The following is a 72,089-nucleotide window of genomic DNA, read 5'->3' as shown; positions in this document are numbered from 1 at the left end:
GTTGTGGAGAGCCTAGCCAGACATATGACGTGCGTACAAGAACAGGTCGGTGGTGAAATACAGGAGCAAACAGGTAAGTTACCGGGTCAAGGAATGACCTGCAACCAGGTCATGTGTTCCGGGTCTTAACTGATGTTATCGGACCAGGAAGTGACATGCAACCAGGTCATGTGCTCCGAGTCTTACCTGAAGTTATCCGACCAGGAAGTGACATGCGACCAGGTCGTGCACTCCTTGTCTTACCTGATGTTATCGACTAGGAAGTGACATGCGACCAGGTCGTGTACTCCAGGTCTTACCTGATGTTATCGACTAGGAAGTGACATGCGACCAGGTCGTGCACTCCTTGTCTTACCTGATGTTATCGACTAGGAAGTGACATGCGACCAGGTCGTGTACTCCAGGTCTTACCTGAAGTTATCGGACCAGGAAGTGACATGCGACCAGGTCGTGTATTCCAGGTCTTACCTGAAGTTATCGGACCAGGAAGTGACATGCGACCAGGTCGTGCACTCCTGGTCTTACCTGATGTTATCGACCAGGAAGTGACATGCGACCAGGTCGTACACTCCTGGTCTTACCTGAAGTTATCGGACCAGGAAGTGACATGCGACCAGGTCGTACACTCCTGGTCTTACCTGATGTTATCGGACCAGGAAGTGACATGCGACCAGGTCGTGCACTCCTGGTCTTACCTGATGTTATCGGACCAGGAAGTGACATGCGACCAGGTCGTACACTCCTGGTCTTACCTGATGTTATCGACCAGGAAGTGACATGCGACCAGGTCGTACACTCCTGGTCTTACCTGATGTTATCGACCAGGAAGTGACATGCGACCAGGTCGTACACTCCTGGTCTTACCTGATGTTATCGACCAGGAAGTGACATGCGACCAGGTCGTACACTCCTGGTCTTACCTGATGTTATCGGACCAGGAAGTGACATGCGACCAGGTCGTACACTCCTGGTCTTACCTGATGTTATCGACCAGGAAGTGACATGCGACCAGGTCGTACACTCCTGGTCTTACCTGATGTTATCGACCAGGAAGTGACATGCGACCAGGTCGTACACTCCTGGTCTTACCTGATGTTATCGACCAGGAAGTGACATGCGACCAGGTCGTACACTCCTGGTCTTACCTGATGTTATCGACCAGGAAGTGACATGCGACCAGGTCGTACACTCCTGGTCTTACCTGATGTTATCGACCAGGAAGTGACATGCGACCAGGTCGTACACTCCTGGTCTTACCTGATGTTATCGACCAGGAAGTGACATGCGACCAGGTCGTACACTCCTGGTCTTACCTGATGTTATCGACCAGGAAGTGACATGCGACCAGGTCGTACACTCCTGGTCTTACCTGAAGTTATCGGACCAGGAAGTGACATGCGACCAGGTCGTACACTCCTGGTCTTACCTGATGTTATCGGACCAGGAAGTGACATGCGACCAGGTCGTACACTCCTGGTCTTACCTGATGTTATCGACCAGGAAGTGACATGCGACCAGGTCGTACACTCCTGGTCTTACCTGATGTTATCGACCAGGAAGTGACATGCGACCAGGTCGTACACTCCTGGTCTTACCTGATGTTATCGACCAGGAAGTGACATGCGACCAGGTCGTACACTCCTGGTCTTACCTGATGTTATCGACCAGGAAGTGACATGCGACCAGGTCGTACACTCCTGGTCTTACCTGATGTTATCGACCAGGAAGTGACATGCGACCAGGTCGTACACTCCTGGTCTTACCTGATGTTATCGACCAGGAAGTGACATGCGACCAGGTCGTACACTCCTGGTCTTACCTGATGTTATCGACCAGGAAGTGACATGCGACCAGGTCGTACACTCCTGGTCTTACCTGATGTTATCGACCAGGAAGTGACATGCGACCAGGTCGTACACTCCTGGTCTTACCTGATGTTATCGACCAGGAAGTGACATGCGACCAGGTCGTACACTCCTGGTCTTACCTGAAGTTATCGGACCAGGAAGTGACATGCGACCAGGTCGTACACTCCTGGTCTTACCTGATGTTATCGGACCAGGAAGTGACATGCGACCAGGTCGTACACTCCTGGTCTTACCTGATGTTATCGACCAGGAAGTGACATGCGACCAGGTCGTACACTCCTGGTCTTACCTGATGTTATCGACCAGGAAGTGACATGCGACCAGGTCGTACACTCCTGGTCTTACCTGATGTTATCGACCAGGAAGTGACATGCGACCAGGTCGTACACTCCTGGTCTTACCTGATGTTATCGACCAGGAAGTGACATGCGACCAGGTCGTACACTCCTGGTCTTACCTGATGTTATCGACCAGGAAGTGACATGCGACCAGGTCGTACACTCCTGGTCTTACCTGATGTTATCGGACCAGGAAGTGACATGCGACCAGGTCGTACACTCCTGGTCTTACCTGATGTTATCGGACCAGGAAGTGACATGCGACCAGGTCGTACACTCCTGGTCTTACCTGATGTTATCGACCAGGAAGTGACATGCGACCAGGTCGTACACTCCTGGTCTTACCTGATGTTATCGGACCAGGAAGTGACATGCGACCAGGTCGTACACTCCTGGTCTTACCTGAAGTTATCGGACCAGGAAGTGACATGCGACCAGGTCGTACACTCCTGGTCTTACCTGATGTTATCGACCAGGAAGTGACATGCGACCAGGTCGTACACTCCTGGTCTTACCTGATGTTATCGACCAGGAAGTGACATGCGACCAGGTCGTACACTCCTGGTCTTACCTGATGTTATCGGACCAGGAAGTGACATGCGACCAGGTCGTACACTCCTGGTCTTACCTGATGTTATCGACCAGGAAGTGACATGCGACCAGGTCGTACACTCCTGGTCTTACCTGATGTTATCGACCAGGAAGTGACATGCGACCAGGTCGTACACTCCTGGTCTTACCTGATGTTATCGACCAGGAAGTGACATGCGACCAGGTCGTACACTCCTGGTCTTACCTGATGTTATCGGACCAGGAAGTGACATGCGACCAGGTCGTACACTCCTGGTCTTACCTGATGTTATCGGACCAGGAAGTGACATGCGACCAGGTCGTACACTCCTGGTCTTACCTGATGTTATCGGACCAGGAAGTGACATGCGACCAGGTCGTACACTCCTGGTCTTACCTGATGTTATCGGACCAGGAAGTGACATGCGACCAGGTCGTACACTCCTGGTCTTACCTGATGTTATCGGACCAGGAAGTGACATGCGACCAGGTCGTACACTCCTGGTCTTACCTGAAGTTATCGGACCAGGAAGTGACATGCGACCAGGTCGTACACTCCTGGTCTTACCTGATGTTATCGGACCAGGAAGTGACATGCGACCAGGTCGTACACTCCTGGTCTTACCTGAAGTTATCGGACCAGGAAGTGACATGCGACCAGGTCGTACACTCCTGGTCTTACCTGAAGTTATCGGACCAGGAAGTGACATGCGACCAGGTCGTACACTCCTGGTCTTACCTGAAGTTATCGGACCAGGAAGTGACATGCGACCAGGTCGTGCACTCCTGGTCTTACCTGAAGTTATCGGACCAGGAAGTGACATGCGACCAGGTCGTACACTCCTGGTCTTACCTGAGGTTATCGACCAGGAAGTGACATGCGACCAGGTCGTACACTCCTGGTCTTACCTGATGTTATCGACCAGGAAGTGACATGCGACCAGGTCGTACACTCCTGGTCTTACCTGATGTTATCGGACCAGGAAGTGACATGCGACCAGGTCGTACACTCCTGGTCTTACCTGAAGTTATCGGACCAGGAAGTGACATGCGACCAGGTCGTACACTCCTGGTCTTACCTGAAGTTATCGGACCAGGAAGTGACATGCGACCAGGTCGTACACTCCTGGTCTTACCTGATGTTATCGGACCAGGAAGTGACATGCGACCAGGTCGTACACTCCTGGTCTTACCTGATGTTATCGACCAGGAAGTGACATGCGACCAGGTCGTACACTCCTGGTCTTACCTGATGTTATCGACCAGGAAGTGACATGCGACCAGGTCGTACACTCCTGGTCTTACCTGATGTTATCGGACCAGGAAGTGACATGCGACCAGGTCGTACACTCCTGGTCTTACCTGATGTTATCGGACCAGGAAGTGACATGCGACCAGGTCGTACACTCCTGGTCTTACCTGATGTTATCGACCAGGAAGTGACATGCGACCAGGTCGTACACTCCTGGTCTTACCTGATGTTATCGACCAGGAAGTGACATGCGACCAGGTCGTACACTCCTGGTCTTACCTGATGTTATCGGACCAGGAAGTGACATGCGACCAGGTCGTACACTCCTGGTCTTACCTGAAGTTATCGGACCAGGAAGTGACATGCGACCAGGTCGTACACTCCTGGTCTTACCTGAAGTTATCGGACCAGGAAGTGACATGCGACCAGGTCGTACACTCCTGGTCTTACCTGATGTTATCGACCAGGAAGTGACATGCGACCAGGTCGTACACTCCTGGTCTTACCTGATGTTATCGGACCAGGAAGTGACATGCGACCAGGTCGTACACTCCTGGTCTTACCTGATGTTATCGGACCAGGAAGTGACATGCGACCAGGTCGTACACTCCTGGTCTTACCTGATGTTATCGACCAGGAAGTGACATGCGACCAGGTCGTACACTCCTGGTCTTACCTGATGTTATCGACCAGGAAGTGACATGCGACCAGGTCGTACACTCCTGGTCTTACCTGATGTTATCGACCAGGAAGTGACATGCGACCAGGTCGTACACTCCTGGTCTTACCTGATGTTATCGACCAGGAAGTGACATGCGACCAGGTCGTACACTCCTGGTCTTACCTGATGTTATCGACCAGGAAGTGACATGCGACCAGGTCGTACACTCCTGGTCTTACCTGATGTTATCGGACCAGGAAGTGACATGCGACCAGGTCGTACACTCCTGGTCTTACCTGATGTTATCGGACCAGGAAGTGACATGCGACCAGGTCGTACACTCCTGGTCTTACCTGATGTTATCGACCAGGAAGTGACATGCGACCAGGTCGTACACTCCTGGTCTTACCTGATGTTATCGACCAGGAAGTGACATGCGACCAGGTCGTACACTCCTGGTCTTACCTGAAGTTATCGGACCAGGAAGTGACATGCGACCAGGTCGTACACTCCTGGTCTTACCTGATGTTATCGACCAGGAAGTGACATGCGACCAGGTCGTACACTCCTGGTCTTACCTGATGTTATCGACCAGGAAGTGACATGCGACCAGGTCGTACACTCCTGGTCTTACCTGATGTTATCGGACCAGGAAGTGACATGCGACCAGGTCGTACACTCCTGGTCTTACCTGATGTTATCGACCAGGAAGTGACATGCGACCAGGTCGTACACTCCTGGTCTTACCTGATGTTATCGACCAGGAAGTGACATGCGACCAGGTCGTACACTCCTGGTCTTACCTGATGTTATCGACCAGGAAGTGACATGCGACCAGGTCGTACACTCCTGGTCTTACCTGATGTTATCGGACCAGGAAGTGACATGCGACCAGGTCGTACACTCCTGGTCTTACCTGAAGTTATCGGACCAGGAAGTGACATGCGACCAGGTCGTACACTCCTGGTCTTACCTGAAGTTATCGGACCAGGAAGTGACATGCGACCAGGTCGTACACTCCTGGTCTTACCTGATGTTATCGGACCAGGAAGTGACATGCGACCAGGTCGTACACTCCTGGTCTTACCTGATGTTATCGGACCAGGAAGTGACATGCGACCAGGTCGTACACTCCTGGTCTTACCTGATGTTATCGACCAGGAAGTGACATGCGACCAGGTCGTACACTCCTGGTCTTACCTGATGTTATCGACCAGGAAGTGACATGCGACCAGGTCGTACACTCCTGGTCTTACCTGATGTTATCGACCAGGAAGTGACATGCGACCAGGTCGTACACTCCTGGTCTTACCTGATGTTATCGGACCAGGAAGTGACATGCGACCAGGTCGTACACTCCTGGTCTTACCTGATGTTATCGACCAGGAAGTGACATGCGACCAGGTCGTACACTCCTGGTCTTACCTGATGTTATCGACCAGGAAGTGACATGCGACCAGGTCGTACACTCCTGGTCTTACCTGATGTTATCGACCAGGAAGTGACATGCGACCAGGTCGTACACTCCTGGTCTTACCTGAAGTTATCGGACCAGGAAGTGACATGCGACCAGGTCGTACACTCCTGGTCTTACCTGATGTTATCGACCAGGAAGTGACATGCGACCAGGTCGTACACTCCTGGTCTTACCTGATGTTATCGGACCAGGAAGTGACATGCGACCAGGTCGTACACTCCTGGTCTTACCTGATGTTATCGACCAGGAAGTGACATGCGACCAGGTCGTACACTCCTGGTCTTACCTGAAGTTATCGGACCAGGAAGTGACATGCGACCAGGTCGTACACTCCTGGTCTTACCTGATGTTATCGACCAGGAAGTGACATGCGACCAGGTCGTACACTCCTGGTCTTACCTGAAGTTATCGGACCAGGAAGTGACATGCGACCAGGTCGTACACTCCTGGTCTTACCTGATGTTATCGACCAGGAAGTGACATGCGACCAGGTCGTACACTCCTGGTCTTACCTGATGTTATCGACCAGGAAGTGACATGCGACCAGGTCGTACACTCCTGGTCTTACCTGATGTTATCGACCAGGAAGTGACATGCGACCAGGTCGTACACTCCTGGTCTTACCTGATGTTATCGACCAGGAAGTGACATGCGACCAGGTCGTACACTCCTGGTCTTACCTGATGTTATCGACCAGGAAGTGACATGCGACCAGGTCGTACACTCCTGGTCTTACCTGATGTTATCGACCAGGAAGTGACATGCGACCAGGTCGTACACTCCTGGTCTTACCTGATGTTATCGACCAGGAAGTGACATGCGACCAGGTCGTACACTCCTGGTCTTACCTGATGTTATCGACCAGGAAGTGACATGCGACCAGGTCGTACACTCCTGGTCTTACCTGATGTTATCGACCAGGAAGTGACATGCGACCAGGTCGTACACTCCTGGTCTTACCTGATGTTATCGGACCAGGAAGTGACATGCGACCAGGTCGTACACTCCTGGTCTTACCTGATGTTATCGACCAGGAAGTGACATGCGACCAGGTCGTACACTCCTGGTCTTACCTGATGTTATCGACCAGGAAGTGACATGCGACCAGGTCGTACACTCCTGGTCTTACCTGATGTTATCGACCAGGAAGTGACATGCGACCAGGTCGTACACTCCTGGTCTTACCTGAAGTTATCGGACCAGGAAGTGACATGCGACCAGGTCGTACACTCCTGGTCTTACCTGATGTTATCGGACCAGGAAGTGACATGCGACCAGGTCGTACACTCCTGGTCTTACCTGATGTTATCGACCAGGAAGTGACATGCGACCAGGTCGTACACTCCTGGTCTTACCTGATGTTATCGACCAGGAAGTGACATGCGACCAGGTCGTACACTCCTGGTCTTACCTGATGTTATCGACCAGGAAGTGACATGCGACCAGGTCGTACACTCCTGGTCTTACCTGAAGTTATCGGACCAGGAAGTGACATGCGACCAGGTCGTACACTCCTGGTCTTACCTGAAGTTATCGGACCAGGAAGTGACATGCGACCAGGTCGTACACTCCTGGTCTTACCTGATGTTATCGACCAGGAAGTGACATGCGACCAGGTCGTACACTCCTGGTCTTACCTGATGTTATCGGACCAGGAAGTGACATGCGACCAGGTCGTACACTCCTGGTCTTACCTGAAGTTATCGGACCAGGAAGTGACATGCGACCAGGTCGTACACTCCTGGTCTTACCTGATGTTATCGACCAGGAAGTGACATGCGACCAGGTCGTACACTCCTGGTCTTACCTGATGTTATCGACCAGGAAGTGACATGCGACCAGGTCGTACACTCCTGGTCTTACCTGATGTTATCGGACCAGGAAGTGACATGCGACCAGGTCGTACACTCCTGGTCTTACCTGATGTTATCGACCAGGAAGTGACATGCGACCAGGTCGTACACTCCTGGTCTTACCTGATGTTATCGACCAGGAAGTGACATGCGACCAGGTCGTACACTCCTGGTCTTACCTGATGTTATCGGACCAGGAAGTGACATGCGACCAGGTCGTACACTCCTGGTCTTACCTGATGTTATCGACCAGGAAGTGACATGCGACCAGGTCGTACACTCCTGGTCTTACCTGATGTTATCGACCAGGAAGTGACATGCGACCAGGTCGTACACTCCTGGTCTTACCTGAAGTTATCGGACCAGGAAGTGACATGCGACCAGGTCGTACACTCCTGGTCTTACCTGATGTTATCGGACCAGGAAGTGACATGCGACCAGGTCGTACACTCCTGGTCTTACCTGATGTTATCGGACCAGGAAGTGACATGCGACCAGGTCGTACACTCCTGGTCTTACCTGATGTTATCGACCAGGAAGTGACATGCGACCAGGTCGTACACTCCTGGTCTTACCTGATGTTATCGACCAGGAAGTGACATGCGACCAGGTCGTACACTCCTGGTCTTACCTGATGTTATCGGACCAGGAAGTGACATGCGACCAGGTCGTACACTCCTGGTCTTACCTGATGTTATCGACCAGGAAGTGACATGCGACCAGGTCGTACACTCCTGGTCTTACCTGATGTTATCGACCAGGAAGTGACATGCGACCAGGTCGTACACTCCTGGTCTTACCTGATGTTATCGGACCAGGAAGTGACATGCGACCAGGTCGTACACTCCTGGTCTTACCTGATGTTATCGACCAGGAAGTGACATGCGACCAGGTCGTACACTCCTGGTCTTACCTGATGTTATCGACCAGGAAGTGACATGCGACCAGGTCGTACACTCCTGGTCTTACCTGATGTTATCGACCAGGAAGTGACATGCGACCAGGTCGTACACTCCTGGTCTTACCTGATGTTATCGACCAGGAAGTGACATGCGACCAGGTCGTACACTCCTGGTCTTACCTGATGTTATCGACCAGGAAGTGACATGCGACCAGGTCGTACACTCCTGGTCTTACCTGATGTTATCGACCAGGAAGTGACATGCGACCAGGTCGTACACTCCTGGTCTTACCTGATGTTATCGGACCAGGAAGTGACATGCGACCAGGTCGTACACTCCTGGTCTTACCTGAAGTTATCGGACCAGGAAGTGACATGCGACCAGGTCGTACACTCCTGGTCTTACCTGATGTTATCGACCAGGAAGTGACATGCGACCAGGTCGTACACTCCTGGTCTTACCTGATGTTATCGACCAGGAAGTGACATGCGACCAGGTCGTACACTCCTGGTCTTACCTGATGTTATCGACCAGGAAGTGACATGCGACCAGGTCGTACACTCCTGGTCTTACCTGAAGTTATCGGACCAGGAAGTGACATGCGACCAGGTCGTACACTCCTGGTCTTACCTGAAGTTATCGGACCAGGAAGTGACATGCGACCAGGTCGTACACTCCTGGTCTTACCTGATGTTATCGACCAGGAAGTGACATGCGACCAGGTCGTACACTCCTGGTCTTACCTGAAGTTATCGGACCAGGAAGTGACATGCGACCAGGTCGTACACTCCTGGTCTTACCTGATGTTATCGACCAGGAAGTGACATGCGACCAGGTCGTACACTCCTGGTCTTACCTGATGTTATCGGACCAGGAAGTGACATGCGACCAGGTCGTACACTCCTGGTCTTACCTGAAGTTATCGGACCAGGAAGTGACATGCGACCAGGTCGTACACTCCTGGTCTTACCTGATGTTATCGACCAGGAAGTGACATGCGACCAGGTCGTACACTCCTGGTCTTACCTGATGTTATCGACCAGGAAGTGACATGCGACCAGGTCGTACACTCCTGGTCTTACCTGATGTTATCGACCAGGAAGTGACATGCGACCAGGTCGTACACTCCTGGTCTTACCTGATGTTATCGACCAGGAAGTGACATGCGACCAGGTCGTACACTCCTGGTCTTACCTGATGTTATCGACCAGGAAGTGACATGCGACCAGGTCGTACACTCCTGGTCTTACCTGATGTTATCGACCAGGAAGTGACATGCGACCAGGTCGTACACTCCTGGTCTTACCTGATGTTATCGACCAGGAAGTGACATGCGACCAGGTCGTACACTCCTGGTCTTACCTGATGTTATCGGACCAGGAAGTGACATGCGACCAGGTCGTACACTCCTGGTCTTACCTGATGTTATCGACCAGGAAGTGACATGCGACCAGGTCGTACACTCCTGGTCTTACCTGATGTTATCGACCAGGAAGTGACATGCGACCAGGTCGTACACTCCTGGTCTTACCTGATGTTATCGGACCAGGAAGTGACATGCGACCAGGTCGTACACTCCTGGTCTTACCTGATGTTATCGACCAGGAAGTGACATGCGACCAGGTCGTACACTCCTGGTCTTACCTGATGTTATCGACCAGGAAGTGACATGCGACCAGGTCGTACACTCCTGGTCTTACCTGAAGTTATCGGACCAGGAAGTGACATGCGACCAGGTCGTACACTCCTGGTCTTACCTGATGTTATCGACCAGGAAGTGACATGCGACCAGGTCGTACACTCCTGGTCTTACCTGATGTTATCGACCAGGAAGTGACATGCGACCAGGTCGTACACTCCTGGTCTTACCTGATGTTATCGACCAGGAAGTGACATGCGACCAGGTCGTACACTCCTGGTCTTACCTGATGTTATCGACCAGGAAGTGACATGCGACCAGGTCGTACACTCCTGGTCTTACCTGAAGTTATCGGACCAGGAAGTGACATGCGACCAGGTCGTACACTCCTGGTCTTACCTGATGTTATCGACCAGGAAGTGACATGCGACCAGGTCGTACACTCCTGGTCTTACCTGATGTTATCGACCAGGAAGTGACATGCGACCAGGTCGTACACTCCTGGTCTTACCTGATGTTATCGACCAGGAAGTGACATGCGACCAGGTCGTACACTCCTGGTCTTACCTGATGTTATCGACCAGGAAGTGACATGCGACCAGGTCGTACACTCCTGGTCTTACCTGATGTTATCGACCAGGAAGTGACATGCGACCAGGTCGTACACTCCTGGTCTTACCTGATGTTATCGACCAGGAAGTGACATGCGACCAGGTCGTACACTCCTGGTCTTACCTGATGTTATCGACCAGGAAGTGACATGCGACCAGGTCGTACACTCCTGGTCTTACCTGATGTTATCGACCAGGAAGTGACATGCGACCAGGTCGTACACTCCTGGTCTTACCTGATGTTATCGACCAGGAAGTGACATGCGACCAGGTCGTACACTCCTGGTCTTACCTGATGTTATCGACCAGGAAGTGACATGCGACCAGGTCGTACACTCCTGGTCTTACCTGAAGTTATCGGACCAGGAAGTGACATGCGACCAGGTCGTACACTCCTGGTCTTACCTGATGTTATCGACCAGGAAGTGACATGCGACCAGGTCGTACACTCCTGGTCTTACCTGATGTTATCGACCAGGAAGTGACATGCGACCAGGTCGTACACTCCTGGTCTTACCTGATGTTATCGACCAGGAAGTGACATGCGACCAGGTCGTACACTCCTGGTCTTACCTGATGTTATCGACCAGGAAGTGACATGCGACCAGGTCGTACACTCCTGGTCTTACCTGAAGTTATCGGACCAGGAAGTGACATGCGACCAGGTCGTACACTCCTGGTCTTACCTGATGTTATCGACCAGGAAGTGACATGCGACCAGGTCGTACACTCCTGGTCTTACCTGATGTTATCGACCAACCGTGGAAGCAGGGGAGGTACTTTGGTCCCTGGCATTAGTTGGGGCAGAGCTGATCAAAGTCCACTCAGACACATTAAAGCGAGGCTTGGCTGCATCTGGTATTTGTTTGTTCCTCGTTCTCATTGTCTGTAAAGAGCTAAACAGTTTTTTCATTAAAGCTCGTTTTCTGTGACCAAGTGTAAACGTGGGCAAAATCTTTATTTAGCTCTTCGATGCCCATCATGGGGATTACGGTTGATATCCTCTCCTCCCTTGCCAATGTCTCTGGTCATCCTTCCTAGGAGACTTAAGAAATCATAGGCTGTAGTCTTTGATGACGGAAAGCTTGAGACAGTGTAGCATTGGTGTTGGATATCTAAGTTTCCTTCTTTTGGCTTTTTTTTTCCACTTTATTCCGTCGTATGTAGCACCCTGTCTGACCACTCTGTCTTCCTGTTTGGCGATGGACCAGCCTCGCCCTCTTTCTTTGTCAACATACGAGTTCCTCAGGGTCGTAGCTTGGCTCCTCCCCTCATTGTTTCAACGATATCATTTCTTCAGCAGATCACTAAAGGGTCTCCTACGCCCACGACTCCAGCACTGCTTACATCCACATTCATATCTTCTCCATCATCCTCTGCTCGATCTGTGCCTCTTCTCGTCACATCTGCTTCAGTAAACTGATTCTGACAGGGTTCCTTTAGGAGGAGGACAGGCAACGTTGATGAGTGTAACGCCCCTCATATCCCACATCTTCCCATTTCTCGTTCTAAAGCCCCTCGCAGCTTTTCCCGTTCTAATGGCTCAGTAATTCCAGCACTCAGAGCGATAAACATATGTGATATGGCTGTAACAGCTTATCCATCATGGAAACTCCGCAGTACAGAGATACATAAGAATGCCTTTGAGAGACTGGGCGTTCAGTTCAGGTACCCACAATTCTTCTCTTCTGAATAGTTGCTTTGGTGATATACAAGCGATTGAGTCTTCTCTCTATGGATTGATGCTCTCGTATTTGAGAGTCGATTCAAAATCAGTTTAATTTCTCAACTCTCGTAGTCTAACCTTGAAACTTAACTCACTTGCCATACTCCATAGTGTTGTTGGCTCTCCTTCCTTGTTGTTATAAGTATTATTTTGGTTTTTGCTCCAGGGATCTGGCTGCTTGTGTGCCCCGACCATCAGCTTGACCATGTGATACTCATAAAGCTGCTACGTCACGAGCTTACCGCGTGACCGTTGACAAGTCAGGGATGAGCCGTTGTACTGATAGCTGTTCCCTACCACGCTAACCTTCAGACCCCTCTCTACCACCTCACGTCACAGCCCCAACCTGTCACCTTTAAAAAGCGGGTTTTTCCACTTCCTCCAAAAGTCTTGAACTATTTTTCCTCTTTTCGCCCGGCGTGGCCTCGGTGAGTACTTTTCTCCGTGACGGGAGCATTCAGGACTGAAAAGGAAAATGCAGAATCTATGTAGATCACGTGGTATCTTGATTATCTTGAAGGCCTTTCAGGATCCTTTGGTAATGGTGGGGTGACTGTGAGATGCAGGAACCTCCAGCTATAAAGACATCGTCTCCTGAGTAAGGTAGCTCGTTCGTGTTGACTTAGCTGGTAAGGCCAGTGCTTAACACAGTCGTAAGTATATATATATATATATATATATATATATATATATATATATATATATATATATATATATATATATACTTAATGACGTGAGTGACATTGGTGTGTCTGTATTTTGGAGAGCATTAGTCCCTTAAAAGGCTCCCATGAGTACGTGTTATGTGGTCCTGAAATGTGATGCAGACGACTGATGACGGTCGAGTGAACGTGTTCATCATGGTAGGGAGAGACGTGGCCACGTTGGTGGTTCACAGCACATCCGGGCACGCCAGCTTGTCAGGGACTCGTCATTAATACTGTTGACCCTCCCAAACACTACATGATTAACCCCTAGAGCAAGAGGGTATGACCCCTGGGTACCACAACCTGATCTTTGACCTGAACCTTTAAGGGAAAGACGTCATTGATGACTGTCCTCCAGCAAGATGACATTCGTCATAGCTTTGTCTGGTCTTCTCCACGTGAACCCAGTGCCAGGCCTCCAGATATTGAACCGACTGATCTTTGACTACGCTTTCTTGTGTATTTCGTGTTTGAGACATAGAAAAGATAATTGTGGTTAATATAAAGGTTTTTTTTACTTTGTATTTCATGCATGCATAGTGCACCACAACTATTACTGTGGAAGGTTAAGTAATCAGGACCACTAAAGAAGCAACTGGTTATAATGCTAGAACTTTGCCTGGCATTTTAAGAACGCTCCAGCGTTGGAGTACAGAGTTGGAATGTGTTTTCGTTTATTAGACAGAACATAACATTTATCTGTGAAGTTTGCGTGCCAAGTTTGTGTAATGTGCCAAACAAAATACATGCATTTAGGTCAGGCACAGTGAGACTAAACATGCCGTAACTTTAAGTGCATTTATGAATGAACTTTGTGAAGTCTCGTACTTAGACAGATTCCAACGTGATTACTTCGTATGTATCCACTGTTAGTTGAAGTACAGGACTAAGGCACTTCCTTCCTCCTCACCCTGTGAGATGTATAAGGATATTCTTAACTTCTCGAGAAAATGGTGTAAGATCTGGGGCGATTCGGATCAAACATTTTTTTTTTGTATCAGCAGATTTGTACTCTCGTCTGCTGGCTACTGCGAGGGCTGTGGTGCCGCTGACCAGCTGGCCATTGACCCTTGAACTCTGATTTGCACGTAGTAGACGCCCCGACATTGACAAATCCGAGTTATGTTGGGACGGAGAACGGCGGAATGGGATTGTTCAGTGATATAACCTCTCACCTCCGTCATTTTTCCACTTGATTCCTCCCAAGATGCCGGCACAACCTCCCTGCTCAACACTGACATGTTTTCCCGAAATATGTCAACCTAGCTGCCAGGGAATGTTTATTCTGCCAAGGAAATGAATGAATTATTCGCAATTGTGTGTATGGGGTTAGTCGGTGTGGGTCTGTCAACTTCCTCGGCTTGTCTACATACAAGAGAGGGACAGAACTGGCTTGCCATAGTTTGTAACGTGATGTAATATTTATCCAAGAATATGTCATCCTGTAGCCAGCAATATCTAACCTGCCTAGGAAGTGTGGATGAATTATTGGCAACTATGTTTAGAGTTAGTCGTTTTGAGTCAAGGACCTTCCTCGAGCATGTCCACAGAGGTAGACGATAGGATTGTCTATCATCATAGAGATTATTACCGTAAAGGCTTTGAAGACTTTACGTACACCATCTTGTCACCGCCTTCAGTCAAGGAGTAACCCTAGTACTGCGTTAGGGAAACAGTTTTTTATTTTTCCTTTCTTCACAGGGCTATGTGAGGGTGTCTCTTCGGTGGTCGTGTTTGTTACCTGCGGTATATAAGAAAATGGTTGTCTTTCCCCTCGTATCTTCCGTGCGGCAGACTGGTGTGAAAACGTCCCAGACTTTCTAAACAAGATCTAGGTTAAGCCGCTGGAACATAACAGAGACCACTCTCGCTGGTGGCTCCGCGGAGTTGATCATGTATTTTAAGCACCTTAGAAGATTACTGATAACGCAGTCTGGCGTGGTAAGCGGCGCCCTCTTACCCCTACTTCTGCGCATTGGTTATCGGAAGAAAGGAAGGCTAATATAATGGCCAACTGAATTACATGCTAGACCACATCATTTTGTGTAATATTTCAGTTGATATAAAGTATATTAGAAACGCGTGTGTGTGTGTGTATATATATATATATATATATATATATATATATATATATATATATATATATATATATATATATATATATAATATAATGTTAGAGAGCACTAGCATATATGGTAAGTTTTCGCTTGAGCACATACTCGTTCTGTATATAGCATGAAATTGTGTTGTGAAACAGGAGTAAGGCAAGGGAGGACTTCATGAAAGGCGTCGTATATTGGGGGTGCAGACGTGCAATATGAGGGCGACAGGAGGCGGTAAGCTGTATAATGTTGCTCTGTTGTCTCCTCCAGTTACTCCTGCTGCTGCTGCTGCTGGGACCACTACCATGTCTTGCTGCTGCTGCTGGGACCACTACCATGTCTTGCTGCTGCTGCTGAGACCACTACCATGTCTTGCTGCTGTTGGGACCACTACCTTGTCTTGCTGCTGCTGGGACCACTACCTTGTCTTGCTGCTGTTGGGACCACTACCTTGTCTTGCTGCTGTTGGGACCACTACCATGTCTTGCTGCTGTTGGGACCACTACCTTGTCTTGCTGCTGTTGGGACCACTACCATGTCTTGCTGCTGTTGGGACCACTACCATGTCTTGCTGCTGCTGCTGCTGGGACCACTACCATGTCTTGCTGCTGCTGCTGTTGGGACCACTACCATGTCTTGCTACTGCTGCTGTTGGGACCACTACCTTGTCTTGCTACTGCTGCTGTTGGGACCACTACCATGTCTTGCTGCTGTTGGGACCACTACCATGTCTTGCTGCTGTTGGGACCACTGCCTTGTCTTGCTACTGCTGCTGCTGGGACCACTACCATGTCTTGCTGCTGCTGGGACCACTACCATGTCTTGCTCCTGTTGGGACCACTACCTTGTCTTGCTGCTGCTGCTGGGACCACTACCATGTCTTGCTGCTGTTGGGACCACTACCTTTTCTTGCTGCTGCTGTTGGGACCACTATCATGTCTTGCTGCTGCTGGGACCACTACCATGTCTTGCTGCTGTTGGGACCACTACCTTGTCTTGCTGCTGCTGCTGTTGGGACCACTACCATGTCTTGCTGCTGTTGGGACCACTGCCTTGTCTTGCTGCTGTTCTGACCACTACCATGTCTTGCTGCTGTTGGGACCACTACCATGTCTTGCTGCTGTTGGGACCACTACCATGTCTTGCTGCTGTTGGGACCACTGCCTTGTCTTGCTACTGCTGCTGCTGGGACCACTACCTTGTCTTGCTGCTGTTGGGACCACTACCATGTCTTGCTGCTGCTGAGACCACTACCTTGTCTTGCTGCTGTTGGGACCACTACCTTGTCTTGCTGCTGTTGGGACCACTGCCTTGTCTTGCTGCTGTTGGGACCACTGCCTTGTCTTGCTGCTGTTGGGACCACTACCATGTCTTGCTGCTGCTGGGACCACTACCATGTCTTGCTGCTGCTGGGGCCACTACCATGTCTTGCTGCTGTTGGGACCACTACCATGTCTTGCTGCTGTTGGGACCACTACCATGTCTTGCTGCTGTTGGGACCACTACCATGTCTTGCTGCTGTTGGGACCACTGCCTTGTCTTGCTGTTGTTGGGACCACTACCATGTCTTGCTGCTGTTGGGACCACTACCATGTCTTGCTGCTGTTGGGACCACTGCCTTGTCTTGCTGCTGTTGGGACCACTGCCTTGTCTTGCTGTTGTTGGGACCACTACCATGTCTTGCTGCTGCTGCTGTTGGGACCACTACCTTGTCTTGCTGCTGCTGCTGTTGGGACCACTACCATGTCTTGCTGCTGTTGGGACCACTACCATGTCTTGCTGCTGTTGGGACCACTACCATGTCTTGCTGCTGCTGCTGTTGGGACCACTACCATGTCTTGCTGCTGTTGGGACCACTACCATGTCTTGCTGCTGCTGGGACCACTACCATGTCTTGCTGCTGCTGCTGCTGCTGGGACCACTACCATATCTTGCTGCTGCTGCTGTTGGGACCACTACCATGTCTTGCTGCTGTTGGGACCACTACCATGTCTTGCTACTGCTGCTGTTGGGACCACTACCATGTCTTGCTGCTGTTGGGACCACTACCATGTCTTGCTGCTGCTGGGACCACTACCATGTCTTGCTGCTGCTGCTGTTGGGACCACTACCATGTCTTGCTGCTGTTGGGACCACTACCTTGTCTTGCTGCTGTTGGGACCACTACCATGTCTTGCTGCTGTTGGGACCACTACCTTGTCTTGCTGCTGTTGGGACCACTACCATGTCTTGCTGCTGTTGGGACCACTGCCTTGTCTTGCTGCTGTTGGGATCACTGCCTTGTCTTGCTGCTGTTGGGACCACTACCATGTCTTGCTGCTGCTGGGACCACTACCATGTCTTGCTGCTGCTGGGACCACTACCATGTCTTGCTGCTGTTGGGACCACTACCATGTCTTGCTGCTGTTGGGACCACTACCATGTCTTGCTGCTGTTGGGACCACTACCATGTCTTGCTGCTGTTGGGACCACTACCATGTCTTGCTGCTGTTGGGACCACTACCATGTCTTGCTGCTGTTGGGACCACTGCCTTGTCTTGCTGCTGTTGGGACCACTGCCTTGTCTTGCTGTTGTTGGGACCACTACCATGTCTTGCTGCTGCTGCTGTTGGGACCACTACCTTGTCTTGCTGCTGCTGCTGTTGGGACCACTACCATGTCTTGCTGCTGTTGGGACCACTACCATGTCTTGCTGCTGTTGGGACCACTACCATGTCTTGCTGCTGTTGGGACCACTACCATGTCTTGCTGCTGCTGCTGCTGCTGGGACCACTACCATGTCTTGCTGCTGCTGCTGTTGGGACCACTACCATGTCTTGCTGCTGTTGGGACCACTACCATGTCTTGCTACTGCTGCTGTTGGGACCACTACCATGTCTTGCTGCTGCTGCTGTTGGGACCACTACCATGTCTTGCTGCTGTTGGGACCACTACCATGTCTTGCTGCTGCTGCTGTTGGGACCACTACCATGTCTTGCTGCTGTTGGGACCACTACCATGTCTTGCTGCTGCTGGGACCACTACCATGTCTTGCTGCTGCTGCTGGGACCACTACCATGTCTTGCTGCTGCTGCTGTTGGGACCACTACCATGTCTTGCTGCTGTTGGGACCACTACCATGTCTTGCTACTGCTGCTGGGACAACTACCTTGTCTTGCTGCTGCTGCTGGGACCACTACCATGTCTTGCTGCTGCTGCTGCTGCTGGGACCACTACCTTGTCTTGCTGCTGCTGCTGCTGGGACCACTACCATGTCTTGCTGCTGCTGGGACCACTACCATGTCTTGCTGCTGCTGGGACCACTACCATGTCTTGCTGCTGCTGGGACCACTACCATGTCTTGCTGCTGCTGGGACCACTACCATGTCTTGCTGCTGCTGGGACCATTATAATGTCTTGCCCCTACTGTATGGACCTCCACCATGTTCTGTTCCTGCTGCTTGACCACTACCATGTCGTCGTGGTCGTGCTTTAGGGACCATTATCGTGTGTTGTTATTGCTGTAGCGACCATTACCATGACTTGCTGGTGCTGCTGCTGTAGGCGCCACTACCATGTCGCGTTGCCGCTGGTGAGACCATTATCATATCTTGCTCCCGCGTCAGGGACCACTACCGTGTCTCTGTTGCTGCTCTTGTTTTTAGGGACCACAGCCTTGTCTTGCTCCAGGGACCACTACCATGTCCTCCCGCTGTTGTGGACACTACCATGTCTTCGGTGCGGGAACACTACCATAATGTTGGTGCTTCTGTAGTTACCACCATGTCTTGCTGCTGCTGTAGCAAACACTCTGTTAAGCTTTTCAACGCTCTGCTTGCAAATATTAGAAATGTTATGGACCTGCGAGTTGAGATACTCGAGAACTTGGTGGATCAATGTCTACAAAGTGTTTCTGATCAGCCGGACCCTCGTGGGTGGGTACATACGTGGGTCTGCTGGCTGCTGCCTTAAATAGCTTGGCTGATCATAGAAGCAACAGCGTAGCTTGGTCCCTGAAGCAAGCTATGTTGGAGACGAGCCCCCCAGAAATGGGAGGTCCCTGTCCGGTTCCGCTCTTTTCCTCCATCCACCATAGATCTACTGCAGTCCTTCCTTGTCTTTCCTCCTACCGTTCTTCTCGAAGAGTAGCCACATTCCCTCATCCATTCATCATTATCATCACTATTCATCTGTCATTATCGTCCACAGTCACCATCCGTCGCTCACACAAAATGTTTCATCACCTTTGGCTACTGGAAAATCCTTGTTATTATCATTAAAGTTCCACGTGAGAGTGAGATCCCTCTTATGTTAGTACAGGCCATAACAACCACGAGTGCCTAAGGAAATACATGTAGTAATGATAAACCGTAAATACGACTATGGAAATGAGGTAATACGTTGTGGATTTGGCCATCCCGGCGCTGTGTTGAGGGTTTGAAAACTAACCGGTCCTCTATATTGGGAAAGGGTGATTGCCAAGCCACGTCCCTGATGCATGTATCTAATTCCTTTTATATATTGAAAGAATAAGTGTGATAACTGTCGTATGTGTAGTGTTCATTCTGGCTCACTTTTCTGCCGTGGGTGTAGGTAATTTGTACGTGAATGTTGGAGTACGTGTGGCCACGGTGCCTACACCGTGCAAGGTAATTAATTATATTACCCCACTACAGGTTCCCTCCGCCGGGCCTGCATTGCTGCTGGAGACGATTATATTTCGTTACCTTGTACAATCTATTCACTGGATGTGATTATGTATTCTTTACCTTGTATTTACTGTAATATTTTCTTTTTTTTTATTTCAGGTAAGTTACAAGGAGTGTCGCGGCTCCTCCACACACGGGCCTGATGAATTAGGTAAGACGAACCCATGTTTGTTGGCATCCGTCGTTACGAGGGAGGGTAGAAGTCAGTATCTATTTATCGTTTATTATTTGAAACGTTAGTAACAGTGAAAGTACTACCGTGGCAGTGACAAGGGAAAGTCACTCAGTGTTGTGATTATCCACAACTCTGTACTCTTCTACTTGAGTTGTAACTCTACCCCGTAGAGAATCAGACACAACAGTGTTTATCTGGGAGTCATCAGGTGTTTTGATTTCTACGCTGTAGCATTGGATATATATATATATATATATATATATATATATATATATATATATATATATATATATATATATATATATATATATATATATATATAGCGAGATATACATAAGTATACTTATGTAAGTAGGAGAGATGGCCAGAGAGCGTTATTGGATTACGTGTTAATTGACAGGCGTGCGAAAGAGAGACTTTTGGATGTTAATGTGCTGAGAGGTGCAACTGGAGGGATGTCTGATCATTATCTTGTGGAGGCTAAGGTGAAGATTAGTATGGGTTTTCAGAAAAGAGGAGTGAATGTTGGGGTGAAGAAGGTGGTGAGAGTAAGTGAGCTTGGGAAGGAGACCTGTGTGGGGAAGTACCAGGAGAGACTGTGTACAGAATGGAAAAAGGTGAGAACAATGGAAGTAAGGGGAGTCGGGGAGGAATGGGATGTATTTAGGGAATCAGTGATGGATTGCGCAAAAGATGCTTGTGGCATGAGAAGAGTGGGAGGTGGGCTGTTTAGAAAGGGTAGTGAGTGGTGGGATGAAGAAGTAAGAGTATTAGTGAAAGAGAAGAGAGAGGCATTTGGACGATTTTTGCAGGGAAAAAATGCAATTGAGTGGGAGAAGTATAAAAGAAAGAGACAGGAGGTCAAGAGAAAGGTGCAAGAGGTGAAAAAAAGGGCAAATGAGAGTTGGGGTGAGAGACTATCAGTAAATTTTAGGGAGAATAAAAAGATGTTCTGGAAGGAGGTAAATAGGGTGCGTAAGACAAGGGAGCAAATGGGAACTTCAGTGAAGGGCGTAAATGGGGAGGTGATAACAAGTAGCGGTGATGTGAGAAGGAGATGGAATGAGTATTTTGAAGGTTTGTTGAATGTGTCTGATGACAGAGTGGCAGATATAGGGTGTTTTGGTCGAGGTGGTGTGCAAAGTGAGAGGGTTAGGGAAAATGATTTGATAAACAGAGAAGAGGTAGTAAAAGCTTTGCGGAAGATGAAAGCCGGCAAGGCAGCAGGTTTGGATGGTATTGCAGTGGAATTTATTAAGAAAGGGGGTGACTGTATTGTTGACTGGTTGGTAAGGTTATTTAATGTATGTATGACTCATGGTGAGGTGCCTGAGGATTGGCGGAATGCGTGCATAGTGCCATTGTACAAAGGCAAAGGGGATAAGAGTGAGTGCTCAAATTACAGAGGTATAAGTTTGTTGAGTATTCCTGGTAAATTATATGGGAGGGTATTGATTGAGAGGGTGAAGGCATGTACAGAGCATCAGATTGGGGAAGAGCAGTGCGGTTTCAGAAGTGGTAGAGGATGTGTGGATCAGGTGTTTGCTTTGAAGAATGTATGTGAGAAATACTTAGAAAAGCAAATGGATTTGTATGTAGCATTTATGGATCTGGAGAAGGCATATGATAGAGTTGATAGAGATGCTCTGTGGAAGGTATTAAGAATATATGGTGTGGGAGGCAAGTTGTTAGAAGCAGTGAAAAGTTTTTATTGAGGATGTAAGGCATGTGTACGTGTAGGAAGAGAGGAAAGTGATTGGTTCTCAGTGAATGTAGGTTTGCGGCAGGGGTGTGTGATGTCTCCATGGTTGTTTAATTTGTTTATGGATGGGGTTGTAAAGGAGGTAAATGCAAGAGTCCTGGAAAGAGGGGCAAGTATGAAGTCTGTTGGGGATGAGAGAGCTTGGGAAGTGAGTCAATTGTTGTTCGCTGATGATACAGCGCTGGTGGCTGATTCATGTGAGAAACTGCAGAAGCTGGTGACTGAGTTTGGTAAAGTGTGTGGAAGAATTAAGTGTGAAGTAAAATGTGTGAATAGACACAAGGTTATTAGTCGTAGGACCTGTGAGGTTCAAGTCTCTGAATTTGGAGTTATGATGTTGGAATAACTGAAGTAAATTTTAACATTATATGTGGTAAAAACATAAGAAGGAAGTAGTTGTTCTAAGAATATCTTGGACGATGGCATCTGTACAGGGATGACCATGTAACGGAATGTGGATCATAAGGCGATGAGGGTCGCATTTTGCGACCTTGAATAATGTGTGGAATCGAGACTATCCATCGAAATCAAAAATGGTATGTTATGGAATAGACGTTCCCAACAAATGTTTTATGCCTGGGCGGGGCTAATGTGATATAGATGTAGGCAGGAGATGGTCCCTATGTGTCGGAAAGAATGTTTGAGGACAAGTAGTGTGAGTGTTGATCGAGTAAGTAACGTAAGGTAAGAGAATGGTGGAGATAAAACAGGCGTGTCGAGAGGAGAGTGGAACTATCTGTGAAATGGTTTGGGCAACTGGATGAGATGATCATGAAATTGAGATGAAGACAAGAGGATAATGTGTCGAGGTAGGTGAACAGGAGAAGTTGTAGACGGATAGGTAGTGGAGAATGGGAGTGAAAAGATTGCTAACGTGTCAGGTATTAAATGCAAGGGTTGAAGGCGGGCAGAAATGAGTGAATTGAGATCATGTGGTTACTACAGGGGTTGATCGTGTAGTGGATTGAAGCTACTGATTTAATTCGTTTTTTGTAGGTAAACCAGGAAGCGCTCGTAACGGTGATATTATGGTAGCGGCACGTTGTTGTACCGTGTTACATGAGGAGGGTGGAGGGTGGGTTGGGTTATTTTTACGTCTGATTTCTGCGTACCAGTGCCAAGGGAAAGTCACGAAGATATACAAAAAAAAAATTAAATAAATTGATTATAACTATCCTTTCATTTTTTTTCTTATATAATATATGAGTATAGGACATTCACATGTTTACCAAATGGCGTTCCTAGACTTGTCTCTTTCGATGTATATCAATTGACTGTTATATTATTTATTTGTCCTTTCCTGTTATGATTATTATTACATGAAATGACTTGGGAACTTTTCATTTTCATTTTCCCGTGGACTCATAGGAAATATATATATATATATATATATATATATATATGTATATATATATATATATATATATATATATATATATATATATATATATATATATATATATATATATATATATATATTATACATTGTATTTAGTGATGATACAGCAGGCATCTAGTGGTTAAAGTAAGTGATTATAACTAAAGCCCCACATTGCAAGGGTCCTTTTCCGCCTTGGTGGGAGTGTTTAAGATATAGTCTGTGTTAGTAACGCACAGGTTTGTGCCTCATGATGATATTATGGAGTCCTGGTGTTTGGCCCATCACTTGTGCTGTGTCCAGTCCCCAGAGCGTGGCAGAGGCAGCGCGGAGATTATTGGCCTTGTTGACACGATCTCCTGTCCCAGGCTGGCTTCGCCCCGTCACTAGCCTTCCTCGCTACCACTGTGTCCCTCACCCGGACATTGTACTGTCCTCTCGTTGTGATTTACTTAGTGATGGTAGAGCGTGTGCTTATAACACCGTCCTATCGAAGGATGTATCTGGATTGTGATTTCCTCTCGTTGGACAGAGTTCCTTTGTCGCAACGAGTGAGGATGGAACGTGTCTTCTTGCCGTCCATCCTTCTGATCGGATGTGCCTCACTGTGCACGTCCCACGCGAGGCTGGGTGTCAGGGACTTCCACATTTACTGGACGTGCTTCGTGGTGTCATCAGTGGGGGCAGAGGTGGGTAGCTTCTAGGGCACTATGCTGACCCCATTCCTCTCCCCCTCCTCCCATTTACGGTCTTGAATGTCGCGTCCTGAAGTCGCATGCCAGACTTTACAGTTCCAAGTTCCTGGAATACAGTCTGGCCCCCGCCACCCGTTATGGACGTCTGCTCCGTACCGGAGTAGTGTACCCGAGCTCAGCCTTATGGTCGCACGGAGGAGGATTGTGGTATGATGGTACAGTGTGTGAGGATAGAATGATTTAAGTTATGATAGCGAGGAAGACGCTGTCCATATAGTAGCGGTGCGTGATTAGTGACCGTAATAACCTTACCCTGTATCATTAGGATCGGTAGTGATTGTATAGAGTTACGGTATATATCATGACTATCAGATCAGTGGTATAAAAAAGAAACGAGCAGCTTCGTCTCGTCTTGTCTCTGTGGTCCGTTGCTTCATCACTCCAAGACCCGTGTAATCCGCGTTGACCTGCGCCCAGGAGAGGCAGCCAGAACACACAGGCTCATCCTATCCTGAGGCCTCATGATATTGTAGTGAAGGTGTGTGTGTGTGTGTGTGTGTGTGTGTGTGTGTACACGCCTAGTTCTGGTTCATCAGTAACAATAAAGAATTGTGTCACTTAGTAACCTGGAATCTCATATTTATTCGTCTTCCATTAATCGAGAATGAGAGGAGAATCAAATACATTTATTCACATATTAAAAGCTGTTATTTTACGTCGGCTTCATGTGGTGCATCATTTGCATTTACTCGCGAGAAATGAAGCAGAGACGTGGTACAGTTCGTGGGTGGATTACCGGTAAGGCAAAGTGGAATTACGAGCACAAATATAGGGCCATGGAGGACATCGGCCTGAGGCAGAGATGACTGATAAAGCAGAGCTTACAGTGAGGTGCTTCATAGATCACATCAGCAAGATTTGTCACGCACTAGTAACGTTACCTTGTACACACACATACTAGACTTACAGAAGGGTTGTCTCAATAAGATACAGTAGACGTCTTGACTTTTCAGCCGATGAGCTAGGCCTCCTAAGGAACATTTCCAAAATCTAATGAGGATATGTTTTTACTGTGTTATATATATATATATATATATATATATATATATATATATATATATATATATATATATACACTTGTATAATTGCTTGCCGTTTTCGCGTTGAGGTAGCGTCAGGAACAATTCAAGAAATGGCCTGCTCCCGTCCACCACCAGACCTTAACATGGTTTTACACGGCCGCTTCATATGCCAGGGTTCAGTCCACTGACAGCACGTTGTTTCCCGTATACCACATCGCTTCAACTTAATCTGTCCCCTCCACACACACACACACACACACACACACACACACACACACACACACACACACACACACACACACACACTCACTCAGTCTCTCACTCACTTCGTCCTTCCAGCTTCAGGTTGCTCTCTCCCTTTTTCTCCCTTTCTCTTATGACACATATATACTCTTTCTCAACCTCTCCTCACTCATTCTCTCAATATGTTCAAACAATTTCAGCACATCCTCTCCAGCTCTCTGAACAGTGCTTTTCTTGCTTTCATACATATTCGCACTCAAAGTTCTCCTTCCGTACACTCTCCCAAACTCATAAAGCAACTTCTGCCCTTTCCCCCACTTTAATCTGCCCCACTGTCATGTCATTAGCAAACAGTAACTGACTCCTACCCCAAGCCCATACTCCTTATCGCAGTAGACCTATACCCTCGCATTCACTTCCCCCACCACCCTATCATCAGCAGATTAAACAGCCTGATGCATCACACAACCCTGCTGAGGACCCACCTTCGCGTGGTACCAGTCACCCTCCTCTTGATCTATTCAGACTCACGCCTTACTTCTTTACTAAAACCTGTTCACAGATGATAGGTTTCATCCTACACCATATATATATATATATATATATATATATATATATATATATATATATATATATATATATATATATATATATATATATATATATATATATTCGTAACACCTTCCTCGGGGCATCTCTATGAACCCTGTCATATGCTTTCTCCAGATCCATAAATGCCAAACAGGAATCATTCCGTTTCTCTTTAAGTATTTCTCGCACACATTCTTGAAAGCAAACGCTTGATACACACATCGTCTGCTGTTCCTGAAACCACACTGTTCATTCTCAGTCTCTTGCCTTTTGTACAGTGACAGTATATAGGGATTCCACCTAATCCTGCTCGCCGTTTCTCATCTTTGCTGCGAGGTAGCGTCAGGAAGAGAGGTCAGAACCAAAAAGAGAATTCCTCGTTTGCTTCCTTCTTTTGTTCCTTTCTTTGGATAGTAATGATACAGAAGGATGGATTTTCTGCAGGAATCTCATAATCTTCATACCATACACGTATCTGATCATTACTGGTTCAGGGTCTTGAAGGTGTGTCACAAACCTCATATGGGCAGGTGGAGACGGAGGTTCAGCCTCAGGCATCCATGCACTGCGGATACCAAACTCTTCTCACATGGGTTATGATATTTTTTTTATGCGATACGTTTCTACAGATAATTTCAGACACTTCTTTCATAAGAATCAAATTTACAATTAGGCACCACCTCTGCCTCCCTCGACCCTACTTCCTGTACGAAATTAACTCATCGGCTTATAATTGTTATTATTATCATTATTATTATTATTGTTATTATTATTATTATTATTATTATTATTATTATTATTATTATTATTAATGATAATGATGATAATAATAATGATAGTAATAATAATAATAATAATAATAATAATAATAATGATAATAATAATAATAATAATAATAATATAATATTATTATTATTATTATTATTATTATTATTATTATTATTATTACTATTGATAATTTTGTGTGTATATTCCTCTGGATAGAAGTTTGTGTGCGTGTGCATGTGTACATGTATTTTCGTCCTGCTCACATCTGTGCTTACTTAATTACTTGGTTAAGTCTCTGATTACGTTTATGTTTATACATGTGGCACATGCTTTCATATGTTTGGGAGTGCGTGTGTGCTTGTGTGTATTTGTGTGCGTTTATCTGCGAACACGCTTTTGCTGCGCAAATGGAACGTTGAAGATTTTCGACCATCCGGTTATTTCATGATAGTACATGTGTGAAATGGGTATTAGAAGGAACTTAAAAGGAAACAGCTTAACGAAAACGACAGAAGGTTGGCAGCCTTTGTAACTTGTTAACTCTCGATTCCGTAAACACATTAGATTTTACCCCTAGTTTTTCAGGTCACCAATACGGCTTTCCTGGTGGGATCTAACTGGTTGGATCTCCTATGTGACTCATCTCTGGTCCTCCTTTCTCAAGGATTTTGTTGAGTCTTAATCGTGGCTGATGACTTTTCCATGGTATTTGACCTGGTGTGTCATAAGTGCCTGCTATCTGCTCCCCCGTCCTTTGTTTTCTGATGCATAGCTTCTTATCTGGTCGTTCCATGGCGGCGGTCGTTGTGAGAGCGACTTCTCCCTGTTATCTCGTCAGTAGTGGTAAGCCGTTGAGTTCTCTTCATCAAATGCCCTCATTCAACCTCTATCCCTTGATCACTCTGACGGTGCTGATTCCACTCGGCGTACTCCAACTTGCTTTCCATCCTTTCTTAACTTCAGTACAGAGGTCAGGACTGATACATGTTCTTTAGGCAGAACTTATCTGTTGTCTTATTATTCTGGACTTTTGCAGCATCTCAGAATAGGGAAGTAGTAATATGGTTGAAGTCAGCAGTGCGAGAACGTAATTGCCACCTATATCTTTCTAAATCTTCACCATCACAGCCCACATAGCCTGCACAGCCTGGCTGGTCTGTTACACATTATAGTTGGTTGTCCAACGCACTCTCGAATTTCTCTTTCGTGCATCCTAGGCCGTTTTTTTTATGGTAGATGGCGAGGTTTTGAAGTCTTGGGCTCCTGATGTTTAGGGTGTTCTCTTTTTGTGCATATCTCACCGTTGGGTCTCGGAGGTGGTATTTTAGTCTTCCATGCTTATCGTGAAAGAAGGATGTTATTTCCGAATGGGAACCACACTTTCTAGGATTTGCCAGGTACAGATAATGATACACCTCTCCCTTCTGTGCTCAGGGACCATCGCCTCATTTCTTTTAAGAAATCCCAGTAATTTTGTTCGTTTACCACATTGATAAGGACTGTGAAAGATCTGTGGACTCTTTCTAAACCCTCAGTTTCGTCCACCTTGTAGGGTGATTTCAGAAAGCAGCTACATTAGATTCGTGAAAGAATTAGTGACCAGAATACTATCATCATTGGTTTTTCTTTCCTTGTCTTGAAGGTCCGCAGAATCCAGTCTGTTGTCTTTCTGCAGGAAGCAACCGTTGTTTCGTTGTCTTCGTTGAAGGTTAGGTCGTCAGACGTTATTACTCCGAGGTCTTTCACATTATTCATCAGGTTTGTGATTGCGTTTCTGTTTGTCCTGTATTCTGTGTTTCTTTTCATTTCTTCATTTTCCCCAGACCGGTGAAATTATCTCCACTGTAAAGCTTGTTGTTCTCGGTTGCCCAGATAAACACTTCGTTTATGTCTCTCTGTAGCCTTTCGCCATCATCTGTAGATGTGATTTTCATACCTGTTCTTGTATCATCTGCAAAGGATGATATGGATCTGTGGCTCGTATTTGCGTCAATGTCAGATACAAGAATGAGGAACAGGTGAGGTACAAGTACAGTTCCCTTGGGAACTGAGCTTTTTTACTCCGGAGGCACTGAATATGGCATGGATTACAGCTACGTTTTGTGATCTGTTAATAAAAAAAGTTATGTATCCATCTCCCAATCTTCCGGTTATAACCATCTTTTGCATTTTTTGTGCTGTGATACCATGGTCACATTTTCAAATGCTTTTTGCAACGTTTGTGTAAATTACGCAAGTTTTCTTTGTTTTCAGAGCTTCAGCAAACCTATCATAATGGTCTCTGAGAACTCTTTAGAAGATGTTAGCGACGTGCGTTTTTAATGCTATCGGTCGACAGTTTTTGGGATTGCTTCGCTTCCACCTTTTTAAAGTGGGGCGATGTGGGTCATTTTCAGACTCACGGGAATGATGCCAGAGGATGCTTAATGCACGTGCTAGATATTTAAATTTCTTTATGAAGACAGATCCAAAAGTCCGGGCCTGGGGCTAAGCTCATGGGCATACTGTCACTGGCCCCTTCGAATTCGTGTATTAAGAAGGTGATGTTTAGGAAGAAGTCTATATTTTCAGTGTTGTTTTAGGTTCGTTGAATACCGATTCAAAGGTAGCTTTTTTGGGATCTCTCTCATCTCTTGGCAGTCGTCTATAAAGTTACCTTCTTATGTTTTGAGTGGGCCAATGGAGTTGTGGTTCTGGATTTACCTTCTGCATATGAGTAAAAGTATTTTGGGTTATCACTGTTTTATTTATGGCTTTTTCTTTTGTTTCCTGTGTTTCGTATGACATTTCGAGTTTGTAGTGTCTGTCCGGTAATTCACTTGATAGGTTTTATGTCCGTTGCTGGTTAAACAGTGGCATCTTTTCGCCTTCTGTACAGTGCTCGTCTTCCTCCTTCTAGCTAAACCTTTTGTGCTTTCTTTCCTCTGGTATATGACTGTTGCATGTCTGGAGTACCAAAGTGGTCATGTCATTTGCAAATTCCTCCTCTATTTTGGCACTCAGCAGAGTTTCCCATGGCGACGCAGACATTTCATTGATCACATCCTCCCAGTTTATCTGTTATAATAGCCGAAATTATTGAAAACACTCCCACTGTTTCGTGTGTTCTAATTAGACGGTTTACCACCCAAGCTTGTTTTGTCAGATTGTGATCAAAGTTTAGGAGTGTTTGAGATGATAATATCACATATTAGGTTCACATTATTTGTGAAGATTAAGTCCAGAATGTTGTTTCCTCTGATTGGTTAGTTTATGCTTCGGCTTAAGGAGACCTTTGCACATAGTCTGCAGTAGAATGTTGCCAGCAGCTTTACTTTACTCGGTGTTTCCCCAACGTTTTTCTAACAAGTAACTGTACCATTTCATACAACTGAAGCTTGAAAGATGCAGCATCACACTTTTTCTAGTTCGTTTCTTGCACTTTGCTCCTCTTGGTGGCAGCACCTCGAGGCGTTCGGAAAATTTCCCCAGGTCAGCTGACCCTGGCACTCCGCTGAATAAAAAACTTTGTTCTCCTTTATTTCTTCACAACCACTTGATGCTTCAGAGATTGAACACGTTATATGTCACAGTGTAAACCAGGTCAACCCGGTTGTGGCGGAAACCAGTCATGGGCTTCGAATGTCGCGAGTATTTAACGTTTCTTTGCGCAGAACACATCAACCTGACCCTCCCGCTCAGATGTTATCATACTGTTATCATAGTTTGTGTGTGGAGACCAGCCACACGAGGGTTGACCGTTATATTTCCTTCCTCCTGAAATCTTCTCACTCTTAAAAATTTGGTGTAACTCAAGTAGCTTTATTCTTCCCCATTCTTCATCTCGTATTTTCGTTTGTCTTTTCATTTAAGATGGGCCGGATTAGGGCATGTTGATGCATGTGTTATATCTGCTGCTAGAGAGGAAGTTGGACGAATGACGACCCATTTTTGCATTATTTACCTCTTAAATCCCTTGATCAGGACACTACGATCCTTGAGCGAGACCTTACCACTCCAAGACCAAGCCACTGTATCCATGGGCCATACCTTCATGCTTAAGAGGGCGTCGTTTGAGGCTGGCGCTACAGTGTGAAGCCTCTATAACAGCAGTATGCAAAGCTGAAAATATTGCGAAACAATGAAAATAGTCGAGTTGTAGAGCAAGCTATGTTCCGTGGTTTTACGTTGGGGAGGAGTGTGACATCCTGTCATTGATAGTTTGCCACGGATCTTTTGAAGCTATTATCCCCTCTGTACCGGGTATATAGCTGGGTATTTACCCCCGTCGCATATAAGGTGTTGATGACTAATTGGGCGGTTGGAAGAAAGAGGTCTTTGTTAGCACGGTAATGAAGGCTCGCGACACACTGGACAACTTGACTCCAAAATCTTCATTAGGAGAGATGACTTGCGCTCGGGGCAGGGATGTGAGTGTATGTGTGACGCTGCCAAGTACGGGACCGAGGCATGTTGCCGTGTGTTTGACGTGCTTAACGACGGTTCTCATAGTGTGTGTGTGTGTGTGTGTGTGTGTGTGTGTGTGTGTGTGTGTATGGGGCGTGCTCAAGATGCCTAGCACGGTGCGTGTGACGCGCTCATCACGGCTCACTGTATGTGTGATATGCTCATCAAGGCTCTCATGGTGTATGTGACATACTGACCACTCGGGCAAAATGAGGAGGGCTAGGGCCGGCCTGTGGCACCTCAAGAGGCTGAGCTGTGTGAGGGGAGGGAGGGAGGGAGGCAGGCAGGCAGGCAGGCAGGGCGCTCGTCCTAGACACTCGCCAGACGGGAGGAGCTCGGGATGTCGGCCAGGTGCCCACTTCCGCGTCTCTTGTCTCATGCGCCACCAGGTCACCCGATGCCCTCACACCCATCTTCTGTTCGATGACGATCTCTGCGCTCCTCTGCCGCCACCACTCATCTAGTGGCTCCTGTACCGCCACCAGGTGACCTGTGGGCTCCTGTGTCGCTACCAGATGACCTGTTGGCTCCTGTGCAGCCACCAATTGGTCTGTTAGCTCCTGTGCCACCACCAGTTGACCTATGGGCTCCTGTGTCGCTACCAGGTGACCTGCGGGCTCCAGTGTCGCTACTAGATCTGTTGGCTCCTTTGCCACTATCAGATGATATATTGGCTCTTGTGCTGTCACTAGGTGAGTGGATGGTTCCCATACTGGTATCTGATGAGCCCACTGGTTCTTGTGTTCCCATCAGGTAATGTTCTGGCTCTTTTTTTTGCCCGACCTGCTGACTCCTGTGTTGACTCCTTTGTTGCCAGTAAGTGAACTGGCTCTTATTACCACCTGGTGCCAGATGACCTGCATACACCTGTGTTGCCACCAAGTGACCTGATGACTCCCGTACCGCAATGTGTCGACCCAACATGCAGTGTACATGTTCTGAAGACTGGTGTCCAGGGTCCATCCATGTAAATTTACTTACATAGCTTCCCATTTGTATGTGTGTGGGTTCAGACCAAACCTGTGTTGTGTGTGTTTCTATATATTCAATACATAGATCTCTTACTTCACCACCGTGACTTGACTTACATATACTCTTCTCTCTTTATACATATATGTGGGTATATGTGCTTGTACATTAAGTACATGGGCCCCTCAGCCCACCTCTGTCGCTTGTCTGGTATTCGCATATACTGCTATACACTCTCGCTGGTCGACTACCTGCTTTGTCTTGTTAATGACATATCTTGTAGCCTGGCAAACTGAACCTCTAAATGTTCGGCAACAAGTGCCGTCACTATACGACCCGTCAGGAAGGGTCTCCAACGCCCAGCACAACACACTTCGTGTGATGGATAATGGGAAGAGCTTGTAGATCACGTCCCTTGGCTAGAAACAGTCCAGATGTTGGTGTTACATGTTTTATTCATCATTGTACCAGTCAGGCGGGACACAGTGGACCCAGCTGAAGCTCACGGTTTGTTCAGATCACCTCGAAGCCCCGTCAGGTGAGATGAAGATAAAATGAAGAGTACGTTTTAGTACGTGGACGATGAAGGTGTACGCGTCTGTCTGCCGTAGATGTCAGCAGATAATTGCCCAACTGTATCGTCTGAGTCTCCGTCTTTTTTTTTGTGTGTGTATGTATTCGTGGTCTCCAGTAATATATTACTGGTAAAGAATTGAGATTCATTGAGGTAGAGGAACCATTGTAAGCACGGGGTAGATGGATGAGTACCCCGTTTGTGTATGCATAGGTGTCCCACACACACACACACACACACACACACACACACACACACACACACACACACACACACACACCCACACACACACACACACACACACACACACACACACACACACACACACACACACACCCACACACATTCTCTCTCTCTTAGTGCTGATGCCGGAGTTTGAAGTGAAGGGTCACTGGGAGGGAGTCATTTGTTCATCTGGATTACTTGCTCTTACGGGAGGCGAGTGTGCTCCAGTCACGTGTTCAGTGCTGTACATACTGGAGTAGTGGAGGCGAGAGGTTGGAGGGCGAGCCGTAGCGAGGAGGCAGCGGCACCGCTCGCGGGCAGACGTGGCTGCCGGTGGTATGATTCCTCCTGCTCCTCCTCCTCCTCGCTGCTGCACGTTAGCGTTCCGTGTTTTTTTGTTGTTGTGGTGGTAAATCTTACGATGACGGCCGGTGATATGTTCAGGCTGGGGGCTCATTACCAGCACTCGCCTCTGTGTCGCCACCGCCATCACCTACCATTGCAACACTCAAACATTGCCCTCGTAAATATCCTCCCGTCATCCCCCCAACCAACCAATGAGGATCGTCTTGATGTTGACCTTCCCTCTCGTCTCCTGGACATAACCGAGGTTGAACTACCTGGTTTGCACGGTGTTCCCAGGTCTCCCTTGGCGGGCGTGAGACAACCCCAGGACGTGGCCGTTGCTTGCGTCCCGCTGTTAAGGCCAACTGTTGCCCCGAGCCTCATTATCCTGACACAGGCCTCTCACCCTCCTGGCTTGTTGCTGGTGCATGACATTATCTGACATTCCACGCCTTCCTGGTTCGTTGCTCGTGCATGACATTCCCTCCGATCCTCCAGCCATTAAGCTGTTAGCTTTTGGCTTCAGTTTATCATGCATCATATTTTCGCCTCGCCTCACCTGCTCTGCACCTTTGCATGCCAGTATGGGGGAAAATTACTGTGATAAAACTTGTGGTTACCTTTTCCGAAGACCATTTGGTCTTCACCTCACTTCCATGTAAGCCCTGAGTGTTATCTTGGTCCGGGTTTTCTATCTCAGGTCCTTCCTTGGACCATATTCTCAGATTTTTTTTCATCGCTCTTTTTTTACTCCTCACTCACTCCCTTCATGTTGACCCTCGCTTCTTTTTCTGGCAGTGAACTTCATGTCTTTGTGCCGACGGTCGACCTTCCGTTCCTTTCCTCTGCCCTCAAGCACTTGTTCCGCACCTCCTCGCTGACCCTTACGTCTTTACCATGACCCCTCGGTTCCATGTCTTGACCTACAGTGAAAACCTTTGTATGTACTTACTCCTTTCTGTTGCTTCTCACTCCCCTCCCCTGTATGACCCAGCGGTTGTCTTAGCGAGGAATCATCCTTCTTGTGTGGAGATCCAGTTCCTTGTTTTGCTCCCGACTCCTTTGATTTACCCTTCGCTTTCCTGTGTCTCTCTATCTCCTGGTCCGTCATTCTTTTATGTTACTGTTCGCTCTTGTCTCTTGTTCCACCACTTTGGCCTTTCCTCCACGTTTGCCTGTAGTTCCTTTGATCTGTTATCTCCTCTCTTGCTCCTCTGTCATGATCATCCCCAGCTTTTTCACACTCAATGTTGTCTTGTTCATCGTTCCCTTGTCTTGTCCTACGCCCTTGTCTTTCCTCAAGTATACCTCACGGTAGCAACGGATGTCTTCTGCCTACACAGCATGGTCCTCGACCAAGCTGCCAGCCAGGGCTGCTGAAGGCTTACTCAGCCACCACATCCTAGCTGGGTCTGATATACTCAGTCATACGTATATGCAGACGCTTATTTGAATTCCTCTTCTGAAGAGACCGGAATGTTTCTGATGACTGCAGGTATTGTATTAGTTTTTTGACCTTGGACCGTTCAGGCTCTTTTCTCTTACTTTGATTATCAATCTTTCGATTTACAGAGTCTTCCATGCCTGTAGTGTCTGCAGGAAACAGTTCTCTAGAGCAGATAAGGATCCGTACCTTTGAGGAAAATCCAAGCGTATATTAGAGCATCTCTCTTCCGTCTGTGGTCTCCTAAGGTCAGCGAAGAGTACTGAAATCCACGGATGTGGAGGTGAAATGGCATCTCTCAGGTGGTTAAGATTTGGTCACTTGAGCGTCAGTCGTAGGAAAAGATTTTGATTTTTACTTACTTGGAACCATCTTGTCTTACATTATATCCCATCAGCATTGTCCAACTCAGCCCTGGTCCTGCCCTCATTCCCTTCCCTCCTCAGCCTGCTGCCCTGGTCTTGCCCTCATTCCCTTCCCTCCTCAGCCAGCTGCCCTGGTCTATCCCACACCGCCATACCTCGTAGATCCAGTGAGGTCAGATGTGATCTTTGCTATACGTCAGAAGATATGACGAAACATTTCCCCTGTGGTGTTGCCTTGTGAGTACTTCAGTCGTCATGTAAGTAGTCACATAATCCGCTCATTGTGGCCCAGTTCGTCTGCACAGTGTATTCTCGACGTCGCCGCTCATGTGATGGTGTCCGAGTGGCACCGTTGGTTCTTTGCGTCTGGCGGGAAGGTGATGAAATCCTCTGCCACCTTCCCTGGTCCGCCACTCAACCTCTCAATGCTACTATTGTACCTCTTGTCCTCGCTGTTACCTTAACACCTACCCTTCTTATGACCTCTTACCTTCGCCCTCCCCACAACGCTCCCCTCTTCCCGCACCTCCTCACCTTGTTCTCGTACTTGGAATCCAGGAATGGTGTGCCTTTACACAGGATTTCTTGCCGCATTTGCCCCAGAATAACTACCAATGGCTAATTAAAACTTTGGCCGGCTAACATTGTTTATCCTGCTGGCAACTTCTGTACCTTCCACCCTCCTTGTGGCGCTTGGCCAGTATTTTGGTAAGACAAATTTCTTTTCTTTTGTAGAAAGATATAAATGATTTCCCTCACCTTGCTTGTTCTGCCTGGATGACGAGGACGATATTATTGTGCACTGCAGAGGCTTAGGGTTGCCATGGAAGACCTCGGGGTGTGGAGGTGTGTGTGTGTGTGTGTACTCGAAGTACTTCGTACACTGATCTCGCAGCTCGTCCCGGCATCCAGGTCGTCAGGGGTCTTCACTCACTTGCGCTACCGCTCACAGCGTGAACATGGGGGTCCACAATGAACTTGCCTGGGGGGATACCGTCACAAATCAAGTCACTGATGGTACTGTTGTGGTAAGCCTCGTGTGACCCATCGCTCTCAGTGGTTACTCCTCTGCCTCCTGGGTTTGACTGCCGCCAAATTTTGTCTCGTTTACAAATGACCTTTTTTTCTCTTGTTTGGTCAAATTTGGAATTGAATTTATAGTGTGTAGCCGGAAACATCATTTTGGGAAGTGTGGCGGCGAACTATTATATGAAGAGTCCGAACCCAGATCTGCACAGGCCACTTCACTCTACTGTGGCACATAGCCTATGTAAAATGTGTAGCTCCATGTCTGAATACTAAATGACATGGTATGAAGAAATTACGTCGTTGTTTCCTGCATTCTTGGCAAGATTGAATTGCCGGGAGTCTGCTTGGACCATATGGTGAACAGAGGAAACGCAGGTTCAGTAGTACATGTACACCACCACCACCACCACCACCATAGGTTTTGGTATGTGGCAGAGGTTCTGGTGGGAATCAGCCAGACAAGGGTGTGTACAGGGAACAGGACACTGTGAAGCTGCTTATCGCAGGTGAATTTTGTCTGATCACGTGGACGAGCCACTATAACGACGTGGCTCGCAAATGCGAGTGTGATGTGACCATCTGACCTGACCCTTTAGGGCAGGTCGAGGGCCTGGTTGTATCGTCGTGCTCAGAGGTCGTACTGTCGTGCTGAATGGTCATACCGTCGTGCTCCTGTGGTTGAATAATGTCATGATTGGCATATTGTCTCAGGTTTTGCAGTGGGAATGCATTGCACTGTGTAGCAAGTGGAGGCGATTTTGACGGTGCCGTGGGACGTGAAGGTAGCAGCATCAGGCGCTGTCTCTGCTGCCACATCTTGTACGTCTCGTGTATCTCATTATAAAGAGACTCGACCCTCCACCAGGAGACTCGACCCTCCTCCAAGAGACTAGACCCTCCTCTGAGAGACTCGACCCTCCTCCAAGAGACTAAACCCTCCTCTAAAAGACTAAACCCTACTCTAAGAGACTCGACCCTCCTCTAAGATACTCGATCCTCCTCCAAGAGACTAAATCCTCTTCTAAGAGAGTCGACCCTCCTCTAAGAGCCTCGACCCTCCCTCCTCTTGTATGAAACTTTAGTTTGAAATTCCTAATATCTCCCGTATCGAACAGGTGAGTTGTTGTTCTCTCTCCCCAGTTAGATCTATGTTATTATTCAAGTAGAAGACTCTATTAATGACCGTGTGGAGGGTTACATTAATCTGGAGGCTCGTGGTGTGATGAGACTTTTGTGTGGTGTATTTGGTACTAGGTTCGAGGAGGAGGACGAGGGAGGGACGGAGGAGGGAAAACCCTGAGAGCAGACACAGGTCCTTGGCTGCACACGTCTTTCTCAATAATGTCTCGGTATTTCCTCTGTGATGGTGTATTGTGATCTTCGTCTACCCGATAGTTTTTGGTCCGTTGCTCGAGCTCTCTGCCTACACGCTCAACCACGCTGTACTAAGGTCTTAGTCCTCGAAACCCTCGACAAAGAATGTATAAACGACGTAAGAAAAAAAAAATAAGAGAAAAAGAGGAGCCTTCCATTGCTTATAAAATCCCGATCGATGGAGTTGCGACAGGCCCGGGAGCGTGCCATGAACCCGTGTCCTCCCGCGTCAGCTAGGTGCTCCGCTGCCATGTATTCACTAACTTTTCAACAAACCGCTTTTTTATTAGGGTTATTTTTTTATATGTAAAAAGTGTGTTATCACCGCTGTTGAGCCACAGTCTGGTAACAGGGGGTGGGAGGCACACTGTTCTAATGCTAGCACCTCAGTACGGTACTACGTCGAGGGGATGTCACACTTCTGGAATTGGGTCGAGTGTGTGGGATGTTCATCCTGGGAAGGCTGAGGAGAGCACAGAGGGGTAGTAGGCTTGTGTCAGCCCTCACTGGCTCGGCTGCAATAAGGAAAATTCCCAGCAGTAACCCCTGCTCCACACCTGTCGACATATTCACACGCACTCATAAACCTGTGTATATATATATATATATATATATATATATATATATATATATATATATATATATATATATTATATATATATATATATATATATATATATATATATATATATATATATATACACACACATACATTTGCCATTTCCCGCTTTAGCGAGGTAGCGTTAAGACCAAAAGGACAGAGCATTATAAGGACTACCCTCACTTGGCCCCTTTCTCTGTTCCTTCTTTTGGAAATTTAAAATGGGGAGGGGAAGATTTCCATCTGCCCGCTCCCTCCCCTTTTAGTTGCATTCTGCGATACGCAGGGAATACGTGGGAAGTATTCTTTCTCCCCTATCCCCAGGGATTATATATATATATATATATATATATATATATATATATATATATATATATATATATATATATATATATATATATATACTTAGTCGCTGTCTCCCTCGTTAGCGAGGTAGCGCAAGGAAATAGACGAAAGAATGGCCCAACCCACCCACATACGCAAACATATACATATATACACATGTACATATTCATACTTGCTGCCTTCATCCATTTTCGTCGCCACCCCGCCACGCATAAAATGCTCCCTCCCCGCGAGGCACCGCTGGGAAACGACAACAAAGGCCACATTCGTTCACACTGTCTCTAGCTGTCTATGAGTCCAATAGGAAATGAAACACGATAAGTTCCCAAGTGCATTTTCGTGTAATAATTACAGCTTTTGGTTAGATTTAAGCATCATAATTACAGTATAAGCACAGGACAGGAATCAAATGCCTTGTTTAATCATGTTGAAAATTATGATCACTGTATTAACTGGAGTAATGCCATCTCACTTATTAACTCCTCTGCCACGAGAAATATCATTGAATCTTCTTTTATTAAATACACAAGGAATTGTAACATTGATATTAGTGAAGGTCTGTACAAATTGCATAGCTTTATTGTTGATAAACTTTGTAAACAGTCCTTACTTCTTGTCCACATACTACGTTTATGATACGCTTGATGCCAGACTTGAACGCACCCGACCGCCATTCGGGTAGTCACATGTTTACCAAAGGGCGTCCTAGCTACGTCTCTTCGTTGTATATCAAGTGACATATTTTTGTCTTGTGTCTCCCCTGATGATGTGATTATTACACGAAAGTGCACTTGGGAACTTATCGTGTTTCATTTTCCCAGTGGACTCATAGGAATATATAGATATATATATATATATATATATATATATATATATATATATATATATATATATATATATATTTGGTGAATGTTTGGAGGAGAGTATTCCACACGGGTCCAGTAGGTTTTAGCCACGTCGCCTCTGACGTTACAGAATTTTTTCATTTTTCGTTGGGTTGGTTGGCTGATTTGGCTGGGCAAACAGCTTTTATAGACGATTTTGTTTTTCTTTCTTCATTTCTGACGGTTATGAAGATATATAATAAACCGTCAGGTTGATATTGTATTTAGAATTATATTTTATTTCTCAAAGTCTTTGTAGTCATTATATATATATATATATATATATATATATATATATATATATATATATATATATATATATATTATATATAATGACGGCTAAAACCACAGTGGAGAATGGTTTGTGAAAAGCCGAAACTGCATTGGATTAGAAGACAAATCATGTCATCATGAAGTGTTGTTTCAACGGTCATGTTTGCGTAACGACAGTATATTTTACTTCATCATATATATATATATATATGAATATATATATATATATATATATATATATATATATATATATATAGAGAGAGAGAGAGAGAGAGAGAGAGAGAGAGAGAGAGAGAGAGAGAGAGAGAGAGAGAGAGAGAATACTTCCCACGTATTCCCTGAGTGTCGTAGAAGAGGACTAAAAGGGGAGGGAGCGGAGGGCTGGAAATCCTCCCTTCCTGTTTTACTTTTCCAGAAGAAAGAACAGAGAAGGGGGCTAAGTGAGGATTATACCCTCTGAGGCTCAGTTATCTGTTCTTGACGCTACCTCGCTAACGCGGGAAATCGCGAATATGTATGAATAAAGAAAGTATACATTAACTGAATACTGTAGGATCTCCAGGAACACTGGCATACGTAAGCTGGTATACATAAGAACAAGATGAATGTTACACAAGAACCCTGATGTGCGAAAGTTCACTGCTAAACACACACACCCACCCACACACACACACACACACACACACACACACACACACACACACACACACACACACATTCCTATTTCAATTGAAAGAAGAAAGGAAGAATAAGAAAAAAGACAAATCATTTGACACCATAATGTGGTTGAAATTGTCATCAGTAGTAGAGAATTTGGATGAGATGCCACAGCCTATGAATGAATGAGTCGTGAAACTGTGGCCTCCAGTCAAAGACCATGGAAAGGGTCGTCAGAGGAAGGAGATGATTGAGGAACTAGGAAATGTTATCAATGATCGTGGGAGGCGACCCGAGAGGGAATACATGATTCCAGAAGGAAAATTGTCGGAGGAAGGAAGTTTAACGCCTTGTTGAGGAGGTCGGGAGTGTGTCCCTAAGACACGCCAGCGAAAGAAGAACAACACTTTGAAATGTGAGACACGAAACTGGAACAAGTTCTTGGGGGCTGAACGACAGAATCGGAGGCTCTTCATTGATGTTGATGAACAGGAATCTGTGAATACTGAAACTGGAACGTAATAGACTATTAACCAAAGCGTCAAAGAATGTATTTTACGCTCTTGGAGACGAAGAGAATCAGAGAAATACTTCGTGTGTTCCATGAAAGGTTGAGAAAAGTGCCAAGTGTTCAGGGGTAAGTGCATGACGACGGAAAAGAAGATTTAGAAGAGAAACTCGAGATTTGGAGAGTGATGAAGCAGGACGTAGCTAACAAGTGGGTAGCGCCATTACCCATGTCATATCGTACATTGTTATGGTCTACGAGAAGGTTCCACACCACATGTAAACTGACCACTTTTATGGAAGCGACTTATCCCCATAACCCAAGACCATATGGCTTTGTATCGAGATGATCTTCTCTCGCTCAGATATTTGATCATGATAAGATTATAGAGGCACTGGAGAACAAACGATGATTGTGGACGTGATATACACAGACTTCGCTAAAGCTTTCTATAAATGGAAGTTGTGAATAACCGGCAAAATTAGAGGATGGCAATACAACTATTGAACCAACAAAATGCGAAGCGTTGCTGTACATCAGGCCGTTTCCTGTGTCTCACGGGAAAAACAAAACAAAAAAAAAACTCAGTTCTACAAGGACCGTACACGCAACCCTTCTGCTCCTCCTTTCTTTTATTTGACACGGACGTAAACACGAGTCAGTTCACATCATCCTCTTCAGGGAACGTTATAATAAGTTTAAACGCATCGTCAGTTAGAGACACTGAGACACTACAGACTGCCGTTAACTAAGTCTTCCACAAGGCAATCGAGAGCAACTTTCTTTCTTGGGATAAGTTCCAACTCCAGCGGGTTAGGGACAGTGAAGATACTAAACACATTACTGAACACTGACGGACACAGACGCTGTCATTTCACGATTGAAATATGCGAAAGACCTCGAAGTAAGAATGTCTGACGACCCTACTTGCTTCAGCGAACACACAGAAGCAGTGGTTGCGACTTCCACAAAGATGGTAGACTTGATATTTCGGATCATTACAAGAAGAAGTCAGTGATGACGTTCTTTGAGGTGATAAACATTCTTGAAAAGAATGCTGCTGTGTACTAACGTTATCTTTCAAGTTGGGCGAAACTGAACGATTAGAAAGGGCAAAGATCTTCCATAGCCCGTATTGACACAGTAAAGGAGCTGAACTATTTAAAATGCCCGAAATCACTAAGGCTGTGCTCTCTAGAGTGCAAACGGAAAAGATGTGTCATTATTTACGCTTGGAAAATCCTGGAAGGTATGGTTCCCACCCTGCACTGAAAATTAGTCCCCTACTGGCACGACATGCATGGACCACAGGAAAGTACTATCCCAAAAATCAAAAGGTAAGTATAAAATGAGAAAACTCTTTGAACATCTTTGGCCCAAAACTATTTCAGCATATTTCTTGAAGCCATCAGAAGCACTATGGGAGGCAAAGGGGAGAAGTTTAAGAAGCCGTGGGATTATTGTTTGCGATGTGTGCCAGGTCGACTAGGCTGTTGGTGGTTACTGCTTTGAAAGACCATCGACCCAACTCAGCAACTTGAATTGAGCTCGACCCTAAGGGGGTAACAAACCTCCAAACAAAAAACATAGGTGGAACTGCAAGGTAGGGAGGGAGACGTGTCATTCGTGACTCTTGGACAGGAAAGGATGGAGAGGGAAGAGATGCAGACTTAGAGGTTTCATACCTCCCGAGCACCATTTTTTAGACAACCAAGATGATTGGGAAATATAGTGAAGACGTAATAGGTCGACCAGTGACGCTTTATCATCACTACGGAGTTTTGTTGGCAGGAGGGTCTTCAGCTGGCTGAGACACTTGAGAGTCGGGAGGAATTCAGAGGGTTATTCATTGGAGGTTGGGAAAAATGTAGTCAGAAGGCGAAGTTAACGGGAGACTTCGAGGGCAGAACAGGCCCGTCACTACCTTAGAGAGGTTGAGAACGTTAAGTGATTCGAATGTAAGAATAAAGATCAATATGAATGCGGGTGGACTGATAGTAAAGGGAAAGGAGCTAGAATTCATAGACCGAAATGGGGATAACAGAGACAAAACCTGATGATGATAGAGTACAAGAGACACAACTTACTAATGTGATAAGATCCAACACTAATCTCTCCACATTGACAACAAGTAGTAAGAGGGGAGATTCGTTCTCTTGATGAGTGTTAGGATAAAGTTTCTGGGCATTACTGTTGGATGGTTCGTTGATGCAGGGAGGAATTTCATTGTGGTGTTGATAATTATACAATCCTTCAAATAATTTGAGAGAACCAGATCCAGTGTACAAGTGTAACATTGAAGGAGCTATCGTGATAGTCTGTAATAGCAGTGAGACATGCGCTCTTCACTGTCGATATTGTCCTGATACTGGGGGAGGGGGGGGGGGGTCAAGTATAAAGGGATGGACTGGAAGAAGTCGGAACCTCATGGAGATAGAGAGTCATGGAAACACAAGTTTCCTGTATTATTCGTGTCGCTAAGCACAGTGGAATCAGAGGGGCTGCTACGTCCTAGCTCTTATCTTTGCATGTAGTAGCATCGGAAACTGAGACTGTGAGATGTGATACACCTGTTGGAAAAGTGATCATTCATTGCTTGGGTGTCATTAAGCGGTAAATGAGGAAATGAGAAGATCATACGTGCGAGCCAGGCTGGGAGAGGAGGTACAATCATGGAAACTACACAGAAGTCTAGAGTTTCTTTGGGAATTGAATTTGGGTAACGAAGTTCATGTGTGCTGTACCTATAACGTGGATCATTATGATGAAAGGCTTTGTGAAATTTCCAGTGAACGAATAGGAACATTGTTGCCTTTAGGAAGTACAGAGGTAAGGGAGAGAGAGAGAGAGAGAGAGAGAGAGAGAGAGAGAGAGAGAGAGAGAGAGAGAGAGAGGTGATTAAGTGAAAAATTTCAAATACCACAAGAGCTGAAGGATGTACTGTGGAGAGGAAACAGGCGGCGCCACAACCAGCCAGCATTTCAGGGATATAGGAACACGGAAACTTTGAAGATTATATTTTGAACACGACAGAAGGTGATCCGAAACTTTTCCATAAGTTCATCAGGAGTCGGTGGTTTGTTAAAGGTCAGGTAATCAGGCTAAGGGGGGCCAGAGCTGTGGAGGAGGAGGCAGGGATATGCGAGAAACTGAATGACAAGTTTCAAAATTACTTTCACAGTGGAAGACGCCGTAGCCCAAACGCCATTGGAAGGGAGTGAAGAGGGGGTCTTGGAAAGCCTAGAAATTTCTATGTCAGTTGAAAAATTGATGAAGATACCTGTAGGAAGCGAGTGGGAAGGGGGACGGGTTGTTCCTCACCGATGTAACTCTGGTAACCTCTGCAGTCGTTCCATATGACAGTGACCCCCAACACTTTTTTTTTTTATGTTGAAGGTTCCAGTCATGGACAGAAAGTCCACATCAAGGCCGGGCCTTAGTTGAAATATAGAGAGAATTGTGAAATGGAGAAAGAAAGACAAGGGAAAGTATTTACGAATTTTGGAGGAAGTGAAATACCTATCCTCTGAAATGTGCCAGTTCATGGTTATTGGGAAAGGCATGAGAGTTAGAGAATTCCAAAGCTTCGACGTGTAGGGAAAGAAACAGATATCAAAACGGCCCACCCTTGCTTACTCGCACTATTACTGCAGGAACATACTTCCTGTTTGTCGTTTGTGAGAGCTAATCTATTTATTGTTGCACTGAAATTTTACATTTCAGCGAAGTATAATAATCGAGGCAAGAGGAGAGAGCACCGTGCGAGGGAAGCTGGAAGACAGACTTGCGAGGATTCCCCCCCCCCCCCCCCCCCCCCAAGACCTGTATGCTTCAGTACACTTAAGAATTAATGTTGACACTTGGTGACGCTAAATATTTGATCGTGTGCGTAATGAAGACATCGTTTTCAGCTGCGTAGACTGCTCTCCCCTTCTCCTGTTGTGTCGATGGTGCAAACATGATGAAGAATATTGCGCCTCCGTGTGTGTGTGTGTGTGTGTGTGTGTGTGTGTGTGTGTGTGTGTGTGTGTAGATGGGGGTGACATTAGCGGGACTGGTGACGGCACGAGGTGGAGCAGAGTCACCTCCCTGGGCCAGTAATCAAGTGATCGAGATAGGGCTGCGTGGCCGCCACTGACTTATGGGCCACACGGTAAAATGTGATGCTTTATAAATGAGGCGCGTTGTTGGCGATGTAAAAAGTGCGGATTAATGAGGGTCTTTAGTCCCCGTCAGCTGGAGGTCCCGGGGAAGTGATGGTAGACAGCGCCTACACCAGTACACGATCGCCTGATTGGTGATGCTAGAGGGGTGACTACCTCACCAGCTGGCTTCTCTCTCTCTCTCTCTCTCTCTCTCTCTCTCTCTCTCTCTCTCTCTCTCTCTCTCTCTCTCTCTCTCTCTCTCTCTCTCTCTCTCTCTCTCTGCGCACACACACGGTAAACATCACCAGCACATGAGGATGTGTTGGGTAGGTCAATCACCTCGAAAGCAAAAACGTAAATTTTTTGGGTCGTCTTATTTTTCACCTGCCTCGTCCCTCACACATTGACACGGAGGCGAGACACCGGAGATTTGGTCGCCACATCTTGCCGACAAGTCGCTTGCATTGCGTAGATGGTGAAGCCAAGTATAAAGTGGCCATGATATTTTATATTATCCCATAGTTTATGCCGGCCGCGTCTTTGGCTTATTTAATTTCCCCCCGACGCTTAGTATGCAAATGTCGCGTATTATGTACAAAATTACTGCAAATAACAGTGTTCACGGGCCACCTGCAATCTTGTGGTCTATGGCGCCCAAAAGTTTCGAGTGCAGCGTTTTGTCCAGGCTCCCGAGGCCAGTTGACCACGAGGCGAGGCATGTGTACAACACCCTGGCCGCTGTAACTGTTGGGTTTTAATATCTGTGTTTTGTGTAGGGTTGTTGGACGACCGTGGCGGGTGATGTCGTGTGGTTCTTGTGCGGTGTGGTGGCGGTCGTCTACCGCCCGTGGCACAACTTCCCCCACACATCCTGGTGGTCTGGCTGTGTAGGGGTGACCTGGAAGGGGAGTTCCTCGACCCAAGGACAACCCCTCCACACACACACACACACACACACACACACACACATGAATATAGACCATATGAACACGCACTGTTCATAGAACACATAATGCCCTTCAGCAGCAAGGATTCGAACCAGGACCTTTTTTGCGTGCTAGTTAGGAACGCTAACCGCTCGCCAATAATCACCCCTAATGGGGAAATGACTGGTAATCGAATAGTCATTTCCCTATTAGGGACGATCATAGCGGAGCGGTTAGCGTTCCCAACTACCACGCAATAGGTCCAAATTCGAATCCTTACCTTTGGAGAGCGTTATGTGATATATATATATATATATATATATATATATATATATATATATATATATATATATATATATATATATATATATATATATATATAAATAAATGGAATTCCAAAAACAGTCTCCAGTGTCGTATAATCAGCCTTCTAGAAAGCTTTCGATAAAGTACCGCATAAAAGACTTTTCCGTAAGTCCTGGGCGTAGTAACTCGAAGGTGCACGTGGACAGCGGACTGGCTCGCGGATAGAAAAACAAGTGGTATCAAGTGGTCCAGGGGTGAAGAGCGGGTTACCGCAAGATTCAGCGCTAGAGCTCACTCTTTTCGTTATATATTTGGGTGTTCTCTAGACGGGGTGTTCGCCAGTGGAGTTTCAGCATCGAGGATGAGGCGACTTTGGGTAAGAATATTATGCTGGTCAAAGGAAGACGGCCTAAAGGTTCAAAAAGGCTTAGACATTGACGGAGTGGTTAGAGACATGACGTAGTAGGTTGATACTATGCTGTGTAATCCTGTGAGAAAAATATGGATCACGGTTATGATTGGCTTGTTAAGTAATTATCAGAGGTAAAAGAAGGAAGACTCAGTGCCTCAAAATATGCCCAGAAAAGCGCTAACAGAACGGTTAAGTTTCATCACTAGAAATGTGAAACTGAAGGATACAATATACACATTCTACCATTCCCTGCTCAGGACTTATTTGAGTACGCTCCGTAATTCTGGTCGACAGAGTTACATAAAAAAAAAAAACTGAAACGAATACAGAGAAGAGCCGCAAAACTAATTCCGTTCAGAAAAAGAAATTATTTTAAAAGTGTGCAGAGTCATGGAAGATCAATTAAAGTCTTCAGACTACTTAATGGTTTCGACAACATAACAGATTCTTCTCATTAGATAGTGAGTCAGCGAGTAGAAATAATGTTATGAAATTAAATGGAAGGAAATATGATACAAACTTGGGAAAAAGCTTTTCCAGCTATAGAATTGTAGACCACTGGAATGTATAAACACCAGAATTCAATGAGGAGACTATCAAATACCTATGAATCGAGGCTAGACAATTATTCTAGTGATAGAGTATCATTGTGTATACCTTTTTAAAACGGAAAAATAGATGGGTCAATTTCTCTAGAGCACTTTTTTTTTCGTTTCGTTTTCGCCATTTCCCTGGATCGTACTGCCTAGCTGAAGCGGTTGCTAAGGACAGTTTGCTCCTCCACACTGTCCAGTAGAATTCCCAAGGTAGTCACATATAGTTCATGGTGCTTCTTCTCAGCTGTAGTCGTACCAGTTGTTGTGTTAGAGGGGATGATGAATGGAGAGGAGCCATCTGCATTACCATCCAGTCTCTTTCATTTGAGATTAAAAACACAGGATATTTTTACCCTCCTCTAGCAGATCACCTCACCATGGACCATTTGGTCTTCTGTTAACAATATATATAGCACACACGTCCACATAAATGCGCCCGTACACTCAGAGGCATTCTCGACCTTTGCCGGTGATGGCACAGAAACCAGACTGTTCGTTGACAAGAACCCGTGGCAGCATTAGACCTGGCGGTTCTTTAAACACCCGGGTCTTCTGTTATCAGTTTTTCCATGTACTCCCATGTGTGTCATCTGAGTCCATCACATCATCCCCTTGTACGTGTTATCACACTTTCCACCGTCAGTGTTCTTCCTGCATCATCCCCCTGCACCCACCACCTCTCGGTGTTGTGTTACCCCCGACAGCCTCTTCCTGTTCCCCGAGCATCATTCACTCGGGTCCCGCATGGAGTGATTTCTTCCCGCAGGCTTCCCCTCATTCTGTGATGCAGTATTACTCTTCTAACTGCTTTCCTTTCATTCCCGCATGGAATGCTGTTCCTCCCACAGACTCTCCCTCATCCTCGTAGAGAGTGTTACCCCAGTAACGCCTGCCCCTCATTTCTTCATGGAATACTCTTGAGTTGCCTTCTTGTTTTCTTTCTCATCGAGTTTTGATCCTCTAAGAGTCTCAGTCGTGAGATGGCGTTCCTCCAGCAGCCTCATATTCTCTCACTGTCCCTCTGGAGTCGTGATATCATTTGTAAATTTCGCGACGATCCTCAAGAAGAATTGTTGTTCCTTCAACCTTCAGATGTCGCTCCTGGAGAGCTGATCCTCCAGTACCACTTCCTTTCATCCCTACACGGAGTGTCCCTCCTGTAGTATATCCCTCACGAATAATCATGTGAGTGTTATTATGTGTTCCACCTCCTCGTGCTCCCTCTGCCTGGTCCCCCCTTGAAGGATTGCTCTTTCCACAGGCCCGTAGAGAGGACCGGCCACCACCACCTGGTGTCTTGCAGGTGTCCGTTTGATAATGTTGTGGAGTAACGAGTTTTAGAATGTACTGTACTCGTACCCATGGTAAGGGGCTCTTCGATGCTAGGTGCTTACGTTGGTGCTCTGTCCATTCCACGACACGTACCTCATACCTCTCAAAAAGAAGATCTTGAAACACATCTCATTGGTTGTTGATCTATGGAAAACCACGGTTGGGAAGGCCATTGTTGGGAAATCTCCAGGGAAGTCAGGACTCGTGTCGCCACAACCAGTTAAGATGGTAAGGTCACTTGGATATACAACAGGCGATCCAGCTTAGGAATTTAAACCCCTTGAGCAAGATGGTGCGATCTTTGATCAAGACGGTGCGATCCATGAGCATGACGGACGGTACGATCCTTGAGCGCGACGGTACGATCCTTGAGCACGACGGTACGATCCCTGGGAAACACGGCATGAATCTTGAGCACGACGGTACGATCCTTGGGAAAGACGGTAAGATCCTTAAAGAAGATGGTACGATCCTTGAGCATATTGTTACGATCCCTGAGCAAGACGGTACGACCCCTTGAACACGACGTTGCGAATCGCTGGTTGTGATAGCTTGGGCAGTATGACCTAATCCTTTAGTGTTTCCTTACATCTTGAAGTTTAAAAGAAGTGTTAAACAGGATTTTTTTTTTTTGGCGTGTTTTTCCTTGACGTATCATGACCTGTAGTTGTTCTATTTGTCTTTTTTTTAGAACTGTTTGATCTTGTCGTCAAACTGGCTTAAAAACTATAAGGTTGTGATCACGTCTCCTCATACTTCTCCATGGTGTAATTCACCTCTCTTGATTCTGGTAACATCTTTGTTGCTCTGCTCTGGACTAACCCTATTAGTTCTTCATGTTTCTTTAAACGCAGTAAGTAAAGTAGAGAAGCTTTTTCTAGTTTTGGCATTATGTAGGAAGTGTTGAGTATATATATATATATATATATATATATATATATATATATATATATATATATATACTCAACACTTCCTACATAATGCCAATACTATATATATATATATATATATATATATATATATATATATATATATATATATATATATATATATATATATATATATATATTGTTTTCTCTATCCTTGTACTTAAATGCTATTTTAAGTTGCCAGCAAGAAACATATCTCCCTTACAGTTCCAAGGTGAGGCTCTGGGGACAGGTTAGATGCAATGTGTGTGTGTGTGTGTGTGTGTGTGTCTCAGAGCTCGCACGTAGGCGTATTATGTCTTGTCTTTATCTTCGTTTCTCCAGGTATTTTTTAATGTACGTATTTGAAGTCATTTGCATCTGTATCATGTCCTTTTTTCGGTCCGTTTAGATGGTTGCTCTGTGGTGAGCGGTGGAAGGTGACGTGCTGGAGTACATGATGATGATGTGCTGGAGTACATGATGGTGACGTGCTGGAGTACATGATGGTGACGTGCTGGAGTACATGATGGTGACGTGCTGGATTACATGATGGTGACGTGCTGGAGTACATGATGGTGACGTGCTGGATTACATGATGGTGACGTGCTGGATTACATGATGGTGACGTGCTGGAGTACATGATGGTGACGTGCTGGAGTACATGATGGTGACGTGCTGGAGTACATGATGGTGACGTGCTGGAGTACATGATGGTGACGTGCTGGAATACATGGTGGTGACGTGCTGGATTACATGATGGTGACGTGCTGGAGTACATGATGGTGACGTGCTGGAGTACATGATGGTGACGTGCTGGAGTACATGATGGTGACGTGCTGGAGTACATGATGGTGACGTGCTGGAGTACATGATGGTGACGTGCCGGAGTACATGATGGTGACGTGCTGGAGTACATGATGGTGACGTGCTGGAGTACATGATGGTGACGTGCTGGAGTACATGATGGTGATGTGCTGGAGTACATGATGGTGACGTGCTGGAGTACATGATGGTGACGTGCTGGAGTACATGATGGTGACGTGCTGGAGTACATGATGGTGACGTGCTGGAGTACATGATGGTGACGTGCTGTAGTACATGATGATGATGTGCTGGAGTACATGATGGTGACGTGCTGGAGTACATGATGGTGACGTGCTGGAGTACATGATGGTGACGTGCTGGAGTACGTGATGGTGACGTGCTGGAGTACATGATGGTGACGTGCTGGAGTACATGATGGTGACGTGCTGGAGTACATGATGGTGACGTGCTGGAGTACATGATGGTGACGTGCTGGAGTACATGATGGTGACGTGCTGGAGTACATGATGGTGACGTGCTGGAGCACATGATGGTGACGTGCTGGAGTACATGATGGTGACGTGCTGGAGTACATGATGGTGACGTGCCGGAGTACATGATGGTGACGTGCTGGAGTACATGATGGTGACGTGCTGGAGTACATGATGGTGACGTGCTGGAGTACATGATGGTGACGTGCTGGAGTACATGATGGTGACGTGCTGGAGTACATGATGGTGACGTGCTGGAGTACATGATGGTGATGTGCTGGAGTACATGATGGTGACGTGCTGGAGTACGTGATGGTGACGTGCTGGAGTACATGATGGTCGTCGTCATGTAGAGGGTGGTGATGAGGACGGCCGCTGTCGGGCGGGAGGGGAGGACCTGTCCTGCTCACTTGTGGCCTCGGTGACTGCCACTCACCTTGAGGGATTCACTACGGTGCAGCAGCCAGGCAACACAACCCGTCTTTTTACCTACTTCTTCTGTATTATTATTATTATTATTATTTTTATTATTATTATTATTATTATTATTTATTATTATTAAACTCTCATGATAGTAAGCCAGTTATCTCGTGCCTTCGCAAATCTCAGGTTACCTTCGAAAACCGTATGACCAACACGAACATTCAGATTGTGTTTTTCCTGGGATTCTGATCCTTATGTAATTAAGGATTTGATCCGTCGAGTTGGTTGTGGTGCAGGTGTATCTTCCCTTAATCGACAAGGTCAGCCCCAGGCACAGGGGTGATGGTTTGACCTGTGTTCTGGCCAGAGGGCCTGACCCATCATACCCAAGGGGGTTACCGTCGTACTTATGAGGTTGAGTGAATGATGGTGCCTTCATGTTCCCGTCAGGTTCCTCATGCTGTGGGTATCATTGCGATAACATTTAGAGACCGAACAGTTGCATGGACCTGACTCAGGGCTGTGCCGTCACCTGTGCTGGTACACAGCTGCTTTGACTCACGAGCCTGTATTGTCACCCCGTGCTGTGACACACCTGCTTATCTTAGGAAGCTCTACTGTCACCCTTGCTGTTACATCCCTAGGAAGTTGTAGCGTCACACACCCTTCGCTGTTACACCCCACCTGACTCGGTGGTAAGCTGTGCCGTCACCCCTACTGCTTCATGGTCCAGGACTACAGATGACATCAGCTGCTGGGTCTCCCGCCATAGTGGGCGGGCAGTAACACAGTCCGAGGTGACGATGGTTTAGTATTGAGGAATTATTGCAGCTTAGCAGGTGGTTCCACTCCCCATGACCTCTCCCCTGGTGGCTCTATTCTCCCCATGATCTGTCCCCTGGTAGCCCTACTCTCCCCATGAGCTGTCCCCTGGTGGCTCTATTTTCCCCATGAGCTGTCCCCTGGTGGCTCTATTCTCCCCATGAACTGTCCCCTGGTGGCCCTACTCTCCCCATGAGCTGTCCCCTGGTGGCTCCATTCTCCCCATGAGCTGTCCCCTGGTGGCTCTATTCTCCCCATGAACTGTCCCCTGGTGGCCCTACTCTCCCCATGACCTCTCCCCTGGTGGCTCTATTCTCCCCATGAGCTGTCCCCTGGTGGCCCAATTCTCCCCATGAGCTGTCCCCTGGTGGCCCTGCTTTCCCCATGAGCTGTCCCCTAGTGACTCTACTCTCCCCATGAGCTGTCCCCTGGTTGCCTTACTCTCCCCATGAGCTGTCCCCTGGTGACTCTTCTCTCCCCATGAGCTGTCCCCTGGTGGCCCTACTCTCCCCATGAGCTGTCCCCTGGTGGCCCTGCTCTCCCAATGAGCTGTGCCCTGGCCCTCGTTGTGCCTCTGCTTACCTCTCTCACAGTCTCTCTTCCTCCGCCTCGGTTTTCCCAACCCCCTGGCTGGATCTACCCTCTGCACTCACCTCACTACCTCCTTGCCATGGCTTCTTACGTACCCAAGTTTGCCGTCCTCACTCCTTATTTTTTGGTCTCTCCCTCACTCATTTCTCTGCTCCTTCACCTCATACTTCTTCCTATCCTGTGTTGGCATCCCTCCCTCTAGGCTATACTTCTCCCCCTTCAGGCATGGCACCCCAGCCTGTATTCATCTCTCCCCTGCGCTTGACCTCCCCTGCCGCCCACCTTGGTCCTTCCCTCCCCTGCCCTGACCCCCCCCCCCCCCACACACACACACACACTCCGCCCCCAGCCTTTAGTGTGACCCTCCACCCACCTTAGCCTTTCCCACCGTCGACCTTGGCGCCTCCCTCCCTCCCTCGCCCTCCTCGTGACGTAATGTCTCCTGCCCTTTAGCCTTGACCCTCCTCCCCTCAGCCTTGACCTCTCTGTTCCCCTGCTATGATTTTTCTCCTACCGCCGTTCCATGGGATACGTCCTGACCCAGTTACACCTTCACCTCCCCCCTCCCCTCCATCAGTCGAGCTGTCGGCATATATGATGTTTCTCTTTATATTTTATTTATTCATTTTGCTTTGTCGCTGTCTCCCGCGTTAGCGAGGTAGCGCAAGGAAACAGACGAAGGAATGGCCCAACCCACCCACATACACATGTATATACATACACGTCCACACACGCAAATATACATACCTATACATCTCAACGTATATATATATATATATATATATATATATATATATATATATATATATATATATATATATATATATATATACACACACACACACAGACATATACTTATATACACATCTACATAATTCATACTGTCTGCCTTTATTCATTCCCCTCGCCACCTCGCCACACATGAAATAACAACCCCCTCCCCCCTAATGTGTGCGAGGTAGCGCTAGAAAAGACAATAAAGGCCCTATTTGTTCACACTCAGTCTCTAACTGTCATGTAATAATGCACCGAAACCACAGCTCCCTTTCCACATCCAGGCCCCACAGAACTTTCCATGGTTAACCCTAGACGCTTCACATGCCCTGGTTCAATCCATTGACAGCACGTCGACCCCGGTATACCACATCGTTCCAATTCACTCTATTCCTTGCACGCCTTTCACCCTCCTGCATGTTCAGGCACCGATCACTCAAAATCTTTTTCACTCCATCTTTCCCCCTCCAATTTGGTCTCCCACTTCTCCTCGTTCCCTCCACCTCTGACACATATATCCTCTTGGTCAATCTTTCCTCACTCATTCTCTCCATGTGACCAAACCATTTCAAAACACCTTCTTCTGCTCTCTCAACCACACTCTTTTTATTACCACACAACTCTCTAACCCTTACATTACTTACTTGATCAAACCACCTCACACCACATATTGTCCTCAAACATCTCATTTCCAGCACATCCACCCTCCTGCGCACAACTCTATCCATAGCCCACGCCTCGCAGCCATACAACATTGTTGGAACCACTATTCCTTCAAACATACTCATTTTTGCTTTCCGAGATAATGTTCTCGACTTCCACACATTCTTCAAGGCTCCCAGAATTTTCGCCCCCTCCCCCACCCTATGATTCACTTCCGCTTCCTTGGTTCCATCCGCTGCTAAATCCACTTCCAGATATGTAAAACACTTCACTTCCTCCAGTTTTTCTCCATTCAAACTTGCCTCCCAATTGACTTGACCCTCAACCCTATTGTACCTAATAACCTTGCTCTTATTCACATTTACTCTCAGCTTTCTTCTTTCACACACTTTACCAAACTCAGTCACCAGCTTCTGCACTTTCTCACATGAATCAGCCACCAGCGCTGTATCATCAGCGAACAACAACTGACTCACTTCCCAAGCTCTCTCATCCACAACAGACTGCATACTTGCCCCTCTTTCCAAAACTTTTGCATTCACCTCCCTAACAATCCCATCCATAAACAGATTAAACAGCCATGGAGACATCACACACCTCTGCCGCAAACCTACATTCACTAAGAACCAATCACTTTCCTCTCTTCCTACACGTACACATGTCTTACATCCTCGATGAAAACTTTTCACTGCTTCTAACAACTTGCCTCCCACACCATATATTCTTAATACCTTCCACAGAGCATCTCTATCAACTCTATCATATGCCTTCTACAGATCCATAAATGCTACATACAAATCTATTTGCTTTTCTAAGTTTTTCTCACATACATTCTTCAAAGCAAACACCTGATCCACACATCCTCTACCACTTCTGAAACCACACTGCTCTTCCCCAATCTGATGCTCTGTACAAGCCTTCACCCTCTCAATCAATACCCTCCCATATAATTTACCAGGAATACTCAACAAACTTATACCTCTATAATTTGAGCACTCGCCTTTGTCCCCTTTGCCTTTGTACAGTGGCACTATGCACGCATTCCGCCAATCCTCAGGCACCTCACCATGAATCATACATACATTAAATAACCTTACCAACCAGTCAACAATACAGTCACCCCCTTTTTTAATAAATTCCACTGCAATACCATCCAAACCTGCTGCCTTGCCGGCTTTCATCTTCCGCAACGCTTTTACTACCTCTTCTCTGTTTACCAAATCATTTTCCCTAACCCTTTCACTTTGCACACCACCTCGACCAAAACACCCTATATCTGTCACTCTATCATCAAGCACATTCAACAAACCTTCAAAATACTCACTCCATCTCCTTCTCACTTCACCACTACTTGTTCTCACCTCCCATTAGCCCCCTTCACTGAAGTTCCTGTTTGTTCCCTTGTCTTACGCACTTTATTTACCTCCTTCCAAACATCTTTTTATTCTCCCTAAAATTTAATGATACTCTCTCACCCCAACTCTCATTTGCCCTCTTTTTCACCTCTTGCACCTTTCTCTTGACTTCCTGCCTCTTTCTTTTATACATCTCCCACTCATTTGCATTATTTCCCTGCAAAAATCGTCCAAATGCCTCTCTCTCTTCTCTTTCACTAACAATCTTACTTCCTCATCTCACCACTCACTACCTTTTCTAATCTGCCCCCCTCCCACGCTTCTCATGCCACAAGCATCTTTTGCGCAATCCATCACTGATTCCTTAAATACATCCCATTCCTCCCCCACTCCCCCTACCTCCTTTGTTCTCACCTTTTTCCATTCTGTACTCAGTCTCTCCTGGTACTTCCTCACACAAGTCTCCTTCCCAGGCTCACTTACTCTCACCACTCTCTTCACCCCAACATTCTCTCCTCTTTTCTGAAAACCTCTACAAATCTTCACCTTCGCCTCCACAAGTTAATGATCAGGCACCCCTCCAGTTGCACCTCTCAGCACATTAACATCCAAAAGTCTCTCTTTCGCGCGCCTATCAATTTACACGTAATCCGATAACGCTCTCTGGCCATCTCTCCTACTTACTTACGTATACTTATGTATATCTCTCTTTTTAAACCAGGTATTCCCAATCACCAGTCCTTTTTCAGCACATAAATCTACAAGCTCTTCACCGTTTCCATTTACAACACTGAACACCCCATGTATACCAATTATTCCCTCAACTGCCACATTACTCACCTTTGCATTCAAATCACCCATCACTATAACCCGGTCTCGTGCATCAAAACCACTAACACACTCATTCAGCTGCTCCCAAAACACTTGCCTCTCATGATCTTTCTTCTCATGCCCAGGTGCATATGCACCAATAATCACCCATGTCTCTCCATCAACTTTCAGTTTTACCCATATCAAACTAGAGTTTACTTTCTTACACTCTATCACATACTCCCACAACTCCTGTTTTAGGAGTAGTGCTACTCCTTCCCTTGCTCTTGTCCTCTCACTAACCTCTGACTTCTTAACCAAGACATTCCCAAACCACTCTTCCCCTTTACCCTTGAGCACCCTTTCTCTTTATATAGATTGATATATGTTTATATGGATTTCTGTATATCCTTATACGATGTATGTGTAACACCCACACGCTTTTCGTAAACACCTGTTTGTCAGTCTCACTGGCAACGTTTCGTCAAGATCTCCCTGGCAACGTTTCGTCACAGGCTCCCTGACAACGGCTCGTTACAGTTTCCCTGACAACGTCTCGTCACAGTCTCCCTGACAGCAGCTCGTCACAGTCTCCCTGACAATGGCTCGTCACAGTCTCCTTGACAACGGCTCGTCACAGTATACCTGACAGCGACTCGTCACAGTTTTCCTGACAGCGGTTCGTCACAGTCTCCCTGACAACGGCTCGTCACGGTCTCCCTGACAACGGCTCGTCACAGTCTCCCTGACAGCGGCTCGTCACAGTCTCCCTGGCAACGGCTCGTCACAGTCTCCCTGACAACGGCTCGTCACGGTCTCCCTGACAGCGGCTCGTCACAGTCTCCCTGACAACGGCTCATCACAATTCTCCCTGACAACGGCTCGTCTCGGTCTCCCTGACAACGGCTCGTCACAGTCTCCCTGATAACGGCTCGTCACAGTCTCCCTGACAACGGTTCGTCACGGTCTCCCTGACAGCGGCTCGTCACAGTCTCCCTGACAACGGTTCATCGTCACAGTCTCCCTGACAACGGTTCATCGTCACAGTCTCCCTGACAACGGTTCTTCGTCACAGTCTCCCAGACAACAGTTCATCGTCACAGTCTTCCTGACAACGGTTCATCGTCACAGTCTCCCTGACAACGGTGCTTCGTCACAGTCTCCCAGACAACAGTTCATCGTCACAGTCTCCCAGACAACAATTCATCGTCACAGTCTCCCACACAACGGTTCATCGTCACAGTCTCCCTGACAACGGTTCATCGTCACAGTCTCCCAGACAACGGCTCGTCACAGTTTCCCTGACAACGGTTCATCGTCACAGTCTCCTTGACAACGGTTCAACGTCACAGTCTCCCTGACAACGGTTCATCGTCACAGTCTCCCTGACAACGGTTCATCGTCACCGTCTCCTTAGCAACGAACGTATCATCACATTCTCCCTGGCATCATTTCATCGTCATCGTCTCCGTAGCAACAATCCTTCAAGGAATCCTTGGCATCGGTTCATCAGAAAACAATTTGGCAACGGTTGGTCTGGGTCTCCCTGGCAGCGGTTCGTCTGGGTCTCGCTGGCAGCGGTTCGTCAGAGTCTCCCTGGCAACGGTTCGTGTAGGTCTCCAAGGCAGCGGTTCGTCTGGGTCTCCCTGGCAACGGTTGGTCTGGGTCTCCAAGGCAGCGGTTCATCTGGGTCTCCAAGGCAGCGGTTCGTCAGAGTCTCCCTAGCAACTGTTCGTCTGGGTCTCCCTGGCAACTGTTCGTATGAGTCTCCCTGGCAACGGTTCGTCTGGGTCTCCCTGGCAACGTTTCATCCAGGTCTCCCTGGCAGCGGTTCATCTGGGTCTCCCTGGCAACGGTTCATCTGGGTCTCCCTGGTAACGGTTCGTCTGAGTCTCCAAGGCTGCGGTTCGTTTGGGTCCCCTTGGCAACGGTTCATGTGGGTCTCCCTGGCAACGGTTCGTGTGGGTCTCCCTGGCAACGGTTCGTGTGGGTCTCCCTGGCAACGGTTCGTCACACTCTCATTGGCAACGTTTCCTCACAATGTCCTTGACAAAGTTTCATTGTCACAATCTCCCTGGCAACATTATCTAAATTTCTCCTTAGCAGCCTTTTTGAAGGTCTCCATGGTAACGGTTCCTCACGGCCTGCCTAGCAACGGTCAATTGCGGCCTGCCTAGCGACGGTTCGTCACGGCCTGCCTAGCAACGGTTCGTCACAGCCTGCCTAGCGATGGTTCGTCACAGCCTGCCTAACGACGGTTCGTCACAGCCTGCCTAACGACGTTTCGTCACGGCCTGCCTAGCGACAGTTCGTCACGGCCTGCCTAGCAACGGTTCGTCCTCCGTCACACAAGCAGCTGTTCGACCCTTGCCTGTGACAGCGGTTGGTCACCACATCCCCGTGTTACAGGTGTTCGTGACCCGTGTGTTGCAGAGGCACCTCATCATAGCCTTCCCTGTCGTGTGGGTTCCTCTCCCTCATTCGACCACTTCAAGAACCTTGGGGTCGATCCCCCACGGTCAAGTAAGGTCGGTCTCCCAAGTCCCCTTCCGTTCCATGATGCCATTTTGCTCGTACTGTGTTCAACGCGTTTTTGTGTTATAGACTTTTTTTTGGGCCATCATGTAACATGGTCATGTGGGTTAGATCTGTCTTGCATGGCGAGTTACCCTGCCGGGGTATGGTGACGTGGCTAGCTCCCCACACTGCCCCCTTCCATACGGGTCTTGTATGCTTAACGTGACTCACTCGAGTGAGTCACGAGCCACGCGAGTGAGTCACCTTGCGTGAGTCACACGAAAGAGTCACCAGAATGCGTGACTCTTGTATTCGTTCCCTTCGTTATCCCGTTAACGTTATACGTGTGTGCACGTGTTGCGTGACCTCTCCTGCCACACCAGCTCTCCCGTCTCTCTCGATCTCATCTCCCTCTCCCTACCATCTCTCTCTCTCTCTCTCTCTCTCTCTCTCTCTCTCTCTCTCTCTCTCTCTCTCTCTCTCTCTCTCTCCTCCCCTCACCACCACTCTCCACCTTCCCATGTCACCTCCGCTGCACCATCTTGCAGCTCTCTCCTTGTGTGTCTCCGCTCGCTCCGCTCCTCTCCTCCTCCCTCACCTCCTCCCGGTTCCTGCCTCTTCCAGCTCCCCGGGTCCCGTGCGCCCGCCCGCCTCCCCTCTGGCCGCGTCTCCCCTCTCAGCGCGTCTCATTAGCCGTGTGAGGCGACTGGCGAGGTTTATGTGTCTATTACTCTCGTGCTAATTACCCGACCGCCCTGCTAATGGCTTCAACTAACAACTCTGGATTAGGGAGTCTCCGCCAGCCACCAATGGATGAACTCCACCTCCCACACCGCCGCCTAGCGGGCGGCCAGCCAGCCACCCAGCCTGCCTACCTCCCCTTCCGCAGGTACGACCTCGACCTGCCTTGCTGCCTCCACGGGCTCTTTCGCTGCTCTGCTTCATCTGCTCAACGTTTACTGTTCCCGCTGCTGCTGCCCCTGCTGCCGCTTACTGCTGCTGCTCCTGCTGCCGCTTACTGCTGCTGCCCCTGCTGACGCTTATTGCTGCTGCCCCTGCTGACGCTTACTGCTGCTGCCCCTGCTGACGCTTACTGATGCTGCCCCTGCTGACGCTTATTGCTGCTGCTCCTGCTTATGCTTACTGCTGCTGCCCCTGCTGACGCCTGTAACTGCTGTTCAGCTACCATTGCTGACGCATATAACTGCTGCCCTACTGCTCCTGCTGTTGCTCCTGCTGTTGTTGTGTCTCTGCTGCTGCTTTGTTACCCCTTTTGACGCCTGCTGCTACTGCTATTGAGGTGTCCCTGCTGATGTCTGCTGATGCCACTGTGGTGCCCCTGCTGACACCTGCTTCTGCCACTGTGCTGCCCCTGCAGACTTCTGCTGTGATTTCCCCACTGACTCCTGCTGCTGTTGTGCCTCTGTTGACCCGTGCTGCTGCTGTGTTGTCCCTACTGACGCTTGCTGCTACTCTGATGCCCCTGCTGACGCCTGCTGTACTGCCCCTGCTGACTCTCTCTTCTCTGACCGCTGCTGCTGGTATGGGCTGATGCTGCTGCTGCTGTTTCTGCGTAACACTTTATTTTGCTGTTACTTTTTGCTGCAGCCGTTGGCATTCCTGTTGTTGATAATGCTAGTGTGATTTTGCTGCAGCTGATGACAGCTGCTGCTACTGTTGCTGCAGCACATGATACTGCTGGTGCTACTGTTCCTGCAGCTGATGACAATACTGGTGCTACTGCTCCTGCAGCTGATGACAATACTGGTGCTACTGTTGCTGCAGCTGATGACAATACTGGTGTTACTGTTGCTGCAGCTGATAACAATACTGGTGCTACTGTTGCTGCAGCTGATGACAATACTGGTGCTACTGTTGCTGCAGCTGATGACAATACTGGTGCTACTGTTGCTGCAGCTGATGACAATACTGGTGCTACTGTTGCTGCAGCTGATGACAATACTGGTGCTACTGTTGCTGCAGCTGATGACAATACTGGTGCTACTGTTGCTGCAGCTGATGACAATACTGGTGCTACTGTTGCTGCAGCTGATGACAATACTGGTGCTACTGTTGCTGCAGCTGATAACAATACTGGTGCTACTGTTGCTGCAGCTGATGACAATACTGGTGCTACTGTTGCTGCAGCTGATGACAATACTGGTGTTACTGTTCCTGCAGCTGATAACAATACTGGTGCTACTGTTGCTGCAGCTGATAACAATACTGGTGCTACTGTTGCTGCAGCTGATGACAATACTGGTGCTACTGTTCCTGCAGCTGATAACAATACTGGTGCTACTATTGCTGCAGCTGATAACAATACTGGTGCTACTGTTGCTGCAGCTGATAACAATACTGGTGCTACTGTCTCTGCAGCTGATGGAACTGTTGGTGTTACTGATAGTGCTGGTGATTATGATACTGTCAGGGATGTTGTTGCTGCCTCCGTTGCTGGAGGAGGTGAAGGAGAATGAAACATGTAGTGTTCAGGTGTGTGTGGTGCGAGATGGTAGAGGGGCAGGGTAGGGATGAAGTGTGAGCCGTGGGGGGTGACTCTCGTTGGTCCATAGCCTAACAATGAAGAAAACCTACAGTATGGTTCATAACCTCACTGTGAGGAAGTTGATACTAGTGTGTGAGGAAGGGCTGCAGTAATGTTCATAACCTTGCTATGAGGAAGTTGACACTTCGTGTTGTGAGAAAGGCTTGCATTATGGTTCATAACCTCACTGTGAGGAAGTTAACAGATGAGTTGTGAGGAAGGCCCGCAGTATAGTTCATATCCTCATTGTGAGGAAGTTAACACACGTGTTGTGAGGAAGGCCAGCAGTATGGTACATAACCTATTTGTGAGGAAGTTCTGCAGTATGGTTCATAACCTCACTGTCAGGAAGTTAACACATGTTGTGAGGAAGGTCTGCATTATGGTTCATAACCTCACTGTGTGGAAGTCCAACACTCGTGGTGTGAGAAAGGCCTGCAGTATGGTTCATAACCTCACTGTGAGGAAGTCCAACACTCGTGGTGTGAGAAAGGCCTGCAATATGGTTCATAACCTCACTGTGAGGAAGTCCAACACTCGTGGTGTGAGAAAGGCCTGCAATATGGTTCATAACCTCACTGTGTGGAAGTCCAACACTCGTGGTGTGAGAAAGGCCTGCAGTATGGGAGGTGGGAACCCCCCGTTGGGAGACGCTGAGTGAGGCGGTGTCAGGCAGATGCCTGGCCATTGTTACCCTGATGTGAGACCCATGTAGGCGTCCTGGTGGCATGGCTGTCTCTCTCTCTCTGATCAGGTAGGAGGTGATCACGGACGCCATACATACAGTTAGCCAGATAGTGTTAAAGATAATAATACCATGGCAAAAGTAAGTGGAAGTTCGATTTACTCTACCTTACGTGAGACGAGAGAGGTTAGGCTGGCATGTTAAAGGTTGGTTCCAGGTATACCGGTGGGCCTTGCATGTTAACTACGTCTACTTTCACAGCGAACCAAACGTAAGTGTTACGGGCCAGCGCTGCTGGACTTAATCCAGGTTAGGTCCGGAAATTTCTCAAATGTTGTGACTTTTGAGTCAGTCTGCAGTGGATGAGTTAAAGATGTTGGTGCTGTGAGGACTACATGGTCAGCCGGTTGTGGTGGTGGTGGTGGTGGTGAGCCGAAAGGGAGGAGGCCTGGCCCTAGAGCCAACCCACTCCTCACCAGGGGCCCTGCACGGAGCACCGTCTGCTAGTTGGTGACGCAAGGAACATGGAGTCAAGTCAACTGTGATGGATATCCCCACCGGAGTCCTCCTGGTGTAAACAATGTGACCTTACCAGTGTGGCACGTTGCAGACCCGGGTCAGCTGGCCCGTCACCCGGTGCAGTCAAGGTCTCTTGATGTCTTGTGAATACCGGTACATTTTATTGATATTGTGGCCAAGTATTGAAGTCGGAGGTCACACTGTGGACCCAACACGCTAGATAGGATTTTCTTTCAAATAGATATGCATCATATATATATATATATATATATATATATATATATATATATATATATATATATATTATCCCTGGGGATAGGGGAGAAAGAATACTTCCCACGTATTCCCTGCGTGTCGTAGAAGGCGACTAAAAGGGGAGGGAGCGGGGGGCTGGAAATCCTCCCCTCTCACTTTTTTTTTTTTTTTTTTTTTTTTTTTAATTTTCCAAAAGAGGGAACAGAGAAGGGGCCCAGGTGAGGATATTCCCTCAAGGGCCCAGTCCTCTGTTCTCAACGCTACCTCGCTAATGCGGGAAATGGCGAATAGTATGAAAAAAAAAAAAAAAAAAAAAATATATATATATATATATATATATATATATATATATATATATATATATATATATATATATATACGTGTACGTGTAGGAAGAGAGGAAAGTGATTGGTTCTCAGTGAATGTAGGATTGCGGCAGGGGTGTGTGATGTCTCCATGGTTGTTTAATTTGTTTATGGATGGGGTTGTTAGGGAGGTAAATGCAAGAGTCTTGGAAAGAGGGGCAAGTATGAAGTCTGTTGGGGATGAGAGAGCTTGGGAGGTGAGTCAGTTGTTGTTCGCTGATGATACAGCGCTGGTGGCGGATTCATGTGAGAAACTGCAGAAGCTGGTGACGGAGTTTGGTAAAGTGTGTGGAAGAAGAAAGTTAAGAGTAAATGTGAATAAGAGCAAGGTTATTAGGTACAGTAGGGTTGAGGGTCAAGTCAATTGGGAGGTGAGTTTGAATGGTGAAAAACTGGAGGAAGTGAAGTGTTTTAGATATCTGGGAGTGGATCTGTCAGCGGATGGAACCATGGAAGCGGAAGTGGATCATAGGGTGGGGGAGGGGGCGAAAATTTTGGGAGCCTTGAAAAATGTGTGGAAGTCGAGAACATTATCCCGGAAAGCAAAAATGGGTATGTTTGAAGGAATAGTAGTTCCAACAATGTTGTATGGTTGCGAGGCGTGGGCTATGGATAGAGTTGTGCGCAGGAGGATGGATGTGCTGGAAATGAGATGTTTGAGGACAATGTGTGGTGTGAGGTGGTTTGATCGAGTAAGTAACGTAAGGGTAAGAGAGATGTGTGGAAATAAAAAGAGCGTGGTTGAGAGAGCAGAAGAGGGTGTTTTGAAATGGTTTGGGCACATGGAGAGAATGAGTGAGGAAAGATTGACCAAGAGGATATATGTGTCGGAGGTGGAGGGAACGAGGAGAAGAGGGAGACCAAATTGGAGGTGGAAAGATGGAGTGAAAAGGATTTTGTGTGATCGGGGCCTGAACATGCAGGAGGGTGAAAGGAGGGCAAGGAATAGAGTGAATTGGAGCGATGTGGTATACAGGGGTTGACGTGCTGTCAGTGGATTGAATCAAGGCATGTGAAGCGTCCGGGGTAAACCATGGAAAGCTGTGTAGGTATGTATATTTCCGTGTGTGGACGTGTGTATGTACATGTGTATGGGGGGGGGTTGGGCCATTTCTTTCGTCTGTTTCCTTGCGCTACCTCGCAAACGCGGGAGACAGCGACAAAGTATAAAAAAAAAAAGAAAAAAAAAAATATATATATATATATATATATATATATATATATATATATATATATATATATATATATATATATATATATATATATTCTCTTCAAGGCTGTGTTTTATGTATTTATGATGGCGAATCACACGTGATGTGGTTGGAAGTGTTCTCAGTTGATGTGGTGGGAAGGTATCTCAAAACAACATACGTTATAACGTACCTTCCCTCGTGGGTTTTGACAACAGTAATACCCAGTCTTAAGCCGAGTTGTTAGGTTAATTATATAAGACCAGTGCTCGGGGATCCTTCTACCGAATTTCCTGTGAATGTTAAAATTTGACACAGATATATATGTGTGTGTGAAAGAAGAAAGCTGAGAGTAAATGTGAATAAGAGCAAGGTTATTAGGTACAGTAGGGTTGAGGGGCAAGGCAATTTGGAGGTAAGTTTGAATGGAGAAAAACTGGAGTAAGTGAAGCGTTTTAGATATCTAGGAGTGGATTTGGCAGCGGATGGAACCATGGAAGCGGAAGTGAATCATAGGGTGGGGGAGGGGGCGAAAGTTCTGGGAGCGTTGAAGAATGTGTGGAAGTCGAGAACGTTATCTCGGAAAGCAAAAATGGGTATGTTTGAAGGAATAGTGCTTCCAACAATGTTATATGGTTGCGAGGCGTGGGCTATGGATAGAGTTGTGCGCAGGAGGGTGAATGTGCTGGAAATGAGATGTTTGAGGACAATATGTGGTGTGAGATGGTTTGATCGAGTAAGTAATGTAAGGGTAAGAGAGATGTGTGGTAATAAAAAGAGTGTGGTTGAGAGAGCAGAAGAGGGTGTTTCGAAATGGTTTGGTCACATGGAGAGAATGAGTGAGGAAAGATTGACCAAGAGGATATATGTGTCAGAGGTATAGGGAACGAGGAGAAGTGGGAGACCACATTGGAGGTGGAAAGATGGAGTGAAAAAGATTTTGAGTGATCGGTGCCTGAACATGCAGGAGGGTGAAAGGCGTGCAAGGAATAGAGTGAGTTGGAACGATGTGGTATACCGGGGTCGACGTGCTGACAATGGATTGAACCAAGGCATGTAAGGCGTCTGGGGTAAACCATGGAAAGTTATGTGGGGCCTGGATGTGGAAAGGGAGCTGTGGTTTCGGTGCATTATTACATGACAGCTAGAGACTGAGTGTGAACGAATGTGGCCTTTGTTGTCTTTTCCTAGCGCTACCTCGCTCACATTTGGGGGGAGGGGGCTGTTATTTCATGTGTGGTGAGGTGGCGACGGGAATGAATAAAGGCAGACTATGAATTATGTACATGTGTATATATGTATATGTCTGTGTGTGTATATATATATGTACACGTTGAGATATATAGGTATGTATATTTGAGTGTGTGGACGTGTATGTATATACATGTGTATGTGGGTGGGTTGGGTCATTTCTTTCGTCTGTTTCCTTGCGCTACCTCGCTAACGCGGGAAACAGCGACAAAGCAAAATAGATATGATAAATGAATAAATATATATATATATATATATATATATATATATATATATATATATATATATATATATATATACGTATTTATTTATTTATATTCCTATACAAGGATAATCACACGTTAGCTGGAGTACGAATCAGAATCGAGCAGGAGTTCTAATGATTTATTGAAATATATTTGAAATACACTACATGTTTCTGGGAAGAAATCCGCTTCATCAGGTGTATATACACCTTACAAACTTGTTATACCCAACCCAAACACACAGACCTGTAGACCCTTTTACCCCCATATGTATTCGCCATTTTCAGCGTTAGTGAGGTAGCGGCAAGAACAGGTGACTGAGCCTTGGAGGAAAAATCCTCACTTGGCCCCTTTCGTTGTTCCTTCTTTTGGAAAAGTAAAACAACAGGGGAAGATTTCCAGCTCTCCCCCGCTCCCATCCCTTTTAGTCGCCTTCTGCGACACGCAGGGAATACTTGGGCAGTACTCTTTCTTCCCTATCCCCCTAGTGATAATATATATATATATATTGCTGTGTCTTTACTTCTGGTAAAGGTGTTGCCCTTGTATGTTTGTATTGTAGAACTTTTGCTTCACATTCACTGCACGCCATGGAACTATAGTGGACGAACATATACATGTTCATGTCGTGCTTTATATACCTACTCAGAGGTGTGTGGAGCACAACAGTATTCCTAAGTAGCTTTTTCTTCTTTGATAGATTCCATTGGAAAATGTGTAGTGGTTGCCAGAACCCCTGGAATGGTGGTTGTTGGAAGCCTTGAAGTCGGGGTTGCTGAAACCGCTGACATTTCGGTTCCTGGAACCCTAGGAGTCTTGTTTGCTGGAATCCTTGGCGTAGCGGTTGCTGGAACCTTTGGAGTAGTGGATGCAAAAACTGTTTGATTAGTGTAAGCTGGAGCCCCAGGAGTAGTTGTTGCTGGAATCGCTGGAACACTATGTTAGAACCCATGGGTTAGTGGTTGATAGACTTCCATAGAATGCTGTGTACTGGAACCCTTATAGTAGTTTGTCCTGGAGACTTTAGGCGAGTGGTCCCTAGTAGCTTTAGAATAGTAGTTGTTGCAGCAATTCCTGGAATATATCGTGAAACCCCCAAGTGAAGTGGTTGCTGGATTCCTTGAAATAGTGGTAGCTGGAATCTCTATGATTTGTGGTGAAACCCCTGGAATAGCATGTGCTGGAACCCCAGAGATAGAGCTTGCTGGGACCCATGGAGTGCTGTGCGCTTGAGTATTGGTCGCCGAAGCTGCTGGAGTAGTGTTTGGACGGGCCTCGCAGAAGGTTTTGCTGGAATCCCAAAAGTAGTTGTTGCTGGAACCCTTTAGAGTCGTGGTTACTAGAACTTCTGGAGTTGTCTGTCCTGGAAGCCTAGGAGTAGTCTGTGGTGGAACCCTTGGAGTATTGGTCGCTGGAACGCCTTGAATAGTGTTCGCTGGAATCTTTTGGTATTTTCTTTACAAACATATAACGTAGACCTAATCAACGACGTCACCATTTGAAAGGCTAAGTTCTGATCACAACGTAATTGACGTAAAAACAAAGAAAAAGACTTGGATGCTAAACTGCCAAGGGGAACAAACGCCACCACGCGAGGTAAATCATCATTTTCAGGTTTCATGATAAACTGGTAAAAGTAAGAAAATGTACTCGACAAGATGTCTGCACCACAGTGGGGAACTCCACTAAGTGCCAGAACCTCAGAGGAACGTGTTAAATGTGTGACCACGGAAGCGCTTCAAGCATGCAGTCGACGTATACCGGTGAGAAGAAAATGTAAAAGGTGTAAAGCAGAAAAAAAAGAAGGACTATCCCTCTGCAGGAGGCCAGAACGAATGGCACTCCTTCAGAAGAGCCACAGGTCACTCGATAAAGATATGACAACATCTGTCAAACGAACTAACGAACATAGATCTTAAAAAGTCATGCGAGTCACAGGACAAGAACATGGATCTTAAAAAGGTTATGCGAGTCACAGGACAAGAACATAGATCTTAAAATGTCATACGAGTTACATGACAAAAACATGGATCTTAAAAAGTCATGCGAGTCACAGGACAAGAACGTAGATCTTAAAAAGTCATGCGAGTCACATGACAAGAACATGGATCTTCAAAAGGTTATGCGAGTCACAGGACAAGAAGAAAGAAGCTTCGTGAAACAGACGAAAATGAGGATGATTTTCTTCATATACAAGACGCAGATCGGGGACCACCAGTATCTATTAACCCACAGGAACAGAATTGATGATTGCCAAGAGATGAGTGTTATACCATGCAGAAAAAAGCAGTATGAATGATTGTTTACTGAGCCAAAAACCAACATAAAGATAGGCTACCCAACTTCTTCCTTAACAGTAGTACGCTTATGTTTCACAGCAGATCTCGCCTCCCCCCTACAGAACTTCGAAAGGCTTATTGAGAGCATGCCTGTACAGGACCAGACTCCTAGAACTAGAGCTCTGAATATCCTTTGGACAAAGAGTTTGAACTCTGGAACCACTCCCGAGAGTGTTAAAACTGATTCACACCGGCCCACTCCACAAATGAGGGAGCAAAGAAGTCTCAAAAGAACTCTCGGCTAAGAGCAGTGACACCTCATGATATTAGATTCTGTGAGAGAGTTCTGAGATGTACGTAAACGCACCTAACGTTATGGAATCAAATAGTCTACCAGACTCTGGACACCATAGTTTCAGGAATCCGGGAAGATCTTTTCTCAGTCAGTTGCTTGACCCCTGTAATAGAAGTTTAGGGGCGTTGGATGACGTACGAAAATGCTAATGTGGTATGCACAAACTTTAAAAGCACTTGGTGAAATTGACCATGGTGTCATGGCATATAGCATGGTTAAGATACGAAAAACCAAACTTGAATAATAGAATAGAGCATGCTTTTCGTAAATCAAGCTTTTCCAGTACCTTTCCAAAAAAAAAAAAAGAATGCTCAGCTCCTAAGAAGCTATACTCGCACTACTGTCTGTCTTTCTCACATCTGACACTGACACATAAAAAAAAAACGAGTCTTAGTTTCATATCATCCTTTGCAGCTGAATATCTCATCAACAGAAGACACTGAAAAACTACAAACTGGCTTGAAGTCTTTCGCTGGGCCACTGAAAAACACTTGCTTTTAAGTGGGTAAAAGTTTCAACTCCTTCGGTATGGGCGGGAGTGAGGAGAGCAGTGGAGAATACCGGACAGACTCAGACACCGTTATATTACGATGAAGCCATGTGAAGGACCTCCGAGTGATAATGTTTGACGACCGTACCTTCAGCGAACACACAAGGCAACAGTTGCTTCTTTCCCCCCCCAAAAAAAAAGAATGACGTAGGTTGGATCTTGACGACCATCAGAACAAGTTTAAAACCAGTGATGACGCTCTTCAAGGCGCGGATACTCTTACGAATAGAATACTGCTGTGTGCTAACCACTTCTCAAGGGAGATGACATTGCAGAGTTGCAACGGGTGCAAAGATCTCTCACATCCTGCGTTGCTGGGGTAAAGGAACTGAACTGCTGGGAACAACTGAAATCACTGAGATTGTACTCTCTTGAAGAACAGATGGGAGAGGTATGTCATACACTTGGAAAATCCTAGAAGGTATTGTTTCCAGCTGACACACAAAAATGATTCCCTTGTGGCACGATAGGCATGGGAGGCTCTGTAAGATATTACCACCGAAATCAAACGGTGCAGTCAGCTCAAAAGGAGGACGTCCTCTGAACGCCCAGAGCTCAGGACTGTTCAACACATTGCGTGCAGCCATCAGAGACACCACATGATGCACAGTGCAGAAATTGAAGAAGCCTTGATAAGTATTTACCAAGTGTATCAGACCAGCCTGGCTGTTCTTGTGACGTCTACCTGCGGGCTGCAGCTTTCAACAGCTTGGCCGACCAACGAACCAACTCAGCAGCTTGGATTCGGCCCGAACCGTTGGGGGTAGCTCTCCGAAGACAACGCCAGGTGAACTCCAGTGTGTGATGGAACCCCAGAAGTGGTGTGAGATGTAACCCTTTAAGTAGTGGGTTACTGGAACCCCTGGAGAAGTGGTTGCCTTAATCCATGGAATAGTCTGTGGTGGAAACCCTTGAGTACGGAGTACTGGAACACCCGGAGTAACAGTAAAACCCCTGGAATGGTACCCCTAACCCCATTGACTTACCCAGGTCACTCATGCTTATGTCATTTCAGCTGGTGCTCCTCCCTGTCTTGTCCAATACAGAGCGTGTGGCAGCCGTGATCACGGAGCATGACCAGTCTGGTCACCTCCCCTCCTCGAGCCTCCTAGGGCTCATCTGTCTCATACACTGAGCATGTTAGATGTCATGACCATCTTCGTACATCACGCAAGAAGTGATCTGGCTCACGTGAACCATACTGGGTGCTGTCATCCTCGCCCACAGCCTGCTAGGTGTTATCTCGGGTAGCCATGTGTGTGATCTTTCTCGTAGGCTGAGGGTGAGTCATCGAAGGAAGTGAAAGGTGAGGCAGTATGAGTCATGATAACGAAGGGAAAGGTGAGTCACTGTGAATCGTCTTAGGAGAGGAAAGGCGAGACAGTATGACCCATCAGGGGAAGATGGAGGATCTTGACAACCTCAACATGTCTTCCCACAATATCTTGCCAGCCACATGATGTGGCTCCCGTAAGGTCTAGCCTCTTACGGTATGTTGCCTTGCGCAAGATCTTGCAAACCACATTATGTTGTCTCCCGCGAGATTTTTACCGACCACATTATATTGTCTTTGGCAAAATCTTGGCAACCACATTATGCTGTCTCCCTCAAGATCGTACGTTCCTCCACATGTCCACTGGAAGATGCTGACAGCCACATTACCCGGGTGTCTCCTGGCCTGGTCAATACCGGGATATCCCTGACAGTCGTGTGTAGTGTGCTTCGATCATACGTCCTGGCGACAGCCCGTAGTGTATTCCCGTCTTGGAGCGAACCTTTCACCAGTGGAACGTTCTCCAAGACTCACTACGGCTACCACTGTGAAAGGGGTCAGGCGGCCACAGACTCGGTTACCATCTCGTATTCTGTCAGCTTCACGTCCCCTGTATGTAATCCCCTTGAAAGCTCGACAGTACGACATGTGGCTCATAACTTGACCCTTAAGAGGTCAGGTCAAAGGTCACGGAGTCCTATCCAGGAGTGGTATCGTTGTGGTCAGTGGTTCTTCAAGTCATATACCCGCGTCGCTTCGTCGTTTTCAAAGAATGTTATGTCATTCTTGAAGTGAGGTGTACCGTCGTGTTCAATGGCCTTGTGGTTGAGGGGACCTACCCTCCATGGTCACGGGGTTACGAGGATGTGCGAGAAGTGGTTGTAACGTAACGCGTGGCTGCGACGTAACCAGTGTCGTCGTTGATGTACCGACGGCGCCTCCTGCAGCAGAACCTGACCAGACGTCCGTTCTAGCGTCCATCACAGCGAGTGTCCTCAGTGTTGCGGGGGCCATCTCTCGTGCACTGCCGTGCTGACAGTAGGGAATCGTGGTTCACACGTCATGCTGTGGGTCTACTGCCCCTCGAGTGACATGCTGCTCAGGGCACCACGTCTTGCTTGTTCTATCTATATGTAACCTCTTGAGCATGACGGAACATCGCATGACCGCTACGGTACGACCCCTGAGCACGACGATACGCCCCTGAGTATGACGGTACGACCTTTGAGAACGACCTGACGACCCTTGAGCACGACGGTACGACCCTTAATCACGACGGTACGCTTCTTGAGCAACTAACTAAACATTATGGTACAACTTCCTTAGCAGGACGACAAGGCCTTGGAGCACGACGGTGCGGCCATCTAGCGCGAGGGTACGTTCCTTACGTATGATAACTTGACCTTCAGTGGATCAGGTCAGAGGCCAGGTCATCATACCGTGGAGCTCAGCGTCTTATGGTGTGGTCGCCTGGATGGCTCAGTCCCATGTTGCACATGCCAGGTGCTCCCACACTCGCCCTCCTACCCTGTGTGAGCCGTGCTGGTGGTAGGTACCCTGTTGGCATGGTAA

The sequence above is a fragment of the Panulirus ornatus genome, chromosome 17, assembly GCF_036320965.1.
Source record: "Panulirus ornatus isolate Po-2019 chromosome 17, ASM3632096v1, whole genome shotgun sequence".
Lineage (NCBI taxonomy): Eukaryota > Metazoa > Arthropoda > Malacostraca > Decapoda > Palinuridae > Panulirus > Panulirus ornatus.
The sequence above is the reverse complement of the archived record's forward strand: the minus strand, read 5'-3'. Positions refer to the sequence as shown.